This window comes from Pinus tabuliformis, chromosome 3_2 (genome assembly GCF_031772625.1).
Source record: "Pinus tabuliformis cultivar Carrire ecotype Pingquan chromosome 3_2, CPIR1, whole genome shotgun sequence".
Lineage (NCBI taxonomy): Eukaryota > Viridiplantae > Streptophyta > Pinopsida > Pinales > Pinaceae > Pinus > Pinus tabuliformis.
Window position 1 is genome coordinate 101,050,898 of NC_142302.1, and position 72,089 is coordinate 101,122,986.

The window sequence follows — 72,089 nt, forward strand, 5'->3', positions numbered from 1 at the left end:
CAAAGATACATGGCTGACCTTTTCCCTATTGGAGGGTTGATTTCGTCTTTATCCACTTTGATAATTAGCCACAAGGACAACTCCACTCACTTAGTGGACCTTACATGTGAACCAGGCTACCATCATGAGAATTGGAAATCAACTATGCAACAATAATAGTAATATACATGTAGAAATATACATCACAAAGGCTGATATACTGCCATTAATGATGAATATTTTTTCCATTTAAATGCCACTTCTTGTTGGTAACGAAAGTCATTTCTTGGAAAACTCTGAGTCAATTTCGTTTGTGATTCACCTCAACTGCCACCCCCAATATTTTTTGTCATTCGTCTTCCTCTTGCAATCCTCCTACTTCTCTTCATGACACCAAGGCCACTCCAAATTTTCAACACAAGATGTTGTTGATTGACATTCCTCACCAACCTTTCCTTTTCTTTTACATTCCCTGATTTCCTTTGTTCATTAAGTATATAGTTAATCATTTCATAGTTTTTCTCCCTTTATAAAATGGACATGCATACTTACTAATCACTTGATGAACTAAACACCTTTACATACTCTATTTATGCTTTATCATCTCTCTTTACCAAAGCATCGTTCATTAGCTCGTTACCAAGAAAAGACAACAAGGAAAGGCCTCCTTGATTTACAACATGATATTTTTTCACGGTGAAGGCCAAATGCTTCAATATAGTTTTCAATATGAATATTTTCCTTTGGGATTCAAAAATAAAAATGTACTTTGATTCTTCATAAAATTGTAATATATTAATATTATTTATCTTTATAGTGAGTGGACACTTTATAATGAGCTTAGTAATTCATACTTTATGATAGGGCCTGGAGTATGCCCTAAAACTGCTTTTGCTTGGCTAAGAGCTCGTCTTCCTCGGATGTAAGGAAACAAGTTAATGACCCAAGACCTAGAGGCATCTGGAAAGAGTGAAATCCTTCCCCCTTATGGACCACCAACGAGTTATTATAGGTGGTGTGGTTTTTCTTGAATAACAATGATGAGTCAACCTGCATTCGTGGTTAGCAGCTAGAGATGGTTGTCCTCATTGTTGATTTGACAACTGAGTTATGATAGGTTTTCCCACTTGTGAAAAAAAAAAACCATACTTTACGATAAATGGGTTTTCACTTTTATACTTACGCTTTCTTGCCCATGTTTAACATCGCCTTATGATTACTTAGTTCTTACGAATATTAAAAAATATTATTAATAAAATGGTTAGAAAAATGAAGCATTTGGAATTACTTAATGGCCAAACTTGAACTTAAGCAACGTACTTCGCATTTGGAAAGTAAACTACACTGAGTTGGCCATTGGAAAATTATTTGTACTATCATCAAATATTTTGAAGTAAAATTCACGCATTCTCGAGGCGAATTCAAACTTCCTAGAAATATGCTCACTTCAAAGTTCAAATCAATTTGGTAGCTATCTGTTCATATGAATATTTAATTCATAGATTTCCATAGCATTACTTTATGATTACTTAATATTAAAAACAATCATTCTTCCACATTAAAAACACTGAAGCATTTGTTAAGTCGACAATTAGAGAATATTCAAGCATTTGGATTAGCTTAATAATTATACCATTTGGAATCACTTATTACTTACATAACTAATTTGATTTGGCCATTAGATGAACAAAAAAATTGCTTGTAAACAATTTCTCGAGAATAATAGTCATGCTATTGCATTACGCCCATCCTAAATTACCTTGCCAACTCATGTTATATTCTCCTTCAACAACTATTACACAGAAATCATATAAGAGCACCCATTCTAAATTACCTTTCCGACACACATTATATTCTCCTTCAACAATTGTTACACGGAAATCATACAAGAGCAAGTAGGGTGTAGATGTTATGTACCAGTAACCAAGTGGTCTCTTGCCTTATGGAAACTTGAAACTTCCTTCCTTGTCACCGTGCAGTTTTGGTGGATTTGCCATTGAATGCAAAGCCTTGCTGAATTAAGCGGAGCTTATGCTTCAACAAACTAATTTACTCATCCAATCTTCCACATTTCTACAACAAAAATGTTAGACATTAACGTTATGGAGCAAAGCACAAAGTTCTTATATATCACCTATGAATATTTGATTTGTTTGAGTTTATATCTTAAAGAGATCAATGAGCACATTATCAAAAACTCCTGTGCTTGCAGCGAGCAAAGATCTCTGAAGGATTTAATGGACTCGATGGTTTCCAGTGGCCGATTCAACTGCTTCATCACTACGACCATGCCCTTCAATGCATTGTCAATGTGATCTCCAACATTAATAACTTCCCAGAACAATGCAATGGCTCCAGGTAGGCTCTTCTTTGTAACAAACCCGGGTCAAAATTTTATGTAATAAAGTTAATAAAAGCAAAATCAGACCAAGGTCATGGGACACTTATTCCAAGCTAACCATTGGGAAAAATATCCTAGTGGGCATCACTTGTTGTGTTTATGGTTAAGGGGAAATTGACACAGGTAATGGCAAAGGCAAAGAGGCATTAATTAGCATTTATTTATGAAAATAATGGAAAATAGGAGACAAGGAAGGTGAAAGGTCACAAGTTGCATGTGAGGAGGAAATGAAGGAAAATAATGTAAAGATGAAGAAATTAGAGGCATCAAGAATAAAAAGACATCAGAGGATCCATTTGTAGCTTTTGTCAGTTTAGCCTTGGAGTTAGTCTCGAAGAGGAGAAGAGCACCAAGAGGAGAAGGAAAGCAAGAAAACAAAGGAAGGACAAGGAAGGCAAAGGAAGCAAGGATCAAGAAAGGAAAGGTTGGATCAGGTAGCTTTAGCAGGAATACTTGCAGGTAACAGATTGCATGTATGATTTCCTAGCTGGTTTTGGCATGCATGGCATATGCATGTGTGTATTTTGGTTTCTTTGATGTCGGTGGCATGGATTTTTCCAGGTTTTGATAATGGTTTTAGCCTTGCCTTGCCATTTCCAGATAGCCATGGTGTGATGGGATTCTTTCTCGGTTGAGATTTGGATTGTCGAAAGGTTTTAGATCTAGGTGAGGTGGTCTCAGGAAAATCCCAAGGGTTGGGGGTGGAGATGGTTTTCTTCGAGAAGCCCTCAATGGGTGGGTGAAGACAAGAAAATTCCTGAATGGATGGTGAATGAATTCTGAGGCATCTAAGCTCGGTTTGGTTTTGTGATCTCATGACCAGTTTAGGTGAGATCACAGTATGGTGAGGATGGAGGTGGTTTAACCTCTGGTTTTCCTTGGTTGTTTGTGGATTGGTTTATCCCATGAGATCCCACATTCATGCTTGGAAGATGGCACAAGGGTGATTGGTTGAAAGAAATATTTGGTTCAATCCAATCTATGGTCGGGTGGTACGTGGAATTCCTTGACTTGGTTGGCTTTTGCATATGGTTAATAAGAGTTAAGTTCCTCTTTCTTTTGATGAATAAATGTACTTGTTATTATGTGGCTTTAATGGTTGTTCTATCATTGTTATTTATCTGGTTATAAGCATGGTTAATTGACAGATCTAAGTATGGATCTTATTACATTTCCATTAATGAATGCATGACCTAATTGGTGATATGACAACTATTGTGAGAAGGAATTGGTCCTTCTTGTTTAACCTCAGATAAGTTTTCAGATCCTTATGTTCAGATATGCATTCATGACCTGTAGGTTGCATGTTCATCATGTGTTTGATGGAATGTTAGTCCCAGTTGGGAGGGGTCAAGTCAAGTCCCGGTTCAAGTTTTGGTTTATAAGCTTTGTTTCTATGTCATTTATCATTTCTAAAAGTTTCACTGAGTTCTAAGCAGAGGTCTGAGTCCTGACCCTGAAAAAGTGGCTCATAATTTAGGGTCGCTGGCATAGAACTGACTGGAAAAGTCCACAGTCGCTGGTAGGCATGCCTATGGGAGCGACTGGAGGCTTACAATCACTTGCATGTCTTGTCAAGGGAGTAGCTGAGGCTCTAGGTCAATGAAAAAGAGAGTTATCTCAGGGGTTGGACTCTTAGAGGGGTTGGGTTGCTCCTGGAATCCCATAGCACCTAAGGGAAGTCAGTAAAGTCTTAAGTTGTCGACTCCATTTCCTTAAGGTCATATAGGAGGTTGAGTCTTATCATAGTGACCCTCAGCTCATGTTTAAGCTGGGCAAGCTGGTGAAAGCGGGTAACTATGGGAGGAAGAGCATGGTTCAACACTTGGATTGGATGGGTTCGATGCATGTTGTTATGCATGCATTGTCTTGGTTATGGTTTTCATGCATGAGGTAAAATCATGATGCTTATGTCATCATGATGTTGTTAAGTATGATATGATGTTGATATGCTGGTTGAGATGGAGTAGGAGGTGCAGATCATTAAAGCGAGGTGGAAACATTGGACCTTGGGGTAAAGAGTAGATCATTATACAATTTTGTATGTTGGGCATGCAGATATGTTTGTTAATGGTTGTTACATGCATTAGGGTTATATACATGCCTATTACTCTATTGTCGTTATGGTTACATGATAGATGCTAGTTAATCAGTGTGGTCATATGGACATGTGTCAAATAGTCATGAATGGTAGCAACTTGTTGTTGTATGCATTGTGGTCATACACATGAGGATTATGGTTATTACATTTAAGATCTTGATATTGTATGTAGCGTGCTAAGCTATGAGTCGATGTACTTGTGATATTGTGTCATACTAATTTGGACTAACTTGTGCAGATGTGATAGCCTCCCCTGAGATACATTGAGGTATGAATTTGATTATGTCATCTATTTGGTTTATATAACATGGTGTGTTGTAATTTGTTTGAATGTTTGATTAATTGCATGGTATGAGTATGTGTCTCTAAGATTGCATGAAAAAATGATATTGTTTTAATATGGTTGCACTAACATGATATGTGCTGAGACAACTGATATATACTTGAGTGCAAGTGGGTGTTAGTTGTAGTATTATCACTGATGGCTGCGAGTTGACTATTAACTATGACATGGATGTTAGCCTTGGTAAAGGTTGTTTTCAAATTAATAGATAGGATGTCTTAATCTTTGGAACATGTGATTGACATGTGTGAACAATTGTAGGGAAACATGTTTGGTATTAGCGTGACAAGGTAACAATTAATTTGTTTATATAACTAACAGTTGGGTGATTTGACATGACATAGTAAGACTCAATTGCAGCAAGGTAAAAGGTAAAAGAAATGAATTGGGTGAGAATTCCTTTAGCTATGATTGGAAACCACAATTCCAAACGAATGAGTGCTTTGTGTGAATACAAGAAGTCTTCTTAACCTTGATTTGTCTGACATTATGTGGATATGTGCTATATTCATGAACATGTATTTGACATGTATAACATCTGGTTTCGATTTAGGGATGGACTCGTCAGGGAATTGGAGTCCCTTGAGAGATGATATATGTATGTGTTTAGTTACAAGGCAATGTGCTTGGCACAACAAGGTAAGGTAACTGGTATATTGTATATCTATTTATGCATTGAGAGTCGCGTGTTTATGGTAGTATTATGCAAGGGAGTTGCCTGGAAAAAGAGATTTCCATGAAATTTTGAAGAAGCCTTGGGTTGATCTTTCCCTTGGAAGCATTGGGAACCCATGGGGATTGAGTCATAATGTTTGTTTCTATTTTTGTGCTTTGTGAATTGTTTGTGTTTGAATTGCAATTTTGTTTATGTCTGGTGCATGGCCATGCCACTTTGTTTGTGGTGTCGTATTATTGTTGGTGTTTCATGGTTTTCTTCTTGTTTGTTTTTGTTCCGCCTTTTATGTTTTGAGGGTCTTGGGAATTGGTTTGGAAAAGAGGAAAGTTAATGAAGCTCGGGGAGAGCTAAGTGTAACTCAACAGGTAATGTAAAATCCAGATGAAACTCGGTGCATGTATAAGGGTAGCTGAAAGCAAGAATATGATAACTAGTTGGATTGGTTGGGTCCATTGGGATAAATTGACGGTGGCGGTATAGTCATGAGAAAGGTAACCAGGAAAGGTAAGGTGAATGGATTAAGACATCAGATGCCTTGGTTATGTTGGGAACTATTGTTCTCAATGTTGTGCATGGATAAAGGGAGTTCTCTTAACCTTGACCTTATGATATTTAGTAGTTATGTTGCGATCATGATTATGTTGATGACTATATATGTATACATGTATGTGTGTATGTCGTTGTCTGACAGGGTTGTTAGGTATCATGATTGTTTTATGCTAACATTTATATGTATGTATGTATGTCATTTTCTTACAGGTCGTCAGGGATCATTCTTGTGGAGGAATGATTGCTTAAGCAGGTGAATGGCATGAGAAGGTTCTTGGTATCAAGTGGGAAGAGTAGCCCTGGAGATCTATGAGGTTAGTATCATGTGGATATGATTTGATATTATGTGTTTGTACTATGCCTATGTTTATGTTATGGACAAGTAATGCTGAGGGATACATCAACAAAATGAGAGAAGTGTGATCTATGGCATGTTGGGATAAGCATAGATGGTGGAGAGACACTAGAAGCAAGGTTGCCTGGAAAAGACAATGTAATATCTGGATGTGTGGTACTATTGTTGTGTATATGTTTTACATGTTGTATATGTTGTACCTGTGATGTTGTGTACATGTTGTTTATGCAGTGTTGTGTACAAATGGTGTTGTGCACATGTTGTATGTATGATGCTATGTACATATGGTGTTGTGTATATGTTGTGATGTGTATATTTGGTATGGTGCTACGGGTATTGTGCAGTGGTTGTATTGCGATATGTGTATTCATGGCATTGTATAGTGTGTGTGTATATGAGTCACGTTGTACACCGGGAGTAGGTGTATGTGTTGTGTCATACACTGGGTGTGGGTGTATGTGTTGTGTTGCACATCGAGTGTAGGTGTGGTGTTGTACATTGGGTGTGGGTGTATGTGTGGTGTTGTACACTAGGTGTGGGTGTATGTGCAGTGTTGTACACCGGGTGCAGGTATATGTGTTGTGGTACATTGTGTATGTGTATGTTGTTGTACAATGTGATGGGATAAGCAGGTTTGTGACTCTCTGGGCCTTGTTGTTGTTATTGATGGTTGAGATGGGTTAGTCACAGGATACCGTTGTTGCTATTAAGGGTTGAGGTGGTTTACTCTCTAAATGCCCTTGTTGTTGATATTGAGGGTTGAGGCGATTTAGTCTCGGGATACCCTTGTTGTTGATATTGAGGGAGGAGGCGGTTTAGTCTCCGGATTCCCTTGTTGCTTAAAGAGAAGGCACTGGGGCTTGCTGAGTTTGGTAACCGATTCATTGTGTGTACAGAAAGGACAAAGAACAAAGGCAGAAGCAAAAGAATCATTGGAAAGATAAGTATCAATATTTTATTTCAGTTTTAACTATGTATGTGATCTATGATTTTGATTTATGATGGTTGAATTTGAGCTAACCGGATGTGATCTATTTATACATGTTGATTTGATCAAAGAGTTAGTTTGACTTATTATGACAGGAAGTAAACAAAATTACAAGTGTACCTTATTGACGAACTACCAATGAGGTATGATTTGAATTTATTTCAATTCCTTTTATTCTAATGGAAATTATGTGCTTGGTATAGGAAGCATGGAAATGCCTGGTTTGGGGTAGTTGAATTTGAATGCAAGAATTAGCAGTGGCAAAAGGAATTGGAACAAACAATAGTATGCTGGTGAAGAACTTCAGGAGTAGGGCCATTGTGGGACATTGGTACCCAATAGTGTCCATTGATTGTCATGAGCATGCTATGACTGGTATGATGATTTTGAGGCAGGTATATGCCTTGGTTTTTGGACCTTCTGACGCGAGGAAACCTTTCCAAGGGATGGATCACCTGGGAAAAGGGATGCTGGGGAACTTGGAAGGTGAGTGATTGCACGAAAAAGGGTTATTAGATTTCCCGAGGGACTGTGTAGCAGAGAAGGGAAGGTCGGGGGATGGATTTGTCTTGGTCATTAGCATTGCCAAATGGAATCAAAAGCACATTGGGAGTGTGCCTTGGAACAATGAATTGATAATTGTTCACTTAGAGGATAAGTGGCGCAGGATTGTAGCATTGGACATTGGACATTGGATGCAGATTTGACTTCGGTAGTTGATTCTGGACTTCCTGGGAAGGAGGTGAATCTTAGTATTACTTTGAGGGTGGAGGTGTAAGCCTTTGGATTCCCTTGTTGTGGATGCAAGCATCATATCCTTTTATTTGCTGGTTAAAGCAAATGTGCATATGTTTATATGTGTATATTATTGTAAATATTGTATCAAGCTAGATTTATAAAGCTCCATGAACAATATGGTTATTTGTTGGATGAAGCAAATGAACAACATGTTTTGTTTTCAGTGGTTTGCTGGGTATAGGCGTCATTGAACACCGAAGACGGTGTTCCCCTAAGGGGGAGAGGTTTGTAACAACCATGGGTCAAAATTTTATGTAATAAATTTAATAAAAACAAAATAAGACCAAGGTCATGGGACACTTATTCCAAGCTAAATGTTGGGAAAAATATCGTAATGGGCATTACTTCTTGTGTTTATGGCTAAGGGGAAACTGGCAAAGGCAAAGAGACATTAATTGGCATTTATTTATGAAAATAATGGAAAATAGGAGAAAAGGAAGGTGAAAGGTCACATGTTGCATGTGAGGAGGAAAATGAAGAAAAATAATGGAAAGATGAAGAAATTAGAGGCATAAAAAATAAAAAGACATCAGAGGATCAGTTTGTAGCTTTTGTCAGTTTAGTTTTGGAGTTAATCTTAGAGAGAAGAAGAACACCAAGAGGGGAAGGAAAGCTAGCAAGTAAAGGAAGGACAAGGAAAGCAAAGGAAGGACAAGGAAGGAAAATGAAGCAAGGATCAAACAAGGAAAGGTTGGATCATACAACTTCAACAGACATACTTGCAGGTAACAAATTGCATTTATGATTTCCTAGTTGATTTTGGCATGCATAGGAGGACAAGACAGAGACCCAACTTCTACTAATAATCCAACCATCGTCTCTATTCAAATTATTGGGCCTTTTTTCGATTTCTAGCGCCTCCCTCAATTTACAATGATGGAAATGACTAACCCTAGCAATGACTTGGGCCTCCTCAATGCAGATGTGATGCTTAGATTTGTCTGCACGCTCTGCCAAAGCAGAGGAGCGAGTTCTGCCATGCTTGATGCCAACAACATGCTCACAAATCCTTTGATTAATCGAGTGAACAGTCTTATCAATGTAAGGAGTCCCACAAGAGCATGAGATAACGTAAACACCCTTCATATTCTTGAGGTCCACTGGGTCTTTTATAAATCTAAGGGAGCTCCGGATAATAATTTTTTTATTAATTTAAATTGTATTTTTCAAAAACTAGCCGTTTAATATAGTTGTTACTTAATAATATTTGTTTTCAATAAATTAATATCATAATTTAAATATTATTGACTTGGATTTTTTGATTCTTAATAGATTTTTTAATAATATTTGATTTTAATAAATTAATTTAAATATTAATTTTCAAAAACTAATCATTACTTAATAATATTGATTAATATCATAATTTAAATATTATCTCTATTTATACTGTCATAGGCTGTTTGTTATGATAATATTGATTAATATCATAATTTAAATATTGTCTCTATTTAAACTGTCATAGCCTGTTTGTTCTGACCAAACTAGTTGGTTAGATGCCAAAAAAATTATGTTATGGGTTTGATACCAATTTAATTTTTTTTTTTTAATTCACAATAGCTTATTTTATTTAAAATCTTGCAAATTCACAACTTATAAATACAAAAAACCAATAATTAACAGTGAAATTGTAAACAACATCATGCTTTACACCTCCCTACAGTTCATCTCTTAAAATTGAAGAAAAATGTCGGCAACTTAAACATCATAAACATAAAACTTGAGAAGGATTCTGTAATCTTTAGATCCGAGATAATAGCCATTAGCGTCCTTTTGAAATTTGGAGTGCCAAAAAGGACATTGGAAAATTTTATTGACCCTCAAATACGTTCAAAAAAAAGGAAGAACGTCAAATTCCACGCGTTGCTGGAACGCTGGTCTGTGGTCTTTTTCTTCATCATTTTACATTAAACCAGATAATGGTAGAACTTTGATTGTTGCAGGTTTCAACATAAAAAAAATAAAGTTATATACGTTGAATATATTTCGTCAGGGAGGAAGAGTTTTGTCTGGCCCCCATTCTGAAAGTGCCCATTCCTTCGTCGGACTCCTCGTCTTCCTTCAATGGGGAAGAACGATTTTCTGACGCCGAAAGCCATAGCAAATCGCATCAAAGCAAAGGGCTTACAGAAGCTGAAATGGTACTGTCAGATGTGCGAGAAGCAATGCAGGGACGAGAACGGGTTCAAATGCCACTGTATGTCGGAGAGCCACCAGCGCCAAATGTATGTTTTCGGCCAAAACCCCGACAGATTCGTTGACGGCTACTCCCAAGAATTTGAAAATTCGTTTCTGGAGCACGTCAAGAGAACGCACAGGTTCAGCCGTGTGGCCGCCACCGTCGTATATAATGAATACATCGCCGATCGCCACCACATCCACATGAATTCCACGCAGTGGGCGACCTTGACAGAGTTCGTCAAGTATTTGGGTCGAACTGGGAAATGCAAGGTCGATGAAACCCCCAAGGGTTGGTTTATTACCTTCATTGACAGAGAACCGGAGACTTTATTGAAGGAGAGTCTAAAAAACAAGAGGGTTCGGTCAGATTTGGCGGAGGAAGAGCGGCACGAGAGGGAAATCCAGGGACAAATTGAACGGGCGGAGAAATTGGTGGCCAAACCAAGCGTAAATTCGTCTTCGCCTGAGCCTCCTCAAGATTTAGCCAAGACAGAAAGTCTAACAAATGGTAAGATTGCTTTCTCTTTCTCCAAGCCGGTTTTGACTAGCGACTCTACAGAAAAAAGGAAATTTGATTCTGTATTTGAAGACGGTGAAAATGATATTGGCACTTCTAGGGCTAGGAAGGAAATTAATAGACAAAAATTTAGTGACTCCGCTGCTTTGGAGGAGATTATGAAAGAGCAGGAACATGCAAAGGAGAAGATGAACAGAAAAGATTATTGGGTCTGTGAAGGAATTGTGGTTAAGGTTATGAGTAAGGCCCTAGCTGAGAACGGTTATTATAAGCAGAAAGGGGTCGTGGTTAAGGTAATTGGGAAATATGTTGGGGAGATTAAGATGATTGAGAGTGGCCATGTTTTGAGGGTAGATCAGGAGGAGCTCGAGACCGTTATACCGCAGATTGGTGGGCTTGTTAGGATTGTTAACGGTGCTTATCGGGGATGCAATGCGAGACTACTTGCAATTGACACAGCCAAGTATTGTGCAAAGGTGCAGATTGAGAAGAGTATCTATGATGGAAGACTTCTGCGAGCAATTGAGTATGAAGACATCTGTAAAATTGCCCAGTGAGTTTTGCTGCTGGGATATCTGGCACGGAGATCGTAAAGTTGGTATGTTGGAAACCTTAAGTGCAAGCCTTGTTTGGTTTAGCGGAATGGTAAAATATGGATATGTTCATTGAAATAACCACTTTTGACAGAATTGTGTAACAAATTTGTTTAATTCCTGTCCTATTTATTTTGATGGCATAGATTTGGAAGTGTTTTCCTTCCTTTTCTCAGTATTGTTGTATTGACTGAGACATTCGCTATCTGTAAGATAGATTACACTTTTTGAAATTGCAATCGATTTACTCCATGATGTTGTCTACGACTTTGCCGCCTTTCATGCCTATTGGGAAATTTCGACCCTGGCATAGAACACAGGCTATAATATATCATTGTATTTCTTGTTTCTTTCATGAGCTATGCTTCTTCATTTATATCCTTTGCATAGACAGAACATGCTACCATAAAAGGCATGGACGAGTTGAAAGATGTATTATTCTCCCACAAAATCTAGGTTCTTTATCTCATCTCAAAAATCCATTTAATAATTCTTTAAAGGGGATTATAATATATCATTGTATTTCTTGTTTCTTTCATGAGCTATGCTTCTTCATTTATATCCTTTGCATAGACAGAACATGCTCTACCATAAAAGGCATGGACGAGTTGAAAGATGTATTATTCTCCCACAAAATTTAGGTTCTTTATCCCATCTCAAAAATCCATTTAATAATTCTCAGGGATGTTGAAATAGGAACGTGAGAAAGCATACATCAATGATCTTGGCTTGTTCCTTTAATAAAAACTACGTACCATTAAATACACCACGCTGACCATCTTATCAAGGTACGATGGATGCCATTGAAAGGATCTTGAGATCCTACTTCTCAATCTCATATAACTTCTAAAAGAAGAGAGTAAATCTCTCATATCCAATTTAATGCTGGATTGCTCATTCATGGGAGCAAAGCTGCGACTTTATATCTGATGGATGAACGTATAAAAGAGGTAGGGTACATGTCAATATCAAGCCTATGCTAGTTACCAATGAGTGAAAGATTTGAATATCTTTTTACTAGAAGAATCCATGTTGAAATTTGTGAATTTTTTTTGTTCCAATAGTCACTGTCATCCATGTCATATATATAAGGGAAACCTCGTAGGTCCCCTCATTTTGAGGATGTTACCTAGGGTAAACCTAGATTCTTCAGGGCACAAGGCAAGGTAACAACTTATGAATAAATCACATGCAGCTCATCAACAATTGGATCACTAAGAGCAAACATGTCAGAAAATAGGGTTTAAATCCAGGTGGAGAGGATAACAACTTTTCCTCACAACCACTTGAGCTACACCCAATTGACACGTTTTTTTTTCTTCAGAAAAAAATGTAATTTTATTGATGATAACAAAACTATATATTTTTAGCTACCTTTCAGTTTACAAAAAGAGTAAGTTGCACGAAACATGGAAGCATGTTCAAGTTTCTGAAATAGGAACACCTGGAAATGTGACCTTACAAAATGGGTATGTGAGAGAAACACAGTATATAAAAAATACAAAAAATATAGATATATAGTTTTTCTTTTTTCTTTTTTGAATATCACATTATCTTGGAGGAAAATAAGCAAGAAAATAAGAATGATACACAGAAATGATATTTCAGAAGGAGATATATGTCTATTTTAACTCAAATAGATGATTACATGATGCAAAATCCCATAGTTTGGTCATGGTGGTCTTGACTAATGCCAATCCGATACCTTCATACATGATAGAATCTAGTGGAAATGCTACAATCCTGCCAACTCTGAAATTTTGAAAACTGTTAAGTCTGCTTTCTGAATGTGACATGAAATTCTACGTTCTCCATATGAAGTAAGATGAGGTTGGAACCACTCTCAAAGATACTGAAACAATTAATGGTAATGTTAAAAATTTAAATAACAAAATAAAAAAGGTAAGGTAAAGAATCATTGGCACGGACAGAGTGATATTTTCTTATGGGTTCCACACCCTTTTGGTCACTTAGGTGGGCCTAGAAACTTCTAAAAAGGTGCCCAAAATGTCACTGGAAATGGCCTAAACAACTTGGAAATGCCATCGGTTGTATTGTACGGCATTTCCAGATTTGAAAACACCATATGTGTGGTCGTCGACATCTCCAAGGCATTTCATATCTGTTTCAGCATTTCCAGGTGTTTCTAATACTGGGATGTGGCCAAACTAGGAGTTTCCTGCAACTTAGCAAAAACACATCTTTAGTAAAGCTGCTAGAAATTCAGCTATGCCATCAACTACCTAGGACATGCAGCAAAAAACACAGTTAGCTTCTCAAAGTTTGAATTCTACAGTCCTCTGCACCCAGTTTTTATGGCTTATCCACCATATAAAGGTTAAACATGTAACAAACAGTTATGAGAATACTAATGATTACAACTGCCCATAAACACTGTATTCAACTATATAGTGTTTCAAGTCAAAACTAGTTCAAAGATAAATCCTCGAAAACAGTGTTGCAAACATCCCGACTTTATCACGAAAAAAATCATGAAATCATGATTTTTTGGCCTAACTGATGTTTGCCAATTTTTACCAATATTTTCCCGATTTTCACAATTTTTTGGTTTTCTGGACCTTTCCCGATTTTATCCTGATGCTGATGTTTGCAACATTGCTTGAAAAAGGACTTTACAGTGACAAAAGTGTTTATAATTCAACTTAGACCATAAACAGAAACGAGATCTATGCCAAAAAAGACTTCTCAATAGCACAGAAACAGGATCTATGCCAAAAAAACTTCTTCTCAATAGCACAGACTTATATCAGAGAAAAGGTCCAGGATCTAAATCAGCCAAAGTATCTTCCAATTGCTCCCATTTCAGCCAGGTACCAGGAGCCAGCAACAAGCCCTCCTTGGATAATGAGTCTGCAACTCTATTTCGATCTCTGCAGTCATTTATAAAGGTGATCGCATTAATAGTATCTTAAGTAAGATATCTCCACAGCCAGCCTTAAAGTCAGTTTTAAAGCCAACAGTTCAGCTTTGTTATTAGTGCTTCTACCATGCCAGCTTTGAATTTCAAGAAATGCGAATCTGAGAGATATAGTATCCTTCAAGCTCCTCCAACAGGTGGCTCCCCTTAGCAGCCCCATCAAAATGGGTCCAAGCACCAGTCTTATCCATTACTGCTGCAACTGCAACTCTTGGGGGCTTCTTTTTCCTGATTGAAATGTTTGAGTATGTCTAAACTCTGTAAGGCTGATTGTTGAAGTGGAGGAGACCTACCTTCAAATAGGCTTGAATATCTAGCTAACCAGATTCCCCCAACAGAAGATAAGAGGAGGTTTTACAGCACTAAACTGTGGAACATCACAACAACCTTACAGAATTTCTTTCATATGAAGGCCTCCCCAATTTATCTCGAGCTCAATTTGACACTATTTTCTTTCAAACAGAAACAACAAAATGACAACGAATGAGCAGATGGAAAATGTCCTCTTCACTTACCTTACAGAGAGGGCATCTTGTTGAAGAATCTAGGGCTAATGTAGTTAATGAGATTCTTCTTCCATGACAACTATTTGTGATAGAGCTTTCATGAGATCGTACATCGAGATTCTGTGTGTCATTTTTCGTATTATCGAGATCATGCATTGGATATGTCACGGAGATGTTATCCCTTTCTGTATCTTACGAAGTGTCAGAGTGATCCAAAAGATTCCTGTTCGTTGATTATTCTAGTTGCATATATATATATATATAGTTCGTTGACCATATATGCACGTTGACATGAGCCAGTGAAACTTTGTTCCCTTCTGTTGAGCTGACATGTCATCTTTTTATATACTTTTACTTGACTGTCTTTCTCACCTTTTTGCAGGCAGACTTTTTCTTTGGAGGATGGCGCTTGTCTTGGAGGGTTACTTGACACTAGGTTGACCCACGTACATTACATAAATGCTCAAGAAGAGCTCTTTAACATGATTTTGACTCTTTGACTTTCCTAGACCTATGGAATGAGCAAGAAACTCATTCATATAATTTACAAAAATAATATTTCTTTTTCTTGACAAGTACAAAGATCAAAATTACATTGACAAATACCGAACCTAGTTACACTTTTCTTCAACACTCCCTCTCAACTAGGGAGGTATTTACAATGGTACTTGGTTATTCTCAATCTGAAGAATTTCTCATAAGAAGAATCGGATTGGTAATCCCATCTGTATAGCATCATATCAATCAGCATTGTCATAGTGCAAGGCCTTGACTAACAGCTCCATCTCTCCACGAGACCATGAGCTACAATGTTGGCGAGACCAATGATTTATAGACACCTTCATCATTGTCTCTCAAGGTACATACCCACCTGAGTGTTCACTGAGTATGACCTTCTAGGACTATTCTTATCTTGGGTTCCCAGCCCTCAAAGAATATCGGTCCTCTTGCCTACTCTTATCTTGGATGCCCTACACATCCTCAAAGAGTATCGAATGCCAGATGATTACCCAACCCTCCATTCTTTCTTCCCAGGTGAAGACAAGAATGATGTGTCTATCACGCGTCTACTTTTCCATTCATTGCCTTCATCTAGACTTACCGCTGTTAGTCTTGGTCTAGTGCATGACACATGAAATAGAAAAAAAACACAATTATCACTCCTTTGTAATCAGGGTTGTTCTAATTCAAACTCTCTCTTGATCAACGATCTGTCAGAGCTCCCTCTTAGCTAGGGACTTTTCTATATCTTAGCCACTTCTTCTTCGTGGGTCCTTCAACTGCTTGATCAACTTCTCTCTTTGATGTCATGAAATTTAGTTGAGCTTCTTCCGTGTAGGGCAATAGCCATCCATCACTTTCCTTCTTGGTTCATTATGTCATTCCTTTCTTCATGGAAAGTGGTCTTCTTGATACATATCTGGAACCTTCATCATATGGCTACTTCTTCCTCATCATGTTTCTTTCAGGAATTTCCATCCACCAGATGAATGCTAGTTGTACTTGTACTTACAACTCTTGTGCCAGTAGCCCTACATGAACTCATCCATATATTATTCAAGAAATCAAAACAAAAAATCAAATCAAATTGTACCTTTAGAGATGGCTCTTCATCATGACATCTTCCTGTAGGTATCAACATCCTGCATACATGTTGACACATCTTCCAAAGATATCCATTGTCAAGGGTCTTTATCTTTTTCAGACTTTCATCAAAGTCTTCATATCTTTCCAGGAGATTTCCTAGTCCAATCTTCTTGGTCTTTTGGATGTTGATCGTCTTCATCATGGTTGCATATCTCACGATCTCTTCCTTCCCCACACATTCCATTTCCAGGAGCTTTCAATCAGAGTTTCTTAGTCAACTACCTCATACTTCATATGAGGACACATTATGTTGATTTCATCTAGTGTGACTTATGCCTTTCTGCATCCTTTCAGAGGAGGAGACCCTTTTCCTTTCATCATGCTTCTTAAGGTAGAAGTAACGATCCATATTATTTGCAACCATACGACATGATATTATAAAATTTAAATATAAGCATGCATACCTTATTTTACCATTAGGTCATCTAGGCTCCTTCTAGCATCTTTCTTCATTGAAGTGTCTTCAACCCCTTGATCTACTTTTCCTCTTATGTCATCACCATCCATGAATTCCATAAATTGGAGTTCTTGATGAAACACTTGCTTCCTCTCTAGATCAATGAATCCTCCGATTAGGTTTCCATTAGAGAATCTTGAGGATCTTGCATATCCCCATCTGACAAATATTTCCTTCTTGGTGTATGATGAGACATGTCCTGGATGACTTCTTCCTTTCCTTCAATGTCCAATGAGGTTCCTGCTATACCCTTTAACGTTATCATGGATTTTTGTTTTTCATGATTCCCACGAGTTCTTGCTTCCAATGCTTTCATGATGCCACGATGCATCTTATTATCATGATCATATCTAAAGATTTAGGAGCTTATGATAGGACCCCTTTTGTGAGGGAGATAATCTACTCATAGTGGAGATTTGTTGCTCCCTCTTTCCTTGGCCCTTTTCTTCAACTTCCTCCATCTTTGTAGTGATATGAGATTTCTTTTCACAATCTATCCATAGTTCTTGTTTTGTCTTACTTGAGAATCAGACTTTCATTTTCCTTCTACAAATGTTTGAGTCCTTTATTCTTTAACATTTTTGTTTGCAACTTATCTTTCTCTATCTAACATAGAGACCACAAATTGCTGAATGAGGTAACCTTCTTGTTTATAGACATTTGTTACCTTGCTTATCTGTTGGAACAATGATGATTATCTTATTATCATCTTTCCTAGATCTTTATGAAGTTATTCCTTCATTCTTTGATGCTAACCATCGAGTCTAAGTGATATGACCTTCTTTTCAATGTCAGGGAATATATCTTTTAGTATTTCACATATATATCTCTTTATGCCTCCTCATTTGCTACATAGGCATGGGAGGACCTTTTAGTGATATCCTATGAGTCTCTTGTTGCATTTCAAACAATGTTTGACTTTCAGAGATCTTTCCATAGACATCAATGACTTCTCTTTTCTATGAGGATTATAACAATCCTCCTTATTCTATGCAAGGACTTTCGATGACTTATTGACCTATAGATCTCCTTGCAATCACGAAGTCATTTTACCAATTTGATTAATGAAAAATACTTACTTGATTTGTGGAGACAATATCTTCACCTTGATCATGTTGATGAAGATTGACGAGGGCTTCTTTTTGAATGCTCTTCTTCTAGGCTGAGAAAATGATCCTTGCTTTCTTGAAGATGATGACAATGTTTTCTTGCTTTTAAGCTTTGCCTTGTAGATCATAACTGCTTCTAGGGTTTCGACTTTCTCCAAGCTGATGTGATCTTCATTTTGAGATCCTTTGAGCTACCTTGCTTTGTGGACAACTTGATGGGTGTCTTGATGGCCTTTTGATGATGACTATGGAGACACGAGCTCTTGTTGTTGTAGGTTGCTCTTTGATCTAGGGTTTGATCAAGATTAAGGTTTGATTCTGCAATGTAGATCTTGATGTTCTTCAGCTTTCTTTGATGCCTTGCTAGAAACTTGATCCTTGAATGTCTCTTTTCTGCCCTTCCTTTGACTATAACCATAGCTTTGATACCATGTTGAAGAATCTAGGGCTAATGTAGTTAATGAGATTCTTCTTCCATGACAATTATTTGTGATGTATTTTGTCTTTAGATTATTAGCACAATATTTTTCTTATTATCATTAGTGTGTGTGTTTCTTCCTTCAACAAATAGCTATCAAAGCAAAGAGACAAGAGCACAAGATATGGCATTCTGCCAGGGCCAAAACCTCTCCCTCTTGGAGAGGAAAACCCGCACAAAATTCTTCTTATAGAGATTCCTATTGATGAACACCAAGACCAAGACCATGACTCTTGAATTTCTGAGCCACTCCAAGACCAAGACGCCAATCCTCTTCACTGTTGTGTTTATCTTCATCACTTCTGCTATACCAGGGTCAATACCATTGTATCACTAAGGACATGATAGCAGCATCATCACTGAAACAATGATTGTTCATTTACTGAGATCTGGTACACCCTTCACTGAGATCGTAGCTGCATTCTTGAGATCATCTTTTGTGTCTTCACTGAAATCATCATCATACCGATGAGATCTGTATGTACATAGATCCACGAGCGTTGCACTGATAACCTTTATCATGATCAAGACTTCATGACTATGTTATTATCAAGCTCATGATAGAGATTGAGATCATGACAAGTCATGACGTGTTGCTGTGGGGTCATATCCAAACGTGTTACCACAATGATATGTCGAGAGTGTAGCCTTTTCATTCACTAGTATGCATTCCCTTAAGAATCGAGATCATCATCATGAGACTGTCATTACAGTAGTGCTGCTTCAGAGTAGGCCGAGACTGTATCCTTCCATCCATAAGTATGTCGAGAGTATATATCATAGCGACACCGTTTATCTGACTGCATTGAATCTCCAGAGTGAGTTGCCCATAGAATTTGTTACGTGATTCTTCTTCATCACATAGATGCCGAGGGTAATTCCATCATTTGCATGATGAGAGCAAGCCCCAAGACAAAGCTTTCATTGAGTACCGAGGCCGAGGGGAAAATGGAATTCGCGCCAAGTTCTAGTGTTTGGTTGTCTTGCAGGTTCTTCCCATCAGCTGCTACGGGCTATGGGATTTAGATTCGTTTCGGGGATACACCATGGGCTGGTGTTGCAAACCCGAACTATCTTCTAGGCGAAAATAGACGGACAAATAAACTTTTGTCTATGGTGGAAAGGCCGACTTATTGTGGCTATCTGTTTATGGTCTTCATGGGCATGAGGTTGCAAAGTTTAGTCGAGTCCCCATTCGCTTGGGATTGTCAGATGTCAAATGGCAAGGACCACAAAATTACACATGGACTCATAATTGTTTTCTCTGGTTTCTGTTTAGATCTTTTGAGGGGGATGCGAAGGCCAAGCCTAATAGGGTTGTTTATTGATCTCCCTAGCCCCTCTGCTCCAGACACACAAGCGTGTACAACATGGTGGGCGTTAAGGCCCGTGGTGGCTTTGGCGTTAAGGGAACTGAATCCTATGGAGCAACGACCATCTGAGCATAGGAACAATATATTATTTCATGGGGATCTCTCGTGCTCCAGTAGGTTGCTGGTAGAAAATCCACAGAAAGAGAAGGATTAGTAGAAACCCTTCCCGATTTTTCTTAAAAACATAAATGGGAAATCCACTCTTTTTTGGGTTGGGGGCTTCGATGTGGTGGTTTCTCTGAAGTAGCTGATCGAACTCAAGTTGGGAATCCTTGATAAATCTCAATGTCCATCTTTTGAAGAAAAGGTGCTCTAGGACCCCTTCTAGATAACGGGCTACCACATCATGAGGAACTCTACCATTTTTTTGACCCTAGGATTACATGGTGGAGCTCTAGGTCACGAAAACCCCACTGGATCTGGTCTTTCAAGGATGAAGTGCAAGGGAAGTCAACTCATTCAACAGAACAACTACAATTCAACTCAGGTCCATAAATTGTCGACCAAATGAAACAAGCACCAACGGAGTTGAACATTCCAGAGGTAAACTTGCTTTTTACTGCTCTTCAATCCAAGGCTATTATTTGGAGGTTCAATGGCTTTTGGCCTAAATCAAATGCTCTTCATCAGTGGGTCTTTTCCTCTTAGACCCCAAAGTGTGACATCTATTTATGCCTCAAAGGATTTTTTATTATTCAATTTGATACACTGAAAGATTTGGAGACTGTTCTAAATGATGGGCCCTAGTTCTGGGGTAGAGTTGGGCTCTTCATCACTCCATGGTTCCTAGAGTTTGATGCCACAAGCATGTTGTTGTCAACAATGTCGGTTTGGGTGAGGCTTCCAAATCTCCCTTACCATTATGGCACCATAAAGTCCTAGAGGAAATTGGAAACACACTGGGAAATCCTAGAATCTGTGTAGAGATAGACTTCAGTAAAGGTCTACCTGATCACATTCAAATGAAACACAAATTTTCAGTGGAAACAAGTATTAGACTATGAGAACATGACATTCAAATGTCAAACATGCTTTCAAATAGGTAATTTGTAGAGCACATGTCCACAGGCAAAAAAAATCCCAAAGAAGAAAAAGGGGCAGGTACATAAACCAAAAGGTTGGAAGACCTCAAACCCCTACCTATCAGAAGAAGAGGAAAATATGGAGGCTCCTCCGGGCCAAGCATAAGTGGTTGCTCAGGGCCTAAATAGGGTCGTGCTCTAGGAACTGAAAGACACCAACATACAAGAGAACCAAGAATCAGATCAATAGAAAAATGAGGCTCTCTTAGAAAATGGGTTGGGGGGTACAAAAAGAGCACATGTCTTTGAGAGTTCAGAGTCCAGACTCAGATAAAGAAATCCCTCCACTGTCATCTATTAATGAATTGGCTCTGGTACCAATTGACTCCAACCTTGGGGGTCGGCAAAAGGTCTAGAAAAATAAAGGCAAAAATGAGAAGTTAAGTGATTTTTATTACACTTAAGTTCAACTTTTATGTGTAATTCTGTTATCCTCCCTTCATATTGCTCGGTAGCGGAGAGGCTTCTCTTTTTGAATGCTTTAAGCATATACAAAATGTAATTTTGTTACTTCTTTCGAGTTGAATGAAATTACGGTTTTTTTCCTTGGAAAATGTCAGACCAGGAGGTAACTCCTCAAATCAAATCATGTTATTCATTCAGGTTGTTCATTGTTATATACAGGAGGGAGTGACTGTTCAATTCATCTTCCGATGATTCTCCATCTTCTCTTTTGTTTATTTACACTAATCACAGTTGTTCACTCAATTCCTATGATCAGGTGTCAACATTCCCCCCCCTTAATCTGAAGGGATGTTGGTGAGTCCAAGCATCGTTCTGAATCTTTCAAGCATTTCTCTTCCAAGCGCTTTGGTGAAGATGTCTGCAATTTGCTCATTAGTGGAACAATGGCAGAGATGGATTGTTTTGGCCTCAACATGATGTTGAATCAGATGATATTTAGTATTGATGTGCTTCGTTCGATCATGGAACTTTGGGTTCTTGGCCAACTTTATTGTCGAGGTATTGTCAATCATGAGCGGAGTCGATTGTACTTGTTTTACCTGCAAATCTTCAAGAATTTTCCTGAGCCACACAATTTATTTTGTTGCCTCAGCTGCTGCCACATATTTTGCCCTGTTGTGGAATCCGCTGGAATTGATTGTTTGCGTGATCTCTAGGAGACAGCTCCTGAGCCAAGACTCATAGCATAACCTGAAGTAGATACCCCAGTTTCTTTGTCTCCATCAAAGTCTGAATCAGAGTATCCAATCAAGCTGAAGTCGCCCACCTGTGTATACTTGATTCCAAAGTCTTGAGTTCCCTTCAAGTACTTTAGAACTCTTTTTGCAACAGACCAATGTCCCTCACAAGGCTTTTGCATAAACCTAGAGAGGATTCCAACAACAAACGAAATGTCTGGTCTGGTAGTAGTTAGGTAGTTGAGACTTCCTACAAGCTGTCTATACTAATGGATGTGAGCTTTAAGTTTTGTGACATTGGAGTAGTTAGAGGATTGCATTCAGTCATGCCAAACTTGTTCAATAGATCTCCAGTGTACTTCTTTTGAGAAAGTAATATGGACTTCTGATGTTGAGTTACTTCAATACCAAGATAGTAATGAACATAACCCAAATCAATCATTTCAAAACCTTTCCTCAATTCCTTTTTTATGGATGCAATGTAGCTCTCATTATTCCCTGTTATCAAAAGATCATCTACATATACCACAAGATATACAACTATTTTGCCAACCTTCTTGACAAACAAAGTTGCATCATCAAGATCATAATGTTTGAAATTGAGTTTTAGAAGATGCTCAGTTAGTTTTTCATACCAGGCTCGCAGTGCTTGTTTGAGGCCATACAAGGATTTCACAAGTTTGCATACTTTATGTTCATGTCTTTTCATAGCAAATCCTTCACGCTAGGACATAAAAACATTCTCTTTTAGATCTCCATTCAAGAAAGCAGTTTTTACATCCATTTGATGGACTTTCCAACCGTTCTGAGCTGCTAGGGCAAAGAGTGTCCGGATGGTAGCCCATTTTGCTGTGGGGGCAAAAGTCTCCTCATAATCGACCCCTTCTTTATGTGCAAAACCTTTTGCCACAAGCCTGGCTTTGTGCTTGTCAAGTGAGCCATCAGCTTTATACTTGTTTTTGTAGACCCACTTGCAGCCAATTGGTTTGGTTCCCAATGGAGGATCAACCAGCTTCCAAGTGCCATTCTTTATCAGAGCATCATACTCCTTTTGCATCGCTTTTTCCCATTCATCATGAGAAGCAGCTTCTTTGAAGGAAGTTTGTTCAAAATCTGTAGATAAATTCAATTCACAATCATAAGAAACATCCATATCAACAGGTGAATCAGAGTCATCTACATCACCTCCATTTTGTCGATTTGAATTTCTAGTTCCTGTCTTTCCAACCTCATCAGGATGAACACTTTCAAGTGTCTTTGTCAGCCACTTTGGGGGACCTTTCTCAGATGGTCCAGGCTGCTTTGTTGATTGAGTCGGGACTGAATCAAGATTGAGTTTCCCAATTATGTCAATCACATCACTCAAAGTATCATCCGTTGTTGGAGTTTCATGCGGGGGAGAGAGTGTTTTAGAAGAAGATTCCACAGATTGATCTAGTATAGGAATCCCCCCTTCAAGATGTGGAATCTGATTATCAAATTCTTGAAATGATTTTGCATTTGCGAATCTATCCAAGCAATCAAGTTGCCGCTCAACAACATTGTTAGTTTTGGATGATTCAAGAAAGATTACATCTCTAGATACAACAAACGTTTTATTGACTTCATCATAGAGAGGGTATGCTTTGGAGGTGTTTGAATACCCTAGGAAGATACACTTACGACTTTTTGCACCAAGTTTGTTTCTATGTATCTTTGGTATCAAGGCATAACATGTGGAACCAAAGACCCTGAGATGTTTTACCGAAGGAATGTGCCCATACCACATTTCATAAGGAGTCTTGTTTCTAATAGCATTAGATGGACATCTATTCTTTACATATACAACACATAGAACTGCATCAACCCAAAACATAAATTTTACATTTTTGAAAAACATTATGGAATGCACCATATTTAAGATTGTCCTATTCATTCTTTCAGCTACTCTGTTTTGTTGGGGATTATAAGGCACAGTTGTTTGATGTTTGATCCCATGTTGGCGAAGATAGTTTTCAAATTCATTTGAAGTGTATTCTTTTCCATTATCAGTGCGAATAGAGCCAATATGAGATTGTGCATCATTTTCAATCCATGTATGAAAGTTCTTGAATGTTTGAAAAGCATCAGATTTGTTCTTCAATAAATAAACCCAACACATTCTGGTGTAGTCATCAATAAATGTCATCATATATTTATTTCCATTTGCAGAAGGAACAGGCATTGGATCACATAAATCTGAATGAATGAGTTCAAGTTTTCTATGTTCTCTGGAATGTGAATCATGAAAAGACTATTTGCTATGCTTTCCTAGAATGCAAGCATCACATTGCTTAAGTTTCCTAGGAATTGTAGGCAAACCAGTAACACCATTTTTCTTCAACAAGCGGAGGCTATCATAGTTCAAGTGTCCAAATCTAGCATGCCATAATAAACTTGATGGAAATGTACCTTCTTCATAATGAGAATTGTATGAGAAATTTTGTGCACGAGCAGAGGTACCTTGCAGCTTGAGAAGCCTTTCTTCTTCTATCCCCATCATGACAAGTGAGTGGTCTGATGCTTTTCTCACCTCAAGCTTGCCATCAAACATATGAATGGAGTGTCCTCGCTAGCGGATGTGGAACAAGGACAACAAATTTCTCCTCAGCTGTGGGAGATATAGAACATTGTAAAGTTTTGTAGATGTTCTATGCTAAGAGCAATTTCACTTTTCTCACAGCAATCATACAAGTAGATAAGCAAAATGCAGATAGAACATATAAGCAGATCTTACAGAAGACAAATCAGAAATAAGAAAAATGAATGTGTTTGTTTCGGCGGTCAACAGGATGCTTCAACCAGCAAAGTCTCCTTTGGTCAGCCAGCCCAGCATGTGTCACAACAACCCTCCTGGTAGCTCGTACTTTTAGGATGAGAGAGGAAGATGTGAGTTGAGTTATGTTCAAATTCTCTCCAACTTTTCCTGTATATATATCCATCAATGAGGGTGTGTGACACATCTGTTGGGCATGTGAGCCTACATTACAAAACTGGCTGACCTTGCACATATAATTTATTAAGAATAATAAATTCAAAATATAAGTTCTGCTCATCGGATTAAGACTATTTTTATATGGATTTTACACCTCTCAGAAAGAGGAATCCAACAAAAATATTAGCCTCTTAATCTGAGCATCAGAACATGGAGTTTGGACCTAGTTGTCCAATTTTAACACTCCCTCTCAACTAGGGAGAACTCCATCTATTAGTGCAATTAACATCATGAGTCATCCCGCCGAAACTTGCTTTGCTGGCTTCTTTATTTCAGAACAGAAGTGGGTCAGTCACAAAGACATCATTCCCCGACTGACATAATCAGTCCAGAGGTCCCAGACCTCACAAATCTTGATCCCAGATCAAGTGGTTGGACCATGCCATCCTAGATAGAGAGTACGGCAATCTCTGATGCGTCCATCAGTCTTTGCTAATAGTCTCTAGCTTTTCCACACCTCATTGGCCAAATGAGAGGTACTTCCCATGAGCCCTGAACTCAATGGGTAGGATGCATACGGGGCACAGATTAAATGAGTGGCGAACCAGCTCAATAATCACAAGGGTGGGGCAGAAGCATTATGAGTGCTTATAGCTCCGAGAAGCTATCCCCAAAGCCCCCCAGAGCTCCCAGAGCCCATCGTCCAACAGGACCCATATCATAGGGTCTTTCCACGACACCAAGACTCTCACGGAAGGTTAGGAACTTGACCTTCCCCAGGGGCTTAGTGAGTATCCGCGACCTGCTCATCAGTTCCTATATGATCGAGCCTTACGGCGCCTCGCTGTACCATATCCCGGATAAAGTGGTACTTGATATCAATATGCTTGGATCGGTCGTGGAACACAGGATTCTCAGTCATACGAATCCCACTCTGATTATCACAGAGTATTACAGTGGTATCTAGCACATGTTGGTACAACTCACTAAAGAGCTTCCTCAACCAAACTGCTTCACAACAGGCCATACTAGCAACAATGTATTCGGCCTTCGCGGTGCTCAAAGCCACCGACTTCTGCTTCCTGCTCATCCATGAGATCGAAGCAGAACCAAGATTGAAACAACATCCAGATGTGCTCTTACGATCCACCTCACTGCCAGCCCAATCGGCATCAGTATATCCCCGGAGTATCACACTCCCGGCAGTGTATCTCAGCCCATGGTTTATCATGCCCCGAAGATATCTCAAAAGATTCTTGGCACCAACCCAGTGAAAATGATGAGGCTCAACCATCTGTTGACTCAAAGTATTCACTGCAAAACATATGTCCGGACGGGTGTTCACTAAGAACATCAAAGCTCCTATGAGTTGACGATACTCAGTAGGATTGGCCAAGATAGGCCCTGCAGCGCTGCCACTCAACTTCTTAAAGTTGAGTTCCATTGGTGTCGACACGGACTTACAGTCCACCATCCCAAATCTTTCCAGAAGCTTCACAATATACTTTCCTTGAGAAAGGAAAATCTCTCCAGGTCTCTGCCAGACCTCCAGGCCTAGGAAATAGTGCATCAGTCCTAGGTCTTTCATCTCGAACTCAGCAGCAAGCTCCCTCTTACATTGATGAATGAGAGGGTCATCACCTGTCAGGAAGAGGTCGTCCACATACAACACTAGAATGAGAGGCTTTCCTTCCTCAACCTTAAAGTAAAGGTTTGGATCAGCATTGCTTCGAGTGAAGCCCAGCTTCATCAAGTAACTATCCATCCTCTCATACCAAGCTCTGGGTGCTTGCTTTAACCCATAGAGGGCTTTCTTCAACCTGCAGACATAAGTGTCTCGATCTTGAACTTCAAATCCCAGAGGTTGTTCTACATACACCTCTTCCTTTATTGCACCATGCAGAAAAGCGGTCTTGACATCCATCTGATGAAGACTCCATCCTTGCATAGCAGCAAGGGCTATGATGGATCGGATGGTGGTATATCGAGCCACAGGTGCAAATATATCGTCATAGTCAATTCCTTCCTTTTGAGAGAAGCCACGGGCAACAAATCTTGCCTTAAACTTTTCAGCACTCCCATCAGATCCATGTTTAATCTTGTAGAGCCATTTAGCGGTGACAACAGATTTGTCCTTCGGTCTCGGGACCACATCCCAGACATCATTCTTCATAATAGCCTCATATTCTTCATGCATAGCATCCTTCCAGACTTGATGCTTGATGGCTTCCTCAAAAGATCCAGGTTCAGATTGTATAATAGTACTCATGGCAGCTAGATACCCTTGGTATCTACACGGCTTCTTGCTTTCTCGGAATGTTCCCCTTGGGGCAGCATGACCCTCAGCATCTTCGAGGGTGTCCCTGAGCCATGATGGCCTCTTTCCTAGAGAAGGGGAAGGATCAATAGGGTCCATTGGCCCTTCAACATCAGGCATAGTCTCATCCTGGGGTTCTTCCAGATTTCCAGGTCTTTCTTCATGGTTTTCTTCAGATCTAGGAAGATCTACTACTTTCTTCAGGGAAGCATCTTCGTCAAAAGTGACATCATGGCTTATCTCTACTTCCCTTTGACCAGGTACATAGACTCTATATGCCTTAGAAGTCTCACTGTAGCCCACAAACATTCCTTTCTTCCCAGTAGCATCCAGCTTACTTCTCTTTTCTTTCGGCACATGAAAATAGACAGGACATCCAAAAATTCTAAAATGTGAGACATCAGGTTTCTTACCAGAGAAAACCTCTTCGGGAATTTTGGAGTCCAAAGCGGAATGAGGGCATCGGTTTTGAATGTCCACAGCAGTATTTGCAGCTTCTCCCCACAGAAACTTTGGAAGACCCTGGTCACATAGCATGGCACGGGCAGCTTCCACAATAGTCCTATTCTTGCGTTCAGCAACACCATTCTGCTCAGGAGTATATGCAGTGGTAGTCTCCCTCTTAATGCCAACTTCTCTGCAAAAGTCTTTGAACTCATTTGACTCATATTCAGTGCCATTGTCAGTCCTCAAAATCTTGATCTTCTTTCCGGTCATATTTTCCACCAGGGCTTTGAAGGTACGGAACCACATGAAAGCCTCATCCTTCTTCTTCAAGAAGTATATCCAGGTTTTGCGAGAGAAGTCATCAGTAAATGTCATATAGTAAGAACATCCCCCCAGGGATGTTACAGGCAACATACCGGAAAGATCAGAATGGATCAGTTGCAATATCTCAGATGTCTTTGTGACACTTGAGGGGAAAGGTCCCCTTGTATGTTTTCCTTCAGCACAGCCCTTACATACACCTTTATGATTATATCTGGGAGATCATGATCATGCTGCTCTTTACATCATTATGTAGTCTTATTACATCATGCTTCTATACATATATATGATGATGATTAATGTGATCCCTGTCACTGAGATCATTGATGTCACATCTCTTCTGCACCTTGTTGCACGAAGATCATTACCCGGAGATCACAGGAATGCAAGATCATGATTCATGTCTAGTTTTATCCAGTGTTGCACACATCGCGATCGGGATTTAATCGGCGCCGGGAAAAAAGCGGAAAAAATCGGGAAAAAATCGGAAAAAAGCGGGAAAAAATCGTTTGGCACAAATTGAAAAAAAATTGAAAAAAAATGAATATTTTTGTGCCAAACGATTTTTTCCCGCTTTTTTCCGATTTTTTCCCGATTTTTCCGATTTTTTCCCGATTTTTCCGATTTTTTCCCGCTTTTTTCCGATTTTTTCAAAAAATCGCGATTTTTTCGATAAAAATCGCTATAAAAAAAAGGGGCGATTTTTTCGATAAAAATCGCGCTTTGAATCGGCAAAATTAAAAAATCGCGATTTTACGATTTTATCGCGATGTGTGCAACACTGGTTTTATCAGGACCTCGACTATGATATTTGTTACTGCTCTTCATAACACATCAGGACTGCATTATGTTATATTTGAATACTGTGACAGCGAGTAAGACTCCCATCACAAGTATGCTGAGAATCAACGAAATCTTCCCATTGACTGCGTTTACCTCTTTATAAGCATGCGGCTCCTCTTCCATACTGGATTGCGGTTATGATAGCAGCTTCTTCATTGACTGCGTGGGTATATATATATTTCTATGAATGTCCAACGTCAGCGTATATATAATGCCCAGCGTATCCACCTCTTGCATGAAGATCCTTTTATCATTTAAACTCCATGGGAGAAGCTATCACCAGTATTTGATCACCACCTTCCAGGAGAAATTCTCCATTCATCGTAAGTCTGTCAACGCCCATATTGAGGTTAAGACTACCGACAATCAACCAACAAGCATTACGTTTAACTGACTAAAGAAACCTGTGGTAAATAGAGAGAACTGGACAAAAGCCCGTATCAGTCATCTGGAGAAGCCTCAAGGTCTGCACAAAAGCAGTATTCGGCACGACGTGCATCTTTGCTCGGGATAAAGAGATGATAAGCTTGGAATCTGATGCAAACCCACCATCCCTCCCTCCATTAACAAGATAGGGTTTCAGTTGTAGATCCAAGAACAGTCGATGGCACGCGAAAGCCACTCCGGTGCCTATCGCACCCATCAAATCCTGGATCGACATTCTAGATGCTACAGCGGAGGTAAGTTATAGTCGATCAGTGTTGCCTTTTAACAATGGCCAGTGCTCTGTTACATTTAAACTGTTCGTCGCACGCGAAAGCCACTCCGGTGCCTATCGTACCCATCAAATCCTGTGCGTGAACAGAACTGTGTTTATCCTTGGCGTGAATCAAGATTGCGTGTATCCTTTGTGTGAACAGGAGTGCGTATAAGATTTGCGTTTTATCCATTGCGTGAATCCTTTGTGTGAACAGGACTGCATGTATCCTTTGCCACGCTGTTACCAACAACGTTGTATTACAGCGGTTCCACTTCCATGTTGGACTGCGGTTATGACTACAGCTTCATGACCTGTGCTCTGCGTATAAGTGTCTTAATGACCAGCGTATTAGGATTCCATAACTGTGCATATATATGTCTGCGTATATGGCTGCGTGGGTGTCTTCATTGCATAACTGTGCGTATATAACTGTCGTATATAACTGTGCGTATATATATCTGTGCGTATATAGTTCATTGTTGGCTCAGCGTATAGGGTATTTGCTGCGGTTCCATACATAGACTGCATATATATGTTTCCATGTATAACCATGCTACCAGAGTGTACAACGTGCAACAACGTGTACATAGCTTCAGTTACTGCGTTGAGATCCTTTATGACTGCGGCTGGGTCTCCATTAGGCCAGCGTATCTTTTGGTTCTCTCCTTCCAAAAACCCAGACGTGGAGAGGAGATTACCTCAAGGATACATTTTCTTCGATGATGATTGCTATAGATAGAGTTTGTCTTCACCTCAGCTCTGATACCATGTAAAGTTTTGTAGATGTTCTATGCTAAGAGCAATTTCACTTTTCTCACAGCAATCATACAAGTAGATAAGCAAAATGCAGATAGAACATATAAGCAGATCTTACAGAAGACAAATCAGAAACAAGAAAAATGAATGTGTTTGTTTCGGCGGTCAACAGGATGTTTCAACCAGCAAAGTCTCCTTTGGTCAGCCAGCCCAGCATGTGTCACAACAACCCTCCTGGTAGCTCGTACTTTTAGGATGAGAGAGGAAGATGTGAGTTGAGTTATGTTCAAATTCTCTCCAACTTTTCCTGTATATATATCCATCAATGAGGGTGTGTGACACATCTGTTGGGCATGTGAGCCTACATTACAAAACTGGCTGACCTTGCACATATAATTTATTAAGAATAATAAATTCAAAATATAAGTTCTGCTCATCGGATTAAGACTATTTTTATATGGATTTTACACCTCTCAGAAAGAGGAATCCAACAAAAATATTAGCCTCTTAATCTGAGCATCAGAACATGGAGTTTGGACCTAGTTGTCCAATTTTAACAAACATGATGCAGAAGAAAGTCTGGAAGACCAGGCAATTTAAGCCTGATTGTGCCAAGCCCTGATGGCTTGAGTTTTGATTTGTCTGCAAAGTATACTGCTCCATCAACATTGTCAGTAAATTCTTCAAAAAAATCTCTTCTAAAAGTCATGTGGCAAGTTGCTCCTGAATCAAGCAACCAATCATTTTTCCAAGAAGCAAGTGAAGCATTAAATAAGCCTTCATTTACTCCAATATTACAGTGGGCCACAATATAGTGAGCGGGTTCAGGTGCTTTACCTTTGTCTTTGTCATTAGTTTTACCTTTGGGTTGATTTCTTGCCTTCTCAATTCTGTCCCAAGGCAACTTGCATGTGGATGCATCATGTGATCCATCTCTTTTGCAGCGTATGCAGTGCAAATATGACTTCTCTCCTTGAGAGTGGCTGCCCCCCCTCCCTCTGAAATTTCTTCCTCTTCCTCTTCGACCACCTCTTCCTCTAGAAGAATCTTGAGCAAGATTCTTTTCTCTATGAGCAAGGCATATAACCTCTTCAGAAGACTCAGGAGCTGTCTACTTGTCAAAAGCTTTCTTTCTTTCAACAAATTTTTTCACAAGGGAGTCAAAGGTAATATCTTTGAGGTTTCCATTTGCTTGTAATGACTCAAGATAATTTGAGTAAGTGGGAGGATGAAGTGCCTTGAGAAAAGCTATCAGAGTAATATCCAGTTCAACATTAGTGACTTTGATATCATGCATTATAGATTTTACTTTTGATGCAAGAGCAAGAGGATCATTATTTTGTAATTCAAGGGTGAAGAGTTTAATCATGAGTTGAACAACTTCAAGTGCAGATTGTGAGTCATAGAGTTCCTTCAGTTTTTGTAAGGCTTCGAAAGCATTTGAAAATGGTGAAATATGGCGACTCACCTCTTCATTTACTAATGCTGCAATCAATGCATAAGCCTTGCTGTTTTTATTTTCCCAAATGACGAATTCCTTGTTTGAGGTAGGCTATTTTGGCTCTTTGTCTCTGTCTCCAACACACACTCCTTTTCACAACTTATTAAAAATGAGAGTGTGTTTGATTTTCCAAGACCATTCAGGATAATTCTCCTTCCCATTGAGAACCACTCCCACAATAGATATTAATGAATGCATTGTAAAATTTGTGTACTGTGGAAAAAAAAATACTTTTGCTGCAATATTTTACTCCTAAAAAAAATTTGATTCTGATATATGAAGACAGAGGTATTATGTGGGGAAGGTGTATTCTGATATAACCTGCTTCGCCTCCACTGGGCTTGGAAAAAAAAACAACGGGAAAACAAATAGAAGCACTAGTATGATGTATAATAGAGTACCGTTAGCCACGAGACCAATTTTTGTACAAAAAATGTAAACAGACGAGCCACAGGACAATGAACGAAATAACAAAACCCGTTTAAAGTAACGGAGCCTACGAAACACCATCATATTACATCTCCAGGTATATTATATGAAAATATGGCTCTTCGAAGAACATGTCTCTTGATTACGCAATGGCCTCTGTTGTTGCGTTCTTGGCCATGTGACTGTGTATTCTCGGATGGCGCAGAGAAGGCAGCACTAAAAAAGGCTGAATAGTGGGAATGACTTGGCCTCTAATCCTTTTGTTGCTCTGTTTGGACAATGTTATACTGGAGCGGATTCACATATGCCAAGGGTCAAGGTATGGATTGTGTCTGGAGGAGGGCCGTTCGTGGAGTCGTATGGGAGCAGCATTCAAAACTGGGAGGCCTTTAAACCAGAGCTGGTTGATATATCACAGTTACAATACCATATATATCGCAGTTACGATACCATATATATTGGGTATGGCAATCGGTGGGGAGAGCGCAGAAAAGGCTGAGTGTTTTGTATGCAGGTATCGAGCAGCAACAAGAGCAGTGTAGCAGAGAAGGCAGCGCTACAGAAACGTTCAAGTCAATGAATAAACTATCAGACCAGTGGAAGCGTTAACGTCAGAGTTGCCTGGTTTAGCCAGAATGGCAGATCTGATGAGTAGAAGAGCCCGAACAAAGAGGAGTTACAAAGGTGTATGCAGAACGCCTAAACCTAGAGACCTGAGCTCTGATACCATGTCAGACCAGGAGGTAACTCCTCAAATCAAATCATGTTATTCTTTCGGGTTGTTCATTATTATATACAAGAGGGAGTGACTATTCAGTTCATCTCCCGATGACTCTCCATCTTCTCTATTATTTATTTACACTAATTATAGTTGTTCACCCAATCCCTATGATTAGGTGTCAACAGAAAAAAATGATTCTTAAAACAATTTTGTAAATACAAATAGAAAGGGAGATAGGCCTGTATTCTTTAAAATCAGTAGGACCATTTAATTTAGGAATCAAAGTAATAAAAGTAGTATTATAAGCAGCCAAAATCTCTTGATTACTCTACCACCTTCTGGAGTTCCTCCTCCAAAACCTTATAGAACCCAAGAAAAAATTCCACGGGCCACTCATTAGACCTTGGGCTTTTATCCTTTTGGAAAGAATGTGAAACCTCTTGGAGCTTTTTCATAGAAATATTTTCCATCCAAGTTTTCATGTCTTCCTCGGATACAAAACTTGGGAAAAATGTGGCCATTCTGACCACCCCAACTATATATACCATATTATCTTCCTTAAATAGATCTAGAAAATGATTCACCCCACTTTAGCCAAGTCTCTAAAATTTGACAACTTAGAACCATTAGGTCCCTGCAATTCCCAACTAGTATTTACACTTTTGCAATGGTTTGCAAAGTCGTGAATTTTTTGTGTTATCATCTCCTTTTCCTGGACATAGAGCTCTACTCTTGAGTCTCCAAAACAACTTCCTTCCTTTCCAGCAAGGATCTTTTCTTTTCTTTCCATTTCACAATGATTTGAAATCAATGCTAAAAGCTTCATTTAAAAAAATCCATTAATTTATATTCTTGTAACTAGCTTCTCAATTTCTTGCAGTTGCATTCAAAATTGGCTTAATTAGCTAAAAATCATTATTTAGTGACTGAAATTAAAGTCAGAATTGAAATAACATAGGCAATAGTCAGCAAATTGATAACAGAGTTCACCTATATGGACTACATCTTCAGTTCCACCTCAATTGACAAACTGATCCATTCAAAAGGATGTAAAGTACATCAATTCACCTCTTTACATCAGTTAATAGCAGTGTTGACAGTATCGCCGATATTCGCAAATATCGCGATATTTTCGGGAAGACGAGATATTGCAGAGCAAATATCGCGATATTTCCTCTCCCTGAAAATATTGCGATATTTCCGAAATATCGGTGATATCTCGGGAAAATATCGCGCTACGACGCAAAATATCGCCCAGGCACAGAAAAAAATTGCCGCCACGGCTAGAAAAGGCCGATTTTGTTTTTTGTTTTTTTCATTCATTTTCATTTTTGATTGCTAGAGAAGGAAGGGGAGAGCTATGTGCTTGCTGCCAAGGAGGATTTGAGTATTGAATAGCCATTATCGTCACCAACAACGAAGATTTTGTTGATATAAGATTGAAGAACAGTGAAACAATTTCATTTCTTCCATTAACAGGTATGTTCAAATAAAGCCCTATGTTAATGAATTTTTTGATAGTTTTAGGATTATCCTTGCTTGCCTATTTGCTTACAAACATTTTGCTTGTTTTTTTTTCCCATTTGCTATGATTTCATGTCCATGAGCAAATGCAAGGGTTTTCTCCATATTTGGACAACAAACCCCATTTTTTTTTAACTTTCAAATGCACCCTCTTATTGTCATTTATGGTTTCTCATTGAATTCACATTGCAAATAATGTAGCAAAACAATTATTTTGTAAAATGAAGTGGTTATTACTTATTAATTCCAAATATTTTTTTTTGGTGCCCTAGGTTTGAGTTAGCTCACTACAAAATTCAAATATGCCAAAAGCCTTGGACCCATTTTGGGAGTATGGGGAGCCTGATGGTTGGACAAATCGGGCATATCTTACATGCAAATTGTGTGGGACTAGGATGACAGGAGGGGTTACACGATTGAAATACCATCTGGCTAGACTCATTGGACATGATGTTGGGATTTGTACAGTTTCTAGTCCGGAGCTTATACAAAAAGCTCCTGAGGCAATTGATGAAAAAGACAGAAAGAAACAACGCTGAACGTGCAGGTAGATATTTCAGGATATCTTCTCCTGATTTTGATGTTGAGGGTAGTGGGAGGGGCTCCACAGCATCACCTACTATTGCTAGTGTGAGGTCATCATTTTTTGTTCCACGAACAGGACATGGATCACAACCTGGCATAAAATCACTTGTTAAAAAAAAGGTGAAGCAAGAAGCAGATAGAGTCATGGGGAGGTGTCTTTTCTGGAGCGACTTACCTCTTAGCATCACCAAAACCAATCCATTTTGGCAGCCAATGTGTGATGCTATTGCTGTTGTGGGCCCAGGGTACAAAAGTGCTACATATGAGGAGTTGCGGGGGTCAATTCTTCAAGCAAAAAAGCAAGACATCAACTCTAGATTGGCGGAGTTGAAAAAAACATGGGAAGTTACTAGATGCACAATGATGTCTGATGGTTGGACAGATAGGAAGGGTAGGACCCTTCTAAATTTCTTGGTACATTGTCCTAAAGGTACCATGTTTATTAAATTAGTGGATGCATCAGAACATATCAAAGATGCAACAATGATATGTGAGTTGTTAGATGGGTTCATTCGGGAGATTGGTGTGCAGAATGTGGTGCAAGTCATAACAGACAATGCAACTAATTATGTGTCTGTCGGCAAGATGCTTATGGAGAGGCATCACACATTGTTCTGGACTTTGTGTGCAACACATTGTCTCGATTTGCTGCTTGAGGATATGGGGAAACTCTCCTTCATCAAGGAAGTGGTTGATATGGCTAGGAGCGTCTCCAAGTTTATTATAACCATGCTTTTGTTCTTAGCCTCATGAGGAAGTTCACTAGAAACAAGGAGTTGCAGCGTCCTGCAAGCACATGTTTTGCCACAAACTTTATTACTCTTCAGTCTTTGCTTCGATGTCAGTTCGAATTGAAGCAAATGTTTGTGTCTGATGACTGGCGTAATTGTAGATACAACAGGAGACAGGACGGGAAAGCCATTGCAAAAATGGTGTACTCTGAGATGTTTTGGCGTGGAGTAGAAGAAGCATGCTTAGTTAGTGAACCTATAGTAAAGGTTCTCAGATTGGTAGATGGGGAGAAGCCTGCAATGGCTTATTTGTATGAGGCCATGGATAGGGCGAAGGAGGCCATTCGTTCTTATTATGCAGACAAGGGTTTCGCTGGCCTTGATAGGCATATGATGTTATGGGATGTGATTGATAGTCGGTGGATAAGGATGCTTTATCAACCCATTCATGCAGCAACACTCTTCCTCAACCCCGCATTTTCATACAAATGCAGCTTTGATTTTGATGGCAAGGTGATGGAAGGGCTCTATTCTTGTATTCATAGGATAGTTCTTGATCCTGAGCCTCGTAGCAAAATCAATCGCGAGATATAGTTTTATCGGGATTGTGTTGGCCTATTTGGCTCTGATGATGCTATTAGGGAAAGGACCCTCGTCATGCCACGTAAGTGACAAGTCATCACTCATTAGAAATTAGAATTTTCAATCTAGAATTTTCTTACTTATAATTCTATTTTTTTTAAATTCAATTAGGTAACTTTTATTTGAAAGTTTAATTATGTTTTAAGTTTTTGAATTTTTTATTTCTTTACTTTGTTGTATATATTTGGTGGCGAAGCTATCGCGCAAGGGCACCAAATTTGCAGAAATTGGCCATAGGAATCTTGAGTCAAACATGTATTTCTTCAAGGTGTGAGCGCAATTGGAGTGTATTTGAGAAAATACATGCAAAAAAGCGCAACAGGTATAACTTTGAGCTCTAGCCTTCAGTTGAGCAATTACACTTATTGTAATTTTTAATTTTTAATTTATGACCTTCAAGTGTCAAGAGTCAAGAGTCAAGACTCATTAGTTTTTTTGACACTCTTACAGGTTGGAGTTCGCACGCCTCAATGATTTAGTGTATGTGCATTACAACATCCGACTTCGAGTGAGGCAAATAGAAGCACCAATGGATCCAGATGCCATTTCCTTAGACAATATTAATATATTGTCTCAGTGGAGGGTGGAGTCTGAGGAGCCCATCTTGGAGGAGTCACCTTCATGGTTAGAGCCAAATGATCCATTAGAACAGGGGAAGCAAGAGGAGGAGGACTCAGAGGAGGAGCAACACCCGAAGGAGGACATTGTGGAAGCATCAACATCAACACCATCTGTTATAGATATAGGAGAGCACAATTCCATACCTAGCACTCATTATTTGACATTAGGTGCAGGGGCAGGGCCAGGGCCTTCTACTACTAGGGGCAGGCTTGGCAAACAGCCCATCATGTTTTCCCGTAAAAGGGGGAGAGAGCAGTGATTTCAGATAGATAGCTGCTAGTTTTATTTGTTTTGCTACATATAACTCATGATGATGAGATACTTTTATATATGTGATGTTATTTTGTATTGGTTCTCCACATTTGAGTCCTTGATTGGACAATTATCAGGGATCAGCAGGATTTGGTATCGCCTTTGATGTATCATTTCTATTTGACATCATATATATCAGTGCTTTCTTCATATTTATGTGCCAATGTGTTTATTTCATGTTGTTATTGCTTTATATGTTTAAAAATCTGAAAAAAATGAATATATTATGCATTTTTTATGCTTGCCGATATTTATTGCCGATAAGATGTTTTCTGGACCCTCGCCGATATTTTGCCGATACTCATATTTTCAACACTGGTTAATAAACTTCAATATGCAAAAACTCAACTCCTTCACATGCAATGCAAAGGGAATAAATGAGTTTTCACTAGTCTACACAAAGCTTCACAATGGATTTGAAGGTTGGGATATGCAAAGAGAGCAAGAGAGTGGCCTTCCACACAAAAGTCTGTGATTTGTCCAAATCAGATTTGCAAGGTGGCGCTATACCCAACAATTCCATGAAGGAATTGGATGGATATGCCATGAACGCTACAGAGGTAGCATGCAAAATGTTACAGATCCCCTTAGTGGTCAAAGCACCAACTCCACAAGCAACAACGAGCTGCTATAAATAATGGCTTGAGGATCAAGCCAATCCATCACTTTTCCATTGCGCATTATTACCCTAGCTACATCATTGTGATGGCTGTTTGGCCAAATCCTTCACCTAGAGTTTGTATGAAATTATCTTATCTCCCCACCATAAGTGGTTGTCTCGTCTCCGTTATATCGTTTCCAAAGCACTGTCCTCCAGATGCAAATACAAGCCAAGCTGTATACTGATTTTTGAATCGATCTAAGGTGCTGTAATCTGAGCAAAAGAAAACACAGATCATTGAGGCACATGGGTGACATGCGAAGCAATGTCTTGTTTGCGTGGTTGGCATGGATGCTTCCAAAGACCAAATGAACCTATTCTATGGCACTTTGTGATTGGATCAATTGGAGGATCCTTCTGGATCACAAACCCTCAATTTAGCCTCCTCATTTGAGAATCTTGCAGGGTCTTGGAAATATAGTTCCTCTAACTCAACTTATACACAAAATGAAACCCAAACCCTTACAGAGAGCAGAAACATGGTGAATCATTGCATAAATGCACTCATTGAATCTATAAATAATAGTGGCAGACAAAATTCCATGACAAATCTGTTGCGTTTACAAACACAAGGAGGGTCATTAGCTACATAGGAAGAATTTCCTACCTATAATGTAGATGGATGATGCAACAAAGACGACATATTGCAACAACCAGTCTCCACATTGTTGGTTTCGCCACAACTGCTATTCCAAACTGATGCAATTGCTGAGTGAGATGCATGGTAAGCCAAGAAAGATCGTTGCAAAGATGCCCTTATTGGTCTCAGTTTCTGCAATTTTTCCACAACTACCCTTCCAGACAACTGCTAATTGCTTACTGAGATAGATGACCTAAAAAAAGAGGAAACAGAAAAAAGAGGGTTGAACATTGTTTGGGAGAGTACCCTATCGAAGAGAACACAAGCACTGAACAGGGTCGAGGGTGAAGATTCGATGCAGATAGAGAGGAGAGTTGTTTAGAATATTCGAAGCTATTGGTCCTTTGAGCAATATTCTCATGCCCTGGAACCTGGATCGAGGGTCACTGGGTTGTAGGAAAAACAATATTTCAGTGCAAGCCAATCTACGGTTGGGTGGAGAAGCTTAGTCCCAGACTTAGTTCCAATCAACTAAGTCTATAATCTGATAAGTATCTACCCCTTGACCTCTATATTACAAATCTCTGATATTTTAATGTACTATCTCCTAAATGTTTCAACAAGATACATAAGCAAATGCTTCACTGGGTCTTCATAACTATCATACTATGGATAGGGATGTGATGACTTCCATAATATCGTTGTTGAGTTAAAAAATATTGGAATACGTGTTGTTCATGTAGGCATTCTAACTCAATATCTGAATACCCCTTTGAATCAGAGTTGGTTTACACATATGAATGCTTGATTCGCCTTCAATGACAACAACCAGAGTCATTACTTTATTTTCCAATCTATCGATGTCACCAAATTCATCAACATCAAGTATTAACTCAGATATCTATGTTTCTTTATGGGGTGAATTGCAGTTAGTTTCGAGACACCAGGTGACAGTATTGTACAGTATTACCTATGTGCGTTCATTTCAACCTGTACATTGACCCAGCCAACATTTATTCTTGGGCTTACGCAAACCTTCTAACTCTGCACTTCCTGGGGATACCATTGGAGCATACAAAACGATAACCCAATATTCGGGTGCCAACATTATTGTTAAAACATAAAACATAGTTTCAAATTTTGTAATGCATGCTAAAAATGGTTAGACAGTTGGCATGAATTCCTGATTGCGCAATCACTTTAAGGCTGTTGCTACAAGCATCCCACCTTTTGTTCTGAGTTCACTAGATTTTGGGAGATGGTTAGTTTACTGAAATATGATTTTCTCTTGATTTCCAAATTGTTGTTGTTCACTGAGATCTCCCAAGGACATGTCAGGCCGAAGAGGTAAACATTTTATTAAAATTGCTTGAAGTTGTTTGGGTAGGATTCTTGATAACATTACTCAGAACAAAATTGTGGTGTCGTGTAACATGCAGTCTTTGATGATTTAATTATGTCATTTGAATTTTCATTCAAGAGCTTACAGAAATCCTTTGTCAGGATAGACACAGTGATGAATTGTGTCCTTAATTTCTGAGGGTGTCCTCACAAGTTTATTATTTAGTTCCTTGGGCATTTGCAAATTGTTTTCCTATCTGCACTTCATTAAGGGTGCTACTATGTTGGGTATGGCCTCAGCCATTTACAACAATGGTTTAGAAGTTAGCGGCGAATGCCATAAATTTTACTTTCTGTGTTTGTTTACATTTCATCTAGTGGTTTGGATTTGGTGAGAAGTGCTTGAGCTGGGCTTTTACTTTTCAAAACAGTTTCTGACATTCTATTTGAGCTTGAATTCTGGATAATTAGATTCTTCAATTTCTTCTTGTAAACACCAATCTGGCAAGCATTCCCTGTGGATCTCACAAGTCCTTCAATGGACCTCTCAAACTTCTTTCATGGAAAGAGATGAAGTGCCTCAGAGTGCCTCTGTGAAAATCGAGTGTTTAATCCTTTGCAATGCCTCTAAAACAATTGATAAAGGAAGGAGTCTTTTACAAATCATCCTGATCCTTTACATATTGTTTATAAAGGGTTGAGTGCTTATCTTCATTTCTTTCCTAAAGTACAAGTGTTGAATATCCATCTTTATTTCTCAACATGGTATTAGAGCTCTCATGGCCTGTAAGGGCATGATAGCACCATGGTACATGTCCATGGAAGGTGAGGTGTGATGACTCCTTCATAGTAGTCTAGGCAATAGTGCAAGATGATTGTGTTGAAATGATGGTGCTTGTATGAGCATGAAGTAAATGAAAAAGTTGCTCTACACCCTTTTGAAGTCATAGTGGCAAAGAGAATGTTATATATATCTCTTAATTTCTCATTGGTTTAAGATGAAAATGCTTTTTAATATATTTTGGAGAATTTGTCATCGTATGTTGAATGTGTGCATATGGCGAAAAAGAAGTTAATAATCTCTTGGTTGAGCTTTTCACAATGGTTGTTTTTCTTAATGAGGAAAGGAAAGCAATGCTTCATATCGAGGGCTTTTGAAATTAATTAGAGTGTTTCATGTAGATCTAGATTTAGATCTTATATTTAAATGTATTTTCCTTCAAATTGATTCAATAATAACATTCTATCAAATGATCTGGCTTTGTGACACACTTCTGTGCTTGTACTTGGTTATGTGGTCATATCTCAGAATGAGAAGAGAAAATTACAGATTTAATTCTCTTCACCTTTTTGCAATAATGCAAAAGCACTTGTTGCTGGTGTGTGTTGAGACTCTATAAAATGTTGTTTGTTTATGAAACATTCAGCTATAAATAGTACACCCAAATACATGTCTTTCTTTCCAATTGTCTGTAACATATTGCCTTCATAAGTTGCATTGTTAAGTAGTTGAACCTCAAATTTGACTTGATCTATAAACCCTTCATTGCCACTTTCTTTGTGCTGATTAGGATGATATTTCAAATTCTATGCTGGTTTTTCTTCTCTTTCCTTATGGACAACTCTCATCTTCTCCTGTAGTTTCCTGCTATCTATTTGATCAACTTTAGTAAACATCTAGAATAAAGCCAGTGAAGCCATTGGGAGCTAGTTGATATAGTCTTCAAACAACTTGCTTCTAGACAGTACGGGAAAGATTGTTGTTGAGTATATCATTATTCTCGTTGATAGACCTACTTTTTCATGTCACCTACATGATATTAGATAGAGGTATTACTCACTCTAGGGCCACAGGTGTTGAACAAGCATGAAAGAGCGTCAATCATGCTAGTGTTATTTTTCAAGAATAATTTTACTTCAATTTGTTGGTGTTTATTTTAGGGAAAAAATTTACTTCAATTCATGTTCTTGAAGTAAATAACTAGCTAATTGTTATTAAGGTGATGCACAGTTATTGGAAGTAATCGTGAATTTCATGTCTCCTTCAAAATGAATTCACTTAAGCTAATTTATCTTGCAAATAAACTTTAAAGTTGTCAAGAACACAAAGACAATCAATGCAATATCCCCCCTCCTTCTTTCTTTAGTTGAATGTTGAAATCATGAGACAGATTTATTCTAAACACTAATAATTTTAAATCAAGAGTATATCCATCACCGTGAAGATGAGTGCAAGTTGTTTAGCTATAAGCTCAAGCCTCTCAAAGCTGGAAATAGTTAAATGTAGCAAATATTTTCTCCACATTGAGTGGAATCTTGGAAAGAAGCACTTCACCCTTTTGTTGTTGTATTCCACATGTAGATAATATATAGTTAAAGAATCATACAAGAAAAGGCTTCAACAATTTTTACATGTTTAGGATCTAGTCTACTCAATTGTTAGATATAGCATCAGGGAGTGGGTGAATTGAAGCTCTATAATACTCAAAAGTTGAACTAATGGAGAATTTTATTGACATGGACTTAGAAATGTGACTTCCACAAAAGTGATTGCCCTTATTAAGGGATGGGTAGTTCTAGGTGCCCTTGGGGAATTATAACCTAGTGTTACAAGATGGTAGTGGCAATGCAAATGCATCACAGTTGATTGTGGATCATCTTGAGAAGGCTTTAGCAACAGTGGAAAGACTCTATGATGTGGGAAACATAATTCCCCATGGATCCCAAGAAGAAGAAAACTATGTTTTAGCAAGATTCAAACCTTACACTTACAATTCTTGGTTCAACACCTCCAGGGTTCCGCAGGTAGGTGAGACTTCAAATGAAATTTGTGTATGGTATTCCTTCAATTTATTTTATCTATACCATTGTTCTCCATCTTTCGACTGCTCCTAAAGATGCGTGAAGGGTTCACTTGAAGTACAAAAAAATCTCCATTGAAATCCAAATTAACACAAACAATATTCTCAGTTGTAGAAATATGTATTTTAATATTCATTTTTCTTCAAATAAAATTGAGAACTATTGTGAAAGGTAAGTATTATTACTACAATGACCTTGTTCACTTTCAAAAGGAGCATAGGATAACATTATATTATCTACCAAAACAAAAGAGAATGGAAGAGGAGGAAGTTGTTAGTAAGAAACAATTTCTTTATATATATGGCATTTGTCATGGTAGGTTGATCAATTACTTAAGTCGAAAAGGAAAGTATAGATAGGTTTCTCTAGCTATGCATGATTTTGTGGTCTTTATGCTATAATGGAACAAGTCAATCAAATCTTTCAGTGGTGTACTCAAATGAGAGTTTTTACAATTTGGATTTGTGAGTTTGGGTTACTTTCCAACTATGGCTTGATCCAATCATGCAAAGGAGATAAAACTGAGTTGTAGAGAAGTTGAAGTTGGATTTTGTTTTGTAACTTTTGCAATAGCAATCTTTCAATGCATGCTAACTTGGAATGGCCTATAGGATTTGAATGCATTCTGCTCCTTATGAATATGAGATGCATACTAATGAGGTTGCATGTACCAAGGTAACATGTAGAGTCCACTTGGCAAATATGACCATTGGTATGTATATTTGTTTTTCTATTCTTCATTTATGAACTAATAGTTGACTGTGTGTGGTAGCACATGGGAGGAATAGAAGACTTGAAGGCTCAACTAAGGGAATTGGAACTGAGCTCAAGGTCTACAAGGTAGAGATAAAGAAAATTGTGAGGCAATAGTAAGAACCAGCATATTGGAACGAGGAACTGCAGGATGACTTGTAGGAATTGGCATGCCAGGTTCAACCCTTGGAGAAGGGAAGCAATGGTGGCAAAAAAAGACCCTGTGAGTCTGAGAAGGAAAGAATACCTATTTGGGGTTCGTCTTATGGGGAAGAGCACCTAAAACGAGACTATCCCCAGAAGCTAAAAAGGAAGGGAAACAAATTTTGTTATATATGTATATTGATGGTTGGTGGTTGACAATATCATAAGTGTTGGACTCAGGACATGGAGTCAAATTTTGGACTACTTGTTGATTTTGTTATGCTATTCCTTTAAACTTTAAGCTTGTGATTAGTTGTTTAATGATTGTTGAATAAGCATGGACATGCTTTTTTATTGCAGTTCTTTTATGATTGTGATTATAGATTTTATTTTCCTTTTGCGATGTTGCTTTTATTGTTTCCTCATGCATTGCCTATTGATTTTTCTAACCATTAATGACATACTTGGGGGGTCTTGAAGTAAGTTCGCTGAGGTGGAAGGGAAGCCACTGATTCTCGAGAAAGGGGTAACACATGAATCACATACTGAATATGAACATGATAACAAGTACAATGAAAACATGATTGGTTGGAAAAATTGACGCATGACAACAATGTGACAACCAAGTAGGCTGGTTGAGTCCATGGAAATGATGGACAATAAAAGGGAGCTCTCTTAAACCTAACCTTATTGCACATGTGCTTATGCATTAAATACATGATTATGTTGTTGCATATATATATGAAATTGCCAATTTTGTCTAACAGGGTTGTCAGGGGCCATTCGAATGGAAATATGACCACCCATGGATAACACATATTGATGAAAATGAAGGAATTCCTATTGATTTATGAGAACATGACCCTTACATTTTACCCATGCAAAGATTATGAATGGGGAACAACAAAAGAGGCAATATGGCCTAGTTCACATAAATAGAGACAGTGCGGTATTTGGATTCTATGTTAGAATGTGTAATGTGTATGTGTGCATGTATTGTACATGTGTATATGTATATGTTATATTGTGCCATGTGTATGTGTATTGTGTTATGTGTATGCGACATTGTGTTCTGTGTATGTTATGTTGTGTGACTTGTTTGGGGATAGGCAGGTATGGCACTGTCTGGGCTTGTGTGCTATTTATTGCTCTCGGGTGCAGGTGGAATAAACCTCTAGATTCCCAATATTTTTGTCGATAGAAGACTACTTGGTTTGGTAGTGCCCATAGTCGTGAATGGGCTTATATATATGATCATCATTGGGTGGAGGTATAAGCCTCTTGAATCCCTTGACGATTCAGGGTGGAGGTGAGCCTCTGGATTCGGTAGTTGCTTTGGCAACCGATCCAGCGTGATTATGGGGTGGGTACCTGTTAAAATTGGAAACTAGGGCCAAATTCCACCTTGGGACAACTCATTTGACGGAGATGATGATTGCGTTGAATTCCTCTTTTCGAGAGGTCCAAGATTGATATAAAGATCATCTCATTCGGACAAATAGAAGTGTGATTTTGAATTTATGACCACACATGTGCAAATTGTTCAGGTCGGCCTCAGCTTAATGTAGGCTCAAGAAGCCCAATGGATGTGTCTCTTCACCCACAATGAAGTTTATAAATATAAGAGACCTCACACCTCATTTGGACATCCATCACTCACACAGTGTTCTCTCTCTCTTCATCAGATTGGTTTGTACAGCTTGGGCAACCCCTCTCTCTCTCTCTCTCACACGTGTGTCACAGAGGACGGTTTTCTGGGTAGAAAATTACAAGCCGAATTTCAGACTTCAGGATCAGCATTGACCGAGGAGATTTTGACCTGTTTTGATTGGGGTTTTGAGGGTAGAATTTTGGTTTCTTTAGGCCGCATTGATTGACACAGAAATCAAGGATTTTGGAGTTGTTTTGTTAATCAAGATTGTCAATGATGTCAATATGGCATTCTTGGGATGGCAAATATTCTTGTGATGCATATTATGATGATGTCCTTGCTCATGATGACAAGTCCCTCTTGTTTGATAAGGATACCAATAATGAAGATGTCAAGTTATTAATGATGCCATTATGATGTCAAGCCACTAAGAAGATGTCTCGTCCTAGATGCTTGAACTAACCATGAAGACACCATAACCTCATGTGTCCTTGTTCTTGATGAAGAAGCCCTATAAATCATGATGATGTTCTTACTCTTGATGAAGAAGCCTAGACCTTGGATGATGTCCTTACCCTTGATATTGAAGGACTATACATGAATGACCACACTTGATTATGTCATACGTGATAGCACTTGATGACATGGACAATGATTGGAAACATGACATGAAGGACTTGGAAATCACTTAATGGCAAGACATGACATGAAGGACTTGGAAATCTCCTAATGGAAAATTAATAAATGTTGCACTATGGTTGGTGACATATCACTGCACTATTATTGGATACATGATGCTACACTATCATGATGACATGAATGCTAAATACACTATCATGATGGCAGATACACTATCATGGTGACATGAATGACTTACATGATGACAAAGCACTTGGGGACACACTAATAACCTCTTGTTGTCCTAATCATCAAGCCCTAGTGATCTATTGTTGTCCTAATCATTTTCTGCACTAAATATTCTGAACAATCATAAAGAAAATTAATTTATGTCATCTTGAAGACATATTTCATATTGACTCCTTGACTATCTTGTAGAGGACTCTTTCCTCTTTCTAATGGGCCCTCACTTGCCTCCTAACTCCTAGTAGTCTAAGAGAAATTATTTTTTTTAGTTAATATATCCTATTTTTTAAAGCTAGCCGACCCACACTCAGTCTGTCATGTCGGCCTCCTTCCATAAGACATGTCCATTCATCTTAACATCAAACCGGTATTAATATGAGTTCGGACACCTCATTTTAGCACTCAATTTCGGTGAAGAGCATGTGAAAAACACAGAATAGCGAAGAGAGGAGGACTTAAGAGCTGTTGTTTAGGTTATTCCTTCTCAAAGTCAGACAACAAATTATTTTGGCAGCCATCTGTGGTAATAAAGACCTCGGACCTACAGAAATCTCTTCAGATCTGTGTGGCTTGGAATTGCATAACCATGGAGGATTGTTTAAGGGTCAAGAGGCCTAGTATAAGGCCCTCTCTTCTAGCCGCAGAAGCAACATTACGTGAAGCAGTGTGAACTGTGCAGAAATTTGGATTACAATCCTAAATTGCAGATTGTTTTTGTGGAGATTTTGGAGTTGCTGTACGGTGGTGTAGCTATAGGAAAGAAGGCCATGCTGCTACAACCTATTAGGATTGTGGAAATTGACCTCGAGATTGAAATCCTTGTGGGCTATCTTCGAATCTTTTCTTGAAGACACCTTGAAGGATTCTTTGAAGTGTTGTGGAGACTTGAGCTAAAGATATTTGGGACAGTCATCTTGAGCATACTTGAAGGCTAATATGAAGACTAATCTATGGTGAAACTGAAGTTGAAGAAGGAAGTCCCGAAGCAACCTCTTGAAGAACATTGAAGCAATTTGATCTTGAAGAGTATCTTGGGACAATTTATTATAGACAACTTTTTGGGACAGTTCTCAAAAGATTTGGTGTGCAGACCTATTAAGAAGCAGCTCTTGAAGCCTTACTTGAGATAGACTTGTATCTTGACTCGTTGATTGTAGAAGACACCTTGTTGAAATAGTCTTGCTGGAGAGCAGATTCGAAGCCTTGTAGAACCAATATTGAAAAATTGAATAGTGAAGAATCTTGAAAAACATCTTGGAGTACCTTGAAGACATATTGAATATTTGTGGAGATCATTGGAGACCGTGATGTCATCATGAGGTGACTTGGAGAATTGGGTTGGGTATGATGAAGAGTAGTGGTGACACTTTCTAAGAGAACAAGGTTGTCATTGATGATGTAACGTGGGGACCAAAGTGAAGACTAACCAAAGACTGACAGGGCTCGTTGAAGAAGACATTGGGAGCCGTGAAGTATAACCAAATACATATTGACGAAGTGAAGCTGAGGGTTGGAGCCTCGAAAAGACAAGGTTGGTGCCTTGGAGGATAGGGTCGGAGCCCTAGAGGATCAGAGTCCTCAAGAAACCAGGTTGGAGCCTGAACCAGATATAGAGTTGGAGCCCTTGAAGTTGGTGCCTCAAAATTGACAAGGTTGGAGCCCTTGAGGTTGGTGCCTCAAAATTGACAAGGTTGGAGCTTTGGAAGTCCAAGTCGGTGCTTGGCAAATACAGGTTGGACCCTGGGATATTGAAGATTGGTGTCTTCATCTAGGCTTGGAGCCCTACATATATTGTACTTGATTTATTGAATAAATTAATAATATCATTTATTCTTATTGTTCATTTTGTGTTCTAAATATAAGTGATCTAATTGGTAAAAGTAACAATTGAAAAGGAAAACTGATTCACCCTCCCTCTCAATATTTCCAACAATTGGTATCAGAGCCGGTACCTTCACTCAAAGCCTAACAACTTGAAGGTTGATCATTAGAACACAAATGGTGAAGCCAAGGAAAAAAGTTTCCAATCCTTCTAAAGATGTGTCTCCCTCAACCACCGAAATTGAAGTCAATCAATTTGTGAAGGCTCCCATTGTTCAATGGAAACTTTGATATATGGGAGGCAAGAATGAGGAATTTCTTAAAGACTCAAGGCATTGAAGTCTAGAAATCCGTGATTGCTGATAGCATGATGGATGGAGGGTCCAAGGAACATAATACAAGAGCAATGAAAGCAATCTTGAATGGGCTACCTGATTCTATGAAGGCCAATTTTGAAAAATGTTCGTCAGCAAAAGGCATATGGGATAAACTTCATGATCTTCACTCAAAAGGAGCGTTGACAATGATCTCTAATCAATAAAATGATTGAAAACAAGAAGGAAATCCAGAGCCCATCAAGGAAGATGAAGAAAGGAATGATAACATCAAGGCTAAAGAAGACCTAGAAGATGAAGAGAATGAAGAAGATTTTGAAGAAGATCTCTTCACTAAACTTATGGTTGCCATAGAAGAGATTAACAATTTGAAAAACGAAAATGAGGAACTTAAGAAGAAAGCGCAAGTTGGTGACCAGGACAAGACAAGGAAGGAAGTTGACCTTGTCAAGCTTCAAGTACAAGAAAGAGATGAGGAGCTCGCCAAGATTAAGGAAGAATTTCATCAAAACAAGAGAAAGCATCATGAAGAAGTCATATCCATGACAAATCAATTGGATAAGGCAAAGAAACAGGGAGCTACCTTGTCAAGCCACCTTGAACAAAGGCACAAGAGCTTGAACAAACTTGAAGCAGAGATTGGTCAATACAAGGAAGAGGTCTCCTCCCTTAGATCTCAACTAGAAGAAGCAAGGAAACAAGCACAAGGAGCTGAGAAGGTGATGGAAGTTGATGAAGTAGAAAAGGAGAGAAACACCATGATATGCCAACTAGAAGAAAAGGATGATGACATCACCAAGTTAAAATCAGAAACCACTTCTCTTAAGGCCCAATCATGTGAAGCAACCAAGATGAAGGAAGAAATTGTCTTTCTTAAAAAGGAAGTTGACTTGTTGAATAAGAACTTGAAAAGTTCACAAACCCTAGATGACATCCTAAGTCGTCAAAGGTCTCCCCTCACTAAATCAGGGCTTGGCTATGCAGGTGAATCCTCAAGCAAGAATGATGCAAACCCTAATGCTTCAAACAATAAGGATGTGAGGAAACCTGGAAGAAATGTTGATGCTCCCAGTTCCAACAAAGGCAAGGAGAAGAGTTAAGACAACTATGGAAGAAACCCTCCTCCAAGGAGAAATGCAGATGGTGTCAAGGATGCAAGAAGCAATGGTTATCATCAAAAGATCCCAAGGCAAAAAGGCTTCAAAAGTACATCAAGGAAACCTTCTTCTCCCAGGTACCAAACTACATTTCTTGGTTATTGCTATTCTTATACAAACTTTGGGCACATGGTAAAAGATTGTAGGGCATATCACAAAGATAATTATAATGGTCCTCGTCAATCTCCAAGAAGCAATTTTGCAAGAAGAAGCCATGAATTTTTATACATGAACAATATAGAGTGCTTCAAGTGTCATAACATTGGACATATAGCACATGATTGTAACTTGACTTGGGCTCCTACACAAGCTAGAACCATGCAAGAGAAGAAAGTTACACAAGTATGGAGAAGGAAGCAAATGCAATCCGAAAATCTCTTGAACTCTCTAGCCAACAACATGTGTTGTTGACCAGGTTCTTGATAATCTAAGTATTTGATGGGGAGACTCTGCCAAAAAGGAGACCATGCATACTATTAGGGTGAACTTGTGATCATTCTTGCAAAATCTATATGTGAAAGGGCGCTATGAAACCTTTGATGAGTTACACATGAACAATCTTGAAAGATCATCTCCATTGAAGAACATGATTCTTTATGGAACATTGTTGAAGATGTCTTCCACTCGATCACAAGGATGTAATCTTTCTTGTCTAAAGCAAAAAGAAGAGCTAATGAAGGTTATGCAGGCATGGGGAGTCGGTTGATCATCTATCTCATCCATCTCCATGAAGGCATGCAAAGGCTTAGGGGGAGCAAGTTCATTGAAGCAAGAGCACCATGACAACAAGAGCAACATATCTATCATGGAGAACTATCATTGGTGAAGAAAGGAAGAAAATACGATAGAGAAACATGTCAAGAAGCAACTTAATAGGGGGAGTACTTGGGCACTCTGTTTTCAATTGATGTCAAAGGGGGACAGAATGTTGAAGGCCAAGAATATTGGCATCAATGACAAAGGGGGAGATTGTTAATCAAGGTTTTCATTGATGTCAATATGGCATTCTTGGAATGGCAAATATTCTTGTGATGCATATTATGATGATGTCCTTGCTCATGATGACAAGTCCCTCTTGTTTGATAAGGATACCAATAATGAAGATGTCAAGTTATTAATAATGTCATTATGATGTCAAGCCACTAAGAAGATGTCTTGTCCTAGATGCTTGAACTAACCATGAAGACACCATAACCTCATGTATCCTTGTTCTTGATGAAGAAGCCCTATAAATCATGATGATGTTCTTACTCTTGATGAAGAAGCCTAGAACCCGGATGATGTCCTTACCCTTGATATTGAAGGACTATACGTGAATGGCCACACTTGATTATGTCATATGTGATAGCACTTGATGAAGGTCTTGATGACATGGACAATGATTGGAGACATGACATGAAGGACTCAGAAATCACTTAATGGAAAGACATGACATGAAGGACTTGGAAATCTCCTAATGGCAAATTAATAAATGTTGCACTATGGTTGGAGACATATCACTGCACTATTATTGGATACATGATGCTACACTATCATGATGACATGAATGCTGAATACACTATCATGATGATGTCCTTGCTCATGATCCCTCTTGTTTGATAAGGATACCAATAATGAAGATGTCAAGTTATTAATGATGCCATTATGATGTCAAGCCACTAAGAAGATGTCTTGTCCTAGATGCTTGAACTAACCATGAAGACACCATAACCTCATGTATCCTTGTTCTTGATGAAGAAGCCCTATAAATCATGATGATGTTCTTACTCTTGATGAAGAAGCCTAGAACCCGAATGATGTCCTTACCCTTGATATTGAAGGACTATACATGAATGACCACACTTGATTATGTCATACATGATACAACTTGATGAAGGTCTTTATGACATGGACAATGATTGGAGACATGACATGAAGGACTTAGAAATCACTTAATGGCAAGACATGACATGAAGGACTTGGAAATCTCCTAATGGCGAATTAATAAATGTTGCAATATGGTTGGTGACGTATCACTGCACTATTATTGGATACATGATGCTACACTATCATGATGACATGAATGCTAAATACACTATCATGATGGCAAATACACTATCATGGTGACATGGATGACTTACATGATGACAAAGCACTTGGGGACACACTAATAACCTCTTGTTGTCCTAATCATCAAGGCCTAATGACCTATTGTTGTCCTAATCATTTTCTGCACTAAAAATTCCAAACAGCCATAAAGAAAATTAATTTTTGACATCTTGAAGACATCATTTCATTATGACTCCTTGACTATCTTGTAGAGGACTCTTTCCTCTTTCTAATGAGCCCTCACTTGCCTCCTAACTCCTAGTAGTCTAAGAGAAATTATTTTTCTAAGTTAATATATCCTATTTTTTAAAGCTAGCCGACCTACACTTAGTCTGTCATGTCGGCCTCCCTCCATAAGACATGTCCATTCATCTTAACGTCAAACCAGTATTAATATGAGTTCGGACACCTCATTTTAGCACTCAATTTCGATGAAGAGCATCTGAAAAACACAGAATAGCGAAGAGAGGAGGACTTAAGAGCTGTTGTTTAGGTTATTGCTTCTCAAAGTCGGACAACAAATTATTTTGGCAGCCATCTGTGGTAATAAAGACCTCAGACCTACAGAAATCTCTTCAGGTTTGTGTGGCTTGGAATTGCAGAACTGTGGAGGATTGTTTAAGGATCAAGAGGCCTAGTATAAGGCCCTCTATTCTAGTCGCAGAAGCAACATTACGTGAAGCAGTTTGAACTGTGCAGAAATTTCGATTACAATTCTATGACAAAAATTGCAGATTGTTTTTGGGGAGATTTTGGAGGTACTGTACGGTGGTGCAGTTACAGGAAAGAAGGCCATGCTGTTACAACCTATTAGGACTGTGGAAATTGACACCGGGACTGAAATCCTTGTGGGCTATCTTTGAATCTTTTCTTGAAGACACCTTGAAGGATTCTTTGGAGTGTCGTGGAGACTTGAGCTAAAGATATTTGGGACAGTGATCTTGAGCATACTTGAAGGCTAATATGAAGACTAATCTATGGTCAAACTGAAGTTGAAGAAGGAATTCTTGAAGCAACCTCTTGAAGAAAACTGAAGTAATTTGATCTTGAAGAGTATCTTGGGACAATTTATTATAGACACCTTATTGGGACAATTCTCAAAATATTTGGTGTGCAGATCTATTAAGAAGCAACTTTTGAAGCCTTACTTGAGACATACTTGTATCTTGAATTGTTGATTGTAGAAGACACCTTGTTGAAACAATGTTGCGAGAGAGCAGATTTGAAGTCTTGTAGAACCAATATTGAAAAATTGAATAGTGAAGAATCTTGAAAAACATCTTGGAGTACCTTGAAGACATATTGAATATTTGTGGAGATCATTGGAGAACATGATGTCATCATGAGGTGACTCGGAGAATTTGGTTGGGTATGATGAAGAGCAGTGGTGACACTTTCTAAGAGAACAAGGTTGTCATAACATGGAGACCAAAGTGAAGACTAAGCAAAGATTGACAGGGCTCATTGAAGAAGACATTGGGAGCCGTGAAGTATAACCAAATACATATTGATGAAGTGACGCTGAGGGTTGGATCCCTAGAGGTTGGAGCCTCAAAAAGACAAGGTTGGTGCCTTGGAGGATAGGGTCGGAGCCCTAAAGGATCAGAGTCCTCAAGAAACCAAGTTGGAGCCTGAACTAGATATAGGGTTGGATCCCTTGAGGTTGGTGCTTCAAAATTGACAAGGTTGAAGCTGGTGCTTGGAAAATACAGGTTAGAGTCTGGGAGATTAATAAATTGTACTTGATTTATTGAAGAAATTAATAAAATCATTTATTCTTATTGTTCATTCTGTGTTCTAAATATAAGTGATCTAACTAGTGAAAGTAAAAATTGAAAAGGAATATTGATTCACCCCCCTCTTAGTATTTCCAACATGTTTGACCTGTGTTGACCGCGGGCCTATTTGACCGCAAAGCTGACTACAGGTTGATTGAGTTTGACTAGACTTTTTGTGATGGTTTTGGGTTGACTTTGACCACTGCTCGAGGCCTAATTTTACTGCCTTTTTGCAAGCTTCAAAGGAGGTGTTTTACTGTTGTTTTGACTAAAGTTGACTTTCTCGTTAGAGCTGAAGTTTGATTGCAGTTTACTGTAGAATTTGACAAGGGTTGAATTGACTTTGTATTGGGATAGTCTATTTGACTTTTGTACACACTTTCTCTGTGTGTTGATTTATTGAATAATAATAAGAAGATTTGATCAAAGGGTTTTCTCCACATATGGGTTTTTCCCTGGCATCCACCAAATCTAGTGTGTTCTTGTCTTGGCTTGTCTTCTGCATGCTTTATGTTCTATTTTCATTTATTGACAATCTGATTGCTACTGGAAATAATTGGAAATTGTTATTGGGATACTAAAGAAACATTGAAGTAAATTGTGCTAAGCATAGAACGTACCATTGTTATCTAAAATTAACATGGTATCAGAGCCCAGGTGAAGACAAATCCCAAGCAAGAGTGAGAAAAGAAATTACTAAGGGAAGTTGTTGGACAAGAATTTGGAGCTAGCCTCAATGACGACTACATCATACTTCAAATCTAAGGACAAGCTTAAGGACAAATCTGACTATCATGCATGGAAGATGTCTTTGGATTTGACTTTGGAAGATAATGATGCTATGGACTATGTCAAAGGAAGAGTGGTGGAGCTTCCTTCAAATGCACTCGCCGTTGCAAAAACAAAGTACAAGAAAGGTGAGGTCAAGCTTAAGAAAATTATTGTAGATTCCATTCACAAGCCTTTGGTTGCCTATATTCCTAAAGATGATCACAGGTATGCTCAAATTCAACATAGATCATGAAGGTGTTTGTCAGGGTTGTGTAGCTGGAAAACATACAAGGGGACTATTCCCTTCAAGTGAAAGTCAAACTACCAATATTCTTCAATTGGTCCATTTTGATCTATCAGGTATGTTGTCTGTAACATATTTAGGAGGATACTTGTACTATGCAATTTTTGTGGATGACTTCTTTCACAAAACACGAATTTATTTCTTGAAGAAGAAGGACGAAGTGTTCAAATGGTTTGTCGAAAGGAAGAATCGAACAATCATAGAAACTACTGTGTTATGCTTCATGACCAAGGTCTATCGAAGTTTTTATGGGGAGAAGTTGCCAACACCGTTGTATATGTTCAAAATAGGTGCTAGCATCAAGCATTGGACTTCAAGACACCTGAAGAAGTTTTCACTGGTTAGAAACCTGATGTTTCTCATTTTAGAATTTTTTGTTGTCCCGTATATTTTCATGTGCTGAAAGAGAAAAGAAACAAGCTAGATGCATTTGGGAAGAAAGGAACTTTTGTAGGCTATAGTGAAACTTCAAAGGCATATAGAATCTATGTGACTGGTAAAAGAGAAGTGGAAATAAGTCATGATGTCACCTTCGATGAAGATTCTTCCCTTGGGAAAATCAGGGATCTTCCTATCCATAGGAAGGACAATGATGATGATATAGGAAAGAAGGATCAATCTTCGACGAATGATCTGATGCCCGATGTTGAAGGCTCGATGGATCCCATTGATCCACCTCCTGGTGAGCCCTCTACCTCAAGGAAAATACCTTTGTGGCTCAAAGATACTCTTGAAGATGCTGAAAGACATGTTGCACCAAGGGGCGCATTTCGTGAAAGCAAGAAGTCGGAAAGGTACCAAGGGTACTTAGCTGCTATGAGTACCATTGTTCAATCTGAGCCACGTATGTTCGAAGGAGTTGTGGAAGCACCAAGTTTGGAAGGATGCGATGAATGAGGAATATGAATCGATCATGAAGAATGATGTATGAGATGTGGTTCCTAGACCCAAGGACGAGTCAGTGGTCACTTCAAAATGGATTTACTAAATCAAACATGGAGTTGATGGGAGTGTTGAAAAGTTCAAGGTCAGGTTCGTTGCTCGAGGCTTCTCTTAAAAGGAAGGAGTGGAGTATGATGAGATATTTGCACCGGTTGCCCGATACACCAGTATCTGATCCATCATTTCTCTTGCTGCCTCTCATGGATGGACCCTACACCAAATGGATGTCAAAACTGCTTTCTTGCATGCCTCGCTTAAGGAGGAAATCCATGTAGAGAAACCTGAGGGGTTCGAAGTTCAAGACCGAAAGACAAATGTATGCAGGTTGAATAAATCCCTCTATGGGTTGAAGCAAGCCCCTAGAGCTTGGTATGAGAGGATTGGTAGCCATATTATGAAGCTGGGTTTTACAAGGAGTGAAGCTGACCCGAACCTATACTTCAAAGTTGAAAAGGATAGGTCTCTCATTCTGGTTCTTTATGTGGATGATGTTTTTTACAGGTGTAGGCCCTCCATTTATCAATGCAAGAGGGAGTTGGCTTTCGAATTCAAGATGAAGGACCTAGGTTTGATACACTACTTCCTAGGCTTGGAAATTTGGCAAAAGCCAGGTTATATTTTCCTTTCTTAAGGAAAATACATTGTGAGGCTACTTGAGAGATGTGGGATGGTGAAATGCAAGTATGTGTCTACTTCAATGGAACTCAACTTCAAGAAGTTATGTGGACGTGTTGTTGGGTCCGCATTGGCAAATCCTTTCAAGTATCAACAACTTGTAGGGGCCCTGATGTTCTTAGTAAACTCGCATCCAGACATATGCTTCGTTGTAAATACATTGAGTCAATTTATGGTCGAGTCTCATCACATACATTGGATTGCTGCCAAGAATCTCTTGAGATATCTCCATGGCACAATCAACTATGGACTGTCAGGAATTTGAGGCTACATTGACATATTGATGTTGACTAGCCTGGCAATGTGTTGGATCGTAAGAGCATGTCTAGGTGTTGCTTCTCTTTGGGGTCTGCTTCTATATCTTGGATGAGCAGAAAGTAGAAATTGGTTGCTTTAAACACTGCCGAGGTCGAATACATTGTCGCTAGTATGGCCTATTGTGAAGTTGTTTGGTTGAGGAAGCTCTTCAGTGAGCTATTTGAGCACATGTTGGATACCACCATGATCTTCAGTGACAACCAAAGTGGGATTCGCCTTTCAGAGAATATTGTGTTCCACGACCGCTTCAAGCACATTGATGTTAAGTACCACTTTATCTGGGATATGGTACAACGAGGAGCAATAAGGCTCCATCACATCAGGACAGATGAGCAGATCATAGAAATTTTCACGAAGCCCTTAGGGAAGATCAAATTCTTAGCCTTTTGTGAGAGACTTGGAGTCATGGAAAGACCCTCCTATGAGGGTCCCACATGAGTTGGACATTGAGCTTTGGGAGCTCTTGGGGGCTTGGGGTACTTCTTGGAGCTATGAGTGACCATAGGGTGAGTGGTTCACCTTCCCTTACGATTGCAGACACATGTATGTAGGGTGAGTGGTTCAGCTTCCCTTGCGATTGACATATACATAGGATGAGTGGTTCACCTTCTCCTATGGCATATGAGCAGGATGAGTGGTTCACCTTCTCCTGTTGATGCCCCAACAAACATCCTACCCATGGAGTCTGAGACTCATGTGAAGTACCTCTCATTTGGCCAATGAGTTGGAAAAAGTGGTTAGGGACCATAGCACTACCGATGAACACATTGTGTACTGTCACACTCCCTATGATTAGGATGCATCGTGTTCAACAACTTGATTTGGGATCATTTGAGGTTCTACCTTTGGACTAAATTTTGACAGTGAAGAGTGGTAAGGTCTTGTGACTCACTCTCGATAAATTCTTTTTCATTATTACATCATGGTTCAACAAAGAAGAGCAGAGCAGAGTAGAGATGACAGAGATGATACATGACGACAGGATGGCATGATGATGACAAATGGATTGGTAGGTGTAATTCTCCCTAGTTGCGAGCGAGTGTTAAAATTGGAAACTAGGGCTAAATTCCACCTTGGGACAACTCATTTGATGGGGATGATGATTGCGTTGAATTCCTCTTTTCGAGAGGTCCAAGGATAACAACATTAGATAGTGGAGGCAGGAAGCACTCCAGAGAAAGAAGTTGATCCAAGTTGGATTGAATTTATTAAGCACCAAACGGCTACGAAAAGGGGGCTATTGGAAAATGGTTGAATTTATAAAATGATAATCACTGAGTGGCTGAGTAAACCACGATGCAAATAATATGTGATGTAAAGGTTGAAATGAGTTGTACATATGAAGCTCCATATCAACAATGTTTGGTCCTTTTAAATAGTTATTATTGTTGTGTATCGTCATTGAAAACTGAGGACAGTGTTCCCCCAAGGTGGATGGCTTTGTAATAGCCCTGGCTACATTTCCCACTTAATTTAAGCATTGTGAATTGTATGAGTTAGGGACATGGGTTCCAAGGCTGAGGAGGCTTTCCCTTGGGGAATATTTTGGGTTTTTACTATAGCCATGAAGACTAACACGTGGCAAGCAAAGGGGCATTACGGTGGTTGGTTGGATAGGCAAACAAAAAAATCAAGCAACGATGATAAGGAAAACTAAATAAAAAATAAAATAAAAATATGGAATAAAATGGACAAATGGGCAACATTGGATTGGCTCACTATTTTGGGCCAAACTGGAAGAAACAACAACAAAAAGTGGAATGGGAGCTACTATAGGACAGGTTTGACTAGTTGTGAGGAAGGGGAAGAAACAATAAAAAGGGGTTGAACGATGTTGGGAAGAGTACCATGTCGAAGAGAATGTAGGCATTGAACAGGGTCAGGGGTGAAGATTTGATACAAACAAATAGGAGAGTTGTGCAACATCTCTAAAGCTCTTGGTCCTTTGAGAAGTCTCCTCACGCCCTAGAGCCTGGCTCGGGGGTGACTGGGCTGCAAGAAAAATAAAATTTCGATGAAGGATAGTCTACAATTGGGCAAAGAAGCTTAGTCCCAGACTTAGTTGCAGTGTACAATTTGGTAAGTATCTACCCCTTGACCTCTATTATGATCTCTGAGATTTTAATGTAATGTCTCCGAAATGTTTTAGCAAGATTCATATGCAATGCTTCACTAGGTCTTCATAACTTCATATTTTTGATAGGAATGCGATGAATTCCATAACATAGTTATTGATTTAAAAAATATTGGAATGTGTATGTGTATGAACCCTTGATTTGCCTTTAATGACAACAACCAGTGATTCGTAAATTGTCATGGATATTCCACTGGATAATTAATCACAACAAATCTGATAATAATATATTAAAATATTGATTTTTTACACTATTACAATTTTATTAAAATTCTAGATTTGTAGATTTAACTGTAATTAGTGCATGCATGCAAATAGAAATTATACAGAAAAGTAGAGAACGAAAAAATAAGCTCACACACACACACATAAGATACAAGATATGCTCTCTGGGAAACCCTTTTGGGAGAAATTCTCTGTTGGAAGGTGAGGTCACTTCGCTATCTTTCTTTGTCTTGAAATATGGTTGCAAGTACAAAGAAGTAATGCTTGTGGCTCTTGGGCTGCTACAGTGCACAAATCCTCTCTGTGTGTTCTACCTCCTATCTCTCCTGGCTATCTTTGCTCAACTATGGAACAAAATGTTCTCAAAAGAATGGAATGCATCTTCCTCCAAGTGGCCTGGTTATAACACAGTCTGATAGCCTACTAGTGGTTAAGTTTGACTACATCAACTCTTAACTAGAATTACAATATAGAATCTTATAGAGTCTTTTACATCAAAACATGTGGATAGCCCCTTTTCCATGAATAATGGGGGCTGACGCGGCATCCTCCCTAATTATAGTTGTGAAAACAGGAAGGTCAACTTCTGAGTGGAACTACTTTTGCATACAGACTGAGATTGACACGCTTTTTGTGTCGTTGGAAATGTCTTTGTGTGTAGAATAGCATGAAAAGATGTTGTGCTATGACGATAAAGTTTTATCTCAAAAAAACGTTGTTTGATCCCTCAAAACACTCTCGGAATGTTTCAGACCCTGTTTTGCCAAACTGGGTTCCGTTGGTAAAATGGTCTTGTGAGTTGATTCCTCCACATTTTCCACTTTGAATGCATCGAGACGGATGACAAACAAAATGATGATCCAATCTGGATCACACCTCCCCAATTTGGGAGGCTTTTGGTCCCCAAAAGCTTTTACTAAATGAGGTGAGGAATTTTTTCCCCCACCTTCTCTTTGGTGTACCATTTAGCTTTGCCTAAAAGTTGTCCCTGCAACCCAATCCGCCAAAGGGCATGCTGCCCATGTATTGTAGTTCTGGACCTCTTTTGCAAAACTGTGTCTTCTGACAATTTTGCCTGCGCATCTAGTTCCAAATCCTCCGTTGAAGGTAGGACCTGTTCCTCTTCCCGGTCTAACATGGAAGGCTCGTACAATTTCAAATTCTCTACTTTCACAATTGATTAAATGTGCATATATGGTGGTAAACTGAGTCGATAGGCATTATCACCCACCTTTTCCAGTATCTCAAAGGGACCATACCTTAGAGCCTTGATTTTCTTACCATGCCCCTGAAGCCTCACCTTTTCAACTGTAGCCATACTTTATCTCCCACATTGAATGATTTCTCTATTATGTGCTGATCATACGTGGCCTTATACTTCTCCTACAATTTCTACAATATTTCTTGTCCCTGTAAATGGATCTGCCTAATCTTCTTTATAAAATTTTCAGTCCTCAAAGCATCTTCTGTAAGATCTTCCATCACTCCTTGTTGCCCATATGCAATATCCAAAGGTGAAGGTGGCAAATATCCAAAACAAGTCTCAAATGGGGACTTTCATGTAGAAGTGTGGACTGCCCTGTTGTAAGAATGTTTTATATATACCATATTTTCATCCCAGATTTTCAGATTCTTCTGGTTGTATCCCCTCAGAAGTTGCACCAAAGTCTTCTTGACTATTTCTGTCTGCCCATCTTTCTGTGGTTGGTATGTTGTAGATCTCTTCAACTTTGTGTCCATCTTCTCCCACAATGTAGTCCACAATGCACTGAGAAATCTTGTATCGATGTCTGAAATGATGCTGCTTGGTATCCCAAAGTGCACCAAGACCTATCTAGAGAACAAGTTTGTTGCTTCTTGTTCACTGATGGTATTTTTACAAGGCATTAGAACACACATCTTGTTGAACTTGTCAACTACCACAAATAGGTAGTCATGTCCCTTCCTGGTTGTCGGTAAACCTTCCACAAAGTCCATGGAAATGCTTTCGCAAGGACGAGTAGGTACAGGTAAGGGATGATATAGACCTTGCTTCTTGTTGCTAGGCTTGCTGGTAACTAAAACATGCTTCCTCTTTTGAACCTAACTACCTACTCTTATATCCTGGGCCAATACACATACCTATGCACAAGTTAGCGACGATCTTCCCTACACCAAAGTGACCTACAACCTTGGAGTTGTGAGCCTCTATAATCAACGACAATCTCTCACCTTTATGAACACATAGCTTATCCAACTTGTAGAGTAACTCATCTTGGAGATGGTAGTCAATGGTGCTATTGCCATCGTGTATATGACTCTAACTTTACAACTGATGATACACCTCCTTGAAGTCCTTATCCTCTGAATATGCCTCTTTTTATGTATCATGGGTGAATGGATCCATGTGCATAAGAGTCCCCAAAGTTGTAATCTTTGATGTGGGTGGCCTTGAAAGCATGTTGGCCAACTTGTTTGTGTTGCCCTTCTTATACTTGATCACCAATGAAATTGTTGTAAAAAACCCATCCATTTGTAATGTTTAGTCTGTTGTACCTTACTTTGGGCCTGTAAGTACTGTAACCGCTGGTGATCTGTGTGGATTATTGTCTCCTTTCCCATCAGATAGTGCTTCCACTTCTTCACAGCTTGCACCATGGCATAGAGCTCATTGTCATAGGTAGGGTAGTTAAGAACTGCCCCATGAAATACTTCAGAATGGTAGCATACATGCCTTCCTCCTTGCATCAAGACAACTCTCATAACATACCCACTTGCATTTGTCTCCACTTCAAAGGGTCATTGCAAGTTTGGTAATGTCGGAATTGGTGTTTGACTAATCTTCTTTAGCTTCTCGAAAGCCTTATGCTGAACTTTTCCCCATTGGAAACTCTTGCCACTTGCTATTATGGCGTGGAGTGGTGCTGCTACTGTTGAAAATGAGGCTATGAATTTCCTCAGGTACTTTGTTACCCTAATGAAACTCATTACCATAGAAACATTAGTAGGCACCGACCATTTCATGATGGCCTCCATATTGGAATGATCTATCTTTAGTTCTCCTCCATTAATCACATACCCCAACTACACCAAGGACTGTTGCACAAACTCGCACTTCTTGATATTTTCTAGCAGCTCATGCTACTTCAATGTTTCTAGCACCTGCGTCAAATGTGAAATATGCTCCTCTCAGGTAGCACTATACACTGGTATATCATCGAAATAGACAATAACATAATAAATCTATAAAAGGGTACAATACATCATTCATTAATCTCATAAATGTAGTTGGTGCATTACATAGGCCAAATGGCATAACTAACCACTCATACAAACCTTGCTTGGTTTTGAAGGCGGTCTTCCATGTATCTTCTTCTTTGAATCGAACCTGGTGATATCCAGACTTCAAGTCTAGCTTGGTGAAGTACTTTGCTTGCTCCAACTAATCTAGCAAATCATTTATCTTGGGTAGGGGGTATCTATTCTTGAGTGTGATTTTATTCAACACCCTGTAATCTATACACATCTGCCAAATTCCATCCTTCTTTGGCACAATGATGATGAGTGGCCCACATGGTGATGTATTAGGTCAAATGACACCATGTTCTAGTAGTTTCTACAACAATTTATTCACCTCACTTGCTTCTATAACAAACTGCCTGTACAACCCAATATTTCCCAATGGGGAGTCTGGCAATAGCTGGATCTTGTACTCCACTTATCTCTTAGGTGTTAACCCTTTAGGATCTTAGAACACATCCATGAATGCCTGTAAAAACTCCTCCAATTGTTGTTTTTGTTTCTTAGTACTTCCCTCCAGGGATGCCTTGCCTCTTATTGAATCCTCTTCAGACTAACTTTCTCTTAAAAATAATAAAACATACTTCTTGCTGGAATTGGTCAATTTCTTGGCTTGGTTAGCACTTACTAGTGAAATTTTTGACTTGCCTTTGTGCGTGTTGATGATGAACGATTTTCCATCCTTGACGAGCTAGTATTGATTGGCTCTCCTCATGAATATTGCATCTCGCATGTACATGTATGGACTCCCAAACACGAATCCGCATACATAAAGGGGGTCCACAACTAGATCTACTTCATTAATAAAATCAGCACGCAGATAGCAAATCTAATTTTACATTGTTTTGTCACCTTCGACTCTGCATCCTTATTTACCCATCCTAGTGGATATGGTTTTGGATGATCACGAACTTCCAGTCCCAACTTCTTGACCAACTATGCTGCAATGAGATTCACTACGATCCTAAGTCAAATAGAGCTTCAATCTTTGTCTTCTTGACCTGTATCATTATATGGAAGAGTTTGGTCATTTCTTTCTCTTCTCATTGTTGAAGGCTACTCAAATGCTCCTCCTTCTGCACTGATCTACAAACAATCTTCTCATCCACGCTTGAGCTACTTTCAACTTGGTTGCTCAGATCTGTGGCCGCGAGATTCTTCTTGTTCTTCGGGTTTAGCTCTGGATTCAACTTCCAACATTTCTGCTTTGTATGGCCATCAATTTTGTAGTGGTTGCTAGGATCTTTGCATTGATGTGTTGTGGATGTCGTCTTTTATCTTTTCCCCATTTTTGTATTCTTCTTTCCCTCCTTAGAAGCATCTTGTTGCTCTTGCTTCGATCCACTTGATTGTGCTCTTTTCAGGCCTATGTTCTCCAGGTACTGCACTTGTACACAAGCCTCGTCAACTGATTTGGGCTTGAACAACAACACTTGCTCACGCAGATAGCAGTGCAAATCCCCCAAATACTTGAGAAGTACATCTGGGTTCTTTGGAGAGATACTCAACATTATAGCAATCTTCCTGAATTTTGTTGTGTAGTCTTGCACGCTTTGGCTTGACTTTTGCCTGAAGTAATGCCACCAAATCCACTAATCCTCTATGTACCTAATGGGATAAAATTGTGACTAAATGAGAATTTTGAAATCCTCCCACTTAGTCACTGGCTAAGTCACCTGACACGGGGATTCAGGATTCGTAGGATACGGGGATTCGAGTGTCGGATTCGGACACGTTGACCCCCCTGAACAGGACACGTAGGATTCGTTATATATATATATATATATATATATATATATATTTCTTACACAAATTCTCATTAATTATACAAATTCATTGATTTCAAACATAGATCTTCATCTAGATGTTAGTTTTATTGTTTACAAAGTAAGTTAGTAACATTATAGCATGCATAGTACATACAAAATTCAAATACATGTCACTGTCACATAAATCATAAATGATAAATCAATGAATCATAAATTCTAAATTCATAAATGATAAATCATAATACATATTCAATTCATCAATGATTCAATAGGAGAAAGACAAGATAGTAAGATAAATACACTGACAACTGTAGTTTTCTCATTAAGTCATCAAATCAAAATGTGTTACATAGGTAGTGCAATGCTAATGGCAAATAGAAATAGAAAATATAAAACAACTACAGATATACAAGCCTCAAGGAAGTAGGTAGCCCATGACTCATGAGTCATCAATCTTCATATTCATCATCAGAATCAGCATCAATGTCCTCATCATCATGGTCACCACTGCTGTCCTCTGCATCCTCTTCCTCCCCTATATCTATAGTCGCCTATGCATCTGTTGGTGTGAAGGATGACCCCTCTACAATATCACTGTCATCAAATCTAACAGGCTCTAGCACTGGATCATTGAGATCCATGCTGGCCAATGTCAACTCAACACTGTTGTCCAGACCCATATCATCAGGAAAGACATCCCACATCTTTGTCTTTCCCTTCAACCACTTTTTCCTCTGCCTGTAAATAAGACGAAGGTTGGTGAGCACATACACCATTATCTTTGCCCTAGACTGCTCAAGCCTACTCTTCTTTACACTATATAAATTCCCATATGCTCCAATTCCTCTCCCAACAAGAGGATGAAATCACCTGAGAGAGGAGCTTCATGGCTAACTGCTAAAGAGGAGGGCTTGTTGCCCCATGATTTTCCCACCAAGAATAGGGCTTATTAGCCCCCCTGTTTCTAATCACATCATATCCTGCAAATCGAACAGTGCCAGTGGAAAATTATGCAAAGGCATCCTCCACCTCATCAAGCAATGCTCTATCCTAAAAAACCCACCTGAATGCATCTTTCCTCCCCTGTGAGATTTCACCATCCATGTGAGGAGGGAATCTGCGAGAAGGTCCACCATTCAGCAACTCATGGTTGTAGTATTTTGGGTTCAATGAGTGAGCCAAACAATGTAAAGGTGTGCAATTCTTGTCCCATATGCTAACAAGAATATCCTGTGTAGTACCACATAAGGCCTCTGGTGATGTCTCATACTTGGGTCACTCACTCTGTAGAATAATGCTCCTCACAAACTCAATCATGGAATCCCATCTCTCATAAACCTCTCCTAGGATGGGTTTGTCTGTATCTGCAAATTGAAACAAATAAATGATAGGGTCCATGATCTGAATAATTAGATATACCCTCTCCCACCAAGCATCATTTAGCACTGTGTCCTTCACTCTTTTAGAGGCTACTTGATCTGTCTTTCTCCAAAAATACCAAAACTCAGAAATAACAATGTCCCCAAGAGCGGCCTTGACCTCCCTCAACCTCTTCAACATGATGAATGAAGAGGCAAACCGTGTATCAACAATCTTCAACAATGATAGATTGTTGTACTCCTTGTAGATAGTGAGGGCATTTGTATGATTTTTCACAAAGTTACGGATATGTCGTGCATCCTCAATAATGTTACCAATTCAAAGCACATCAGAAGCAATGGATTTCAGTGCTAAGTTCAATGAATGGACAATGCAAGGTTTCGAAAACACTTGTGGATATTTAGCTTCCACAATCATGCCAACAGCCTTGCAAACAGGTGCATTATCTGTAACGATTTGCACACAAGAATCAACACCTACATCTTCAATAACTTTAATAAATAACTCACCCATAAATTGTCCATCATTGTATTCTCCAAGTGTATCCACTGTTTTCAAGAAAACTTGACCATTCAAGGAAGACACCATGAAGTTGATGAGTGGGTGTCGTGTTGGATCTGTCCATCCATTAGAAACAATGCTAACCCCAGATGTTGGCCATGATGCTTTAATAGGCTCAAGCATTTTTTGCACCTCTTTTTTTGCCTTCATCAACAATGTGGTTCTAAGCTTCTCTGAACCAAGAGGCACATACCATGATGGAGACCCATGAGTTAGAGCTCAGCACATTTCAATAGATAGAGGCGAGTGTGCAACATTAAAGGATATAAAGTTTTGAGAGAAAAAGAAGGCAATGGTGAGATCAAGCTCATCTGTTTCTCTTTTTGAAAAATCTTGTCCATTGGACCAAGTGAAACTGCCTTTCTTTTTGCTACTTGTCCTCCAATAGAACTCTTAAATGGAAATTTGGTGGTGCCTTTCTTAAAAAATAGAAGGGGGTCATCATTCTTGGTTTTTCTTGATTTTGCAGCCACATTTGCCATACCAACATTGAACTCTTTTTCCATTTCTTTCCTTTTTTGTAAAGGAACAACTTTACAAGCTCCAACTCCACAACCTAGTAAAGCCAACAAATGGCTTTTCACATGGTAATATGTACTTGTGAAAGAATTGTGGCAAAAGTTGCATCTCCAATGCACATTGCCTCCTCCCTTCCCCTTGGTGCTTGGCCCATCCTCTTTTGTGACATATTTCCATAAGGGATATTTCTTAGTGTTGTCTTTAGGAGGAAGTCTTCCCTCAACATTACTTGCCGCAGACTCTAATGATATTGGGGGAGAGGGGCATCTCCAATGGGGACATTCTTCCCCTTCCTTTGCCCCCTACCTGTTGCCTTTGATTGAGCCATGAATACTGTAACAAAAATAAACAAAACATGCACAAATTTGTAAAAGAAATGCATATACAAATCATTGTAATAGAAATGCAAAAGAATAGAGATAAAATGCACTTACTTGGTGCTTGAATCTCCTTGCTGAACGCTCCAAACCCTTAGCTCCTTGCCCACAGCGCATTGCTTGCAAAAATGAATGAGAGAAATGGTAAAAAATAAAAAGAACATCGTTGTTTTAAAGCCCATGGGTTTCACTTTCACAGGATTCGAATCCCAAAATCGGGGCACAATGTGTCCTAACAGGACACGACCGGGATTCGTTCGTGTCCCGTTAGGACAGGTCGTGTCCCATTTTTTGGATTCGAATCATGTCTGATTCGTAGGATTCAGACACTTCACTAGATTTGGACGAATCCGGTTTCAGAGTTCACTGGAGGTTCTCCCTCCAACCTCAGGGTTTCAGTGTGGCTCTCCCACCAAGTCAGTGCGTGGCCCTCTAATTTCAGTCACGCGAATGAGATATTTTGCCCTTCCTCGATATGATGGAGGCTAAACTAAACTTCTAGTTGTTGCAACTAGTAGTTGAACTTCAGAGCATCGATATCGTCGTGGCACGACTTAATATCGACTTTTGCTTCCATTTTAAACAAGCACTGATTCATGGCACTCGATATGGGTTGATATTTTCCGGGTTCTTTCTTTGGTTGGTTCTTTGTTTCTCCCCGATCTTTTGATCCTCATTCTAATTTGTCCTTTGCATTCCAACCCCCATCTTCTCCAAATATCCCCAGTTTGATATTCATTGTCACCATGAGGAGGTTTACATTGTGGTTTATATCTGCGACTTGTTGTTCCAACCGCGTAAACCTCACCTCTTCAGGATCACGAGGTTTGTTTATAGATTTGTCTGTCATGATTAGCGTTTTATAATTTTCAGCCCCGCTAATCTAGATCCCTGCAATGTCCACAAAATAGCCAAAGAAATCTGCTCTGATACCAAATTATCCATAAATTATCGTGGATATTCCTAAAATACTGAATTTTTACACTATTACAGTTTTATTAAAATTCTAGATTTGTAGATTTAATTGTAATTAGTGCATGCATGCGAATGGAAATTATGCAGAAAAATAGAGAATGACAAAATAATTTCACACACACACATATGACACAAGATATGCTCTTTGGGAAACCCTTTTGGGAGGAAAACCTAGTTGGAAGGTGAGGTCGCTTCGCTCTCTTTCTTTTTTTGGAAATATGGCTACAGATACAAAAAGTAATGTATGTGTCCCCTAGGCTACTACAGTGCACAAATTCTCTCCGTTTTCTCTACCTCTTATCTCTCCTGGCTATCTTTTCTCAACTATGAAACAAAATTCTCTCGAAAGAATGGAATGCCTCTTCCTCCTAGTGGTTTGATTATAACACAGTCGGATAGCTTACTAGTGGTTAAGTTTGACTACATCAACTCTTAACTAGAGTTAAAATATAGACTCTTCTAGAGTCTTTTACATCAAAAACACGTGGTTAGCCTCTTTACCTTGAATAATGGGCACTGACGCGGCATCCTCCTTAATTATAGGTGTGAAAATAGGAAGGCCAACTTCTAAGTGGCATAACTTTTGCATACGGACTTTGATTGACGTGCTTCTTGTGCCATTAGAAAGATCTTTGTGTGTAGAATAACATGAAAATGTGATGGGCTAAAGCGGAAAATTTTTACCCCCCAAAAACGTTGTTTGATGCCTCAGAACACTCAGAATGTTTCAGACCCCGTTTTTCCAAACTGGGTCCCACCGGTAAAAACGGTCCCGTGAGTTGATTCCTCCACTTTTTCCACTTTGAATGCATCGAGATGGATGAAAAACAATATAATGATCCAATCTGGATCAACCAATCTCATTACTTCGTTTTCCAAACTATCGATGTCACCCAATTCATCCACATCAAGCGTTAACTCAAATATCTATGTTTCTTTATGGGGTGAATTGTACTTAGTTTCAATCAAGTGACAGTAATGTATAGTATTATCTATGCACGTTCATTTCAACCTGTACATTGACCTAGCCAACATTTATTATTGGGCTTACAAAAACCTTCTAACTTTGCACTTCCTAGCGATATCATTGAAGCATACAAAACGATAACCCAATACTATGGTGCTAACATTCTTCTTAAAACATATATTTGAAATTTGTAATGCATGCTAAAAATGGTTGAATGGTTGGCATGAATTCCCATCTGCACAATCATTGTAAGGTTGATGCTATAAGCGTCCCACCTTTTGTTTTGAGTCTACTGGGTTTTGGGAGATGGTTAGTTTACTGAACATATGATTTTGCTCTTGATTTCCAAATTGTTGTTCACTGAGATCTCCCAAGGACATGTTAGGCCGAAGGGGTAACCATTTTATTAAAATTGCTTGAATTTGTTTGGGTTGGATTCCTAATAATCACTACTCAAAAACACAACTATGGTGTCATGTAGCACATATTTTTTGGTGATTTAATTATGTCATTTGAATTTTCATTCGAGAGCTTACACAAACCCTTTGTCAGGGAAGACACAGTGTTGAGTTGATTCCTTAATTTATGAGGGTGTCCTCACAAGTTTATTATTTAGTTCCTTAAGCATTTGCAAATTGTTTTCCTATTTGCACTTCATTAAGGGTGCTATTGTGTTGGGTATGGCCTCAACCCTTTTCATCAATGGTTTAGATGTTAGCGAGGAATGCCATAAATTTTACTTTATGTTTCTATTTACATTTCATCTAACGGTTTGGATTTGGTGGCAGATGCTTAAGCCCCACTTTTTCTTTTTAGAGCAGTTTCTGAAGTTCTATTTGAGCTTGAATTCTTGATTATTACATTCTTCAATTTCTTGTTGTAAACACCAATCTAGAAAACATTCCTTGTGAATCTCATAAATCCTCCAATGGACCTCTCAAATTCATTTCATGGAAAGAGATGAAGTGACTTAGAGTGTCTCCGTGAAAATTGGGTGTTTAATCCTTTATAATTCCTGTAAAACAATTGATAGAGGAAGGAGTCTTTTACAAGTCATCATGATCCTTTACGTATTGTTTATAAAATGTTGAGTGTTAATCTTCATTTATTAACGAAAGTACAAGTGTTGAATATTCATCTTCATTTCTCAACATGGTATTAGAGCTCTCATGGCCTTTAACGACATGATAGCACCATGGTACATGTCCATGGAAGGTAAGGTGTGATGACTCCTTCAGAGTAGTCTAGTCAATAATGTGAGATGATTGTGTTGAAATTATGGTGCTTCTATGAGCATGAAGTAAATGAAAAAGTTTCTCTACATCCTTTTGAAGTCATAATGGCAAAGAGAATGATATATATATCATTGGTCTAAGATGAAAATGCTTTTTAATATATTTTGGAGAATTTGTCATTCTACGTTGAATGTGTGCATACGACGCCAAAAGAAGCTAAGAATTTATTGATTGAGTTTTGCACAATGGTTGTTTTTCTTAATGAGGAAGGGAAACCATTGCTTCAGATCAGGGGATTTTGAAATTAATTAATGTGTTACATGCAGATCTAGATTTAGATGTCATATTTAAATGTATTTTCCTTCGAATTGATGAAATAATAACATTCTATCAAATTATCTGGCTGTGTGACACACTTTTGTGCTTGTTCTTGGTTATGTGATCAAATTTGAGAATGAGAAGAGAAAATTGCAGATTTAATTCTCTTCACCTTTTTGCAAAATATGCAAAAGCACCTGTTATTGGTGTGAGTTGAATATAGCATCTCGCATGTACATGTATGGACTCCCAAACACGACTCCACATACATCAAGGGGATCCATATCTAGATCCACTTCATTAATAAAATCAGCATTGGTAACCAATCTAATTTTACATTGTTTTGTCACCTTCAACTCAGCGTCCTTATTTACCCATCCCAATGGATATGGTTTTGGATGATCACAAACTTCCAGTCCCAATGATACATTTTATAACATACTTTCTAAACTTAGTTCAGTGCTTTTTACATATAAACACACCTAGGCACTTATTGTCTAATGATGCATCAATGCCTCTGATATCAAAAAATAATGAAACGTTAATTTGGTGTGCCCATATGATGAATGCATCAAGTTTCCTTCTATGGTAGCACATCTATATGTTTTTTATAATTTTTTGAATAAACACCAATATTACATAACAAAATGTCTAAACTAATTCAATGAGTTGTAGATAGTAACCCGTCGATGCACTTATAAGTTGAGGGTGCACCATTAAATTTTGTTTAAAATTAAAATAAACCCTTTTGTTCTATGGATTAGTTATAACAAAATTTAAGGTGCTTGATTATTCAATGCATTAGTTCACCATATACATGGGCACACTAGTGCTTTGTTTATGATTTGAGCACACCGGTTGAAAAACTTTCATTAAAACCTTTGATCGCCCACCTTTATTGATAATATTTCCTATAAATGGACAAGGAAGACATTTTTGGGGGATGTTTTGTAATAACCTCCGCTAGAATGTGTTTTCCTTTAATGAGATCACACCCATAGAAGTCAATGATATGTCACATAGTTATGATTATCACACCATCACAAACTAAGAGATCACAATAGTTTAAATGAAGGATCATCACACCTTCTTTCCATGAGGGTTACTTGCACTAGTTCTAAGTGAAGGGTTACTAGCATAGATGTAAGTGAAGCAAACTTATGGTCATGGAGGTAACTCATACATATTGAAGTGATGATACTCACCCCACCTTGAATGAATGGTAACTCACGCCAACGACAATAAAGGGAATTACACCCTTTAAGTGAAGGAGATCGTTATCATTCCAATGAAGAATGAGTACCTCACTTGGATAGATGCAAGGTAACAATCTTAGGGTTGTTAAGCAATGTGATTTGACCAAAGTAAATACCCTTCATTAAGAATGATAAGGTTGGAGAAAAATAGACCCTCATTCACATATGCTGATGTGACTAGATGATAGGGTTTCAGCTTAAGAGGTATGATTTGGTGGAAGACAAACAACCACCTATATGGATGATAGAATCATTGTCCTAAAAGGTATGATTTGGTCAAATATGAATGATCACCAATATATATATTTGAAATGGTTGAAATGTAGATGGCCAAACAATCTAGGAATTCAAAGAGTTTTAAAGGAAATTGAAAGAACCATAATCTAGCCTATAAATTGCCCTTCAATTAAGAGGGAAGGGGATTTTTCAGTCTTTG

General features: G+C 38.7%; 2 protein-coding genes across 2 annotated transcripts; both read left to right on the forward strand.

Annotated features, from left to right (window-relative positions):
• Window positions 1-9,925: 9,925 nt before the first annotated feature.
• On the forward strand, window positions 9,926-43,926 carry LOC149180037 (KIN17-like protein). The gene is made up of 2 exons (XM_089415869.1): window positions 9,926-11,483; window positions 43,830-43,926. The coding sequence occupies exon 1, from the start codon at window positions 10,252-10,254 to the stop codon at window positions 11,440-11,442; it is 1,191 nt and encodes a 396-aa protein (XP_089271995.1). The 5' UTR covers window positions 9,926-10,251; the 3' UTR covers window positions 11,443-11,483; window positions 43,830-43,926.
• On the forward strand, window positions 30,889-37,757 carry LOC149180038 (uncharacterized). Its single transcript, XM_089415870.1, has 2 exons — window positions 30,889-37,002; window positions 37,131-37,757. Exon 1 carries the CDS (start codon window positions 36,057-36,059, stop codon window positions 36,630-36,632), a length of 576 nt encoding a protein of 191 aa, XP_089271996.1. The 5' UTR covers window positions 30,889-36,056; the 3' UTR covers window positions 36,633-37,002; window positions 37,131-37,757.
• Window positions 43,927-72,089: the final 28,163 nt, after the last annotated feature.

Excerpts from the sequence above, each read along its gene's own strand:
- LOC149180037 (XM_089415869.1), top strand. The coding sequence starts at position 10,252 with ATGGGGAAGAACGATTTTCTGACGCCGAAAGCCATAGCAAATCGCATC.
- LOC149180038 (XM_089415870.1), top strand. The coding sequence starts at position 36,057 with ATGAGGAAGTTCACTAGAAACAAGGAGTTGCAGCGTCCTGCAAGCACA.